The sequence below is a fragment of the Sitophilus oryzae genome, unplaced genomic scaffold, assembly GCF_002938485.1.
Source record: "Sitophilus oryzae breed Bouriz unplaced genomic scaffold, Soryzae_2.0 scaffold_1582_pilon_pilon, whole genome shotgun sequence".
In the NCBI taxonomy this organism is placed as follows: domain Eukaryota; kingdom Metazoa; phylum Arthropoda; class Insecta; order Coleoptera; family Curculionidae; genus Sitophilus; species Sitophilus oryzae.
The window spans coordinates 1060841-1132929 of record NW_022146261.1 but is presented as its reverse complement, the minus strand read 5'-3'; the positions used below and the strand labels follow the sequence as shown (position 1 = coordinate 1132929).

At 34.5% G+C, this 72089-nt stretch overlaps 6 protein-coding genes across 6 annotated transcripts; 4 read left to right on the top strand and 2 right to left on the bottom strand.

Annotated features, from left to right (window-relative positions):
- The first annotated feature begins 14042 nt into the window (after positions 1–14042).
- LOC115879561 lies at positions 14043–14747 on the top strand. Its single transcript, XM_030896455.1, has one exon. The coding sequence runs from the start codon at positions 14043–14045 to the stop codon at positions 14745–14747; it is 705 nt and encodes a 234-aa protein (XP_030752315.1).
- Positions 14748–15648: 901 nt separating this feature from the next.
- LOC115879560 lies at positions 15649–26004 on the top strand. The gene is made up of 6 exons (XM_030896454.1): positions 15649–15683; positions 15840–15925; positions 16016–17550; positions 20411–20669; positions 23792–23933; positions 25935–26004. The coding sequence occupies exons 3-6, from the start codon at positions 16045–16047 to the stop codon at positions 26002–26004; spliced, it is 1977 nt and encodes a 658-aa protein (XP_030752314.1). The 5' UTR covers positions 15649–15683; positions 15840–15925; positions 16016–16044.
- A 146-nt stretch (positions 26005–26150) lies between these two features.
- Positions 26151–27035, top strand: LOC115879559. Its single transcript, XM_030896453.1, has one exon. It carries the CDS (start codon positions 26151–26153, stop codon positions 27033–27035), a length of 885 nt encoding a protein of 294 aa, XP_030752313.1.
- Positions 27036–51585: 24550 nt separating this feature from the next.
- On the top strand, positions 51586–53068 carry LOC115879620 (putative nuclease HARBI1). The gene is made up of 2 exons (XM_030896515.1): positions 51586–52070; positions 52126–53068. Exons 1-2 carry the CDS (start codon positions 51859–51861, stop codon positions 53000–53002), a joined length of 1089 nt encoding a protein of 362 aa, XP_030752375.1. The 5' UTR covers positions 51586–51858; the 3' UTR covers positions 53003–53068.
- A 179-nt stretch (positions 53069–53247) lies between these two features.
- Positions 53248–55082, bottom strand: LOC115879621 (proteoglycan 4-like). The gene is made up of 6 exons (XM_030896516.1): positions 54678–55082; positions 54485–54620; positions 54103–54369; positions 53843–54052; positions 53639–53743; positions 53248–53420 (listed from the first exon to the last, which is right to left on the bottom strand). The coding sequence occupies exons 1-6, from the start codon at positions 54686–54688 to the stop codon at positions 53358–53360; spliced, it is 792 nt and encodes a 263-aa protein (XP_030752376.1). The 5' UTR covers positions 54689–55082; the 3' UTR covers positions 53248–53357.
- Positions 55083–66161: 11079 nt separating this feature from the next.
- Positions 66162–66542, bottom strand: LOC115879558 (craniofacial development protein 2-like). The gene has a single exon (XM_030896452.1). It carries the CDS (start codon positions 66540–66542, stop codon positions 66162–66164), a length of 381 nt encoding a protein of 126 aa, XP_030752312.1.
- Positions 66543–72089: the final 5547 nt, after the last annotated feature.

Here is a 72089-nt window from a genome sequence, read left to right as displayed (position 1 = left end):
TATTGTTTTTTTGTGTTTTTAGCCTATGGTGGGCGGCCGGGAGGATACTCCTGAGCTGGATTATAGCCGGAATCAAGCGAAGGCGAGCGTGATTCGGTCTCAGATGAAGAATCTGTGTCGATGATGCAGAAGTTGCTAAAAAGCGGTTTAGCAGCTAGCATCCAGCAGATTGTGGCGAACGAAATGGCAAAGGCGTCAAAACAAAAGTTGGCTGTTGGTACAAGCGGTACCAAAGCCAAATGAAAAGGCGTGAAATCAGGTGAGAGCGTTCCTCATGCATTGGGAACTGCTTGCAGCGATAGGGCGGGATCTGCTTGCAGTTCGGGGTGTATGGGATCAAGGACAAGGGCGGGCGGTGAAATCCTTTACCTTTTGATCCTGACAGCCAGGACTGTAATGTGGTGAGGTGGATAAGTAAGGTGGATCAGTTGGGCGACATCCATGGCTGGTACAATTACGAGAGAGCATATTTCACCCAGGCGAAATTCAAAGGCGCGGCACGGAGCTGGTATAACCGGCTGGAGAACTATGACCTCTCGTGGGAGGACTGCAAGGTGGCTCTGAGGAAGGCGTTCCCTCGAGAGCATGATTTTGCTGAGTTGATCAAAAACATGATGGCGAGGGGAAAATTGGATGTCGAAACCATGACCCACTATTACCATGACTAAATGGCGTTGATTGAGAGGTGCGAGCTGTCAGGTACAAAGGCGCTTTCGTGCTTGATTGACGGACTACCTCTCGATCTGCAGGCGAATGCACGAGCATTTGCTTGCTCAAACCCTGGCGACTTGTATACTGGATTTCTTTCTTCTTCTGACAGGTACAGGCATCCTGCCGCTAGTGGTAGGAAACTGGAACGGCGTGACGGCCCAGCTAGCTACAGTGCAGTGGTATCAAAGGTGAGGAAGCCAAAGGTCAACACTGGTGACGACTACGTCTGCTGGCATCCGGTGTTATAACTGCCAGCAAATGGGGGACCACGAAAGCCGCAATCGCCCCAAACCTAAGGCGGAAAGGTGCATGCGGTGTGGAAAGGCGGGACACGACATGTTTGACTGCCCTAGTCGTAGTAAAGGACCGTCAGGAGGCAGATCTCGCGCGATTCCAAAGGCGAAGCTTTGTCAGGTGAGACTAGTCGAGATTGTTGACAATGTATACAAAAAACTGGCGGTCACACAGGGTGGTGTAAAACTTAAGGCGTACATCAACACTGGGAGTATCATAAGACGTGAAATGTTTGACACTGTTGGTGTCGATATTAAAGTTGATCCTCTGTGGTTTTACAGGGTTTTGACGGCAGTACGTGCACAGTGAAAGACGAGAGGTAAAATTACCTATCATTGTGGACGGCATGCGGCATCGCAATAGATGTTAAGGCGGTAATTGCAGACTGCGACCTTGCTGGCGCTGATCTTCTTTTAAGTCAGGCCAAGGAGACCATCCATTCATCGACCGGTTTCGGAGTTATACTCCATCAAGACGATCTTGGCAAGCACAAAACACATATACAGAAGAAGTGCAAGCGCCCTATTATATATTGGAAAGTGAAATTGACGTTTAAATTTGACACTGTTGCCAAGCCTACTGCTACTAGCGCCCCCAATATCGCTTGTAGGAACTACGGACTATATTGTCACGTATGGCGGGAAGTTTAAAAAAATAAAAAATAATAATTCTTTAGTTATTTTTAATTATGATATACATAAAAACACAGAACGTTAAGGTAACCGAATCACGCCCGACAATAATTATCAAATCTGACTAACTTATCCAATAATCAATAAATTCCATTAGATCATTAGAATTTCATGCACGAAGAGAGTCTGTATTTTTATAGCATCAGCAAGTTGCGCTTTTCGGGCGTTGATCGGCGGAAATGTACCTTCAAGTGATAGCATTGCTTATGTTTATTTAAAGTGAGTTATTGCTTTCTTTTTTTGCAGTCCGCCGCCCAAGATTAGATAACATAAAATTCTTTTTCGTGTATATTTTTCATTTTGGAGAGAAGAGATTGCTCATATATTCTGGGACATCGTGTACTTACCTAGTACTTAGTGGTTTTATTGAGTACAAAAAATGTGGTTGTTTCAAACTGCAAACAACAATGAACAGAAATAAAACAACAAGGGTCTATTCATAACAATTAACAATAAGTAATTTTGATTATGCTTTCTTAAGCTTGATCAAGATCATGAACTGTATTTTTTTAACAATATTTAAGAGAACTTTGTCTATATTTCTTTATACCTATTTGCTACTATCTTATCATGGTGATGGTGTTAACACACTGTTTTATAGTATTCATCTTATTGAACTGTATTTCAAATTAAGCATGCCTGAGTTAAAAAATAAACGTAGCGACCTTTGGAAACATTTTGAAATAGTAGGTGAAGGAAAAGCTAAGTGTGGCTATTGTAATAAAGTAATAAGTTTTCGGGGAGATGCATCTGGCAATCTTGGTCGTCATTTGAAATCTGTGTACAAGGCTGTTTCTATTGAAAAGGTAACTTATATAGAGATAGACGTCAGGCTGAAGATGACGAGGCGATGGAAGATGAGCCTCAAAGCATGGCAGCTACTATATCCAGAAATACTGCAAGTATGTCATCTGCACCCAGTGTGACCTTATTTGCGCCCAATCAAGATTCTTCAAGTGTTTCGTCTGCACCCGTAACTCAAAATCGGACTGTTCCTGATAAAAAAAGTTACCTCTTTCTCAACATGCAATAACCAATTACATTCGTAGGCCAATATCTATCAACAAATCTAAACATCTAGATGAACAATTAATTAGGGTAATTGTGAAAGAGTATCAACCGTTCAGAGTTGTAGAAGATCCAGAATTTAAAAAAATTATTTATATGCTGAACCCTAATTATAAAATGCTAGACAGAAAAACAATATCCAATAGTTTAATACCAAAAATGTATAATAATACAAAAGAAGTAGTTTTGAAAAAACTGTCAGAAGTTGATGCAGTAGAGGAGAATGCCCAACAGTGAAACAGGTCCAACAGTGAGACATTTAATCCCCTTCATTTAAACCGCGTCGAATCCAATTCCCCTTTCGAGAGTAAAACACTACCTACATACCAACTATTATCAAATATGGAACCTGCAGTGATGGAAGATACATGTCAACTGCACCCAATAAAAATTCTGAAGCGTAAAATATTTTTTAACATGTGCGTTTTCTTCGGTCTGTAAGGCCAACACTTAGTTATTTTAATAAATCCATTAATGGGGATGTAAGTTTAGAATGGTGTTTTAGAATATACGTCTAAGTTTTTTTATTCAAGTAGTTTTAGAATAAAATAAATTACAAAATGACCGACTGGTGTTAATGTCCGGAAGTGAGACAAAATATATTGCCCAACAGTGAGACAGTCCCACAGACAGTGCACCCGTTAAGACTGGGAGGATAGGTATCTTTTGGGCACTCGTTGGCAATGTTGAACATGTCTATCATGTTATTGATAGTATTATTGTTATTAATATTAAAAAAAACATTATAGGCAAATGCAATACAAGAAAAATACTTAGCTAAGTTAAATATGAACCAAAGAAGAGAGAGAGTGAAGAAACAAGACAAGTGTTTATTGATTCCGATAGCTCTGGAGAACCAATTTTAGATTCATCTTCTGCATATGAATGCTTTGTCACAATCTACCCTGACGGACATATGTGCCAAACTGGCGTTCTGACTGTGGCAAATCCTATGGCTACCAGCATAGCAGAGTTAGAAAAATACGTCAACGAACCCCTTATTAGCAGAACAGAAGATCCCCTACAATGGTGAGATGAGAGGAAACAAATATATCCACGGCTGTACAAGCTAATGCGAAGAAGATTATAGTACCATAGTACCATAGTAGCAACATCCGTTCCATGCGAGCGTATATTTTCAAAGGCTGGACATCAGCGAAAGACAAAGTCGGCTTAAGTCCGAAAAAGCTTCCCAAATTTTATTTCTAAATCACAATCTTTAATATTTGTTCTATCTATAATCAATCTGTGTGTTTATGCTATTATATTATTATATTTGACATTTGACCGTTTTTGTATTTCATCGTTGTAAAGATTTGCAATACATTTTTGAAGCTATTTTAGTGTGGTTTTAGTTTTAACTATAATAAAACTTCATTTAGGGTTCTTCACTCACACCAAGTCGGCTTTATGAATGTCTATTATTGTTTATAACTAGCTGGTACCGAGCATGCGTTGCAAAGCCAAATGCTACTTTTTTTCTTACTTAGTAGTATCAAAGAGTAGGTATTATTGTGTTAAATGTATATTGTAGTTTTAGTTAGTTGGCACCTTCACCAATTCATCCAGAATACATGCATTTCTACGCATGTCCGTCTCCATAGGCCTTGTAAATCAGAGAACGGTCAGATATCATACCATACCGCCATTACTCGCTGACGAGTATTTGACACGCATCAGAAGATGGTCACGCAAGGCGTTTTCTTTCATGAGCTTTTCTGTGACTGAAAAGCCCGATACGTGATGTTATCTGTCTACCGCACTCCAGACATTCAAAAATCTCATCGCTTTGTTGCCTCTTTACTTTTTGGTTGCCGCTCTTAACTGACTTTACAATTTTTCTCCATTCCGTTCTATTGTGAGCTGCCTCTTCCCACTCATTCTGCTTGTTAATTCCCTTTAAGTTTTAGTCTTATATAGGCCTTGTAAATCAGAGAACGGTCAGATAACTTCAAACGAACCACGGGAACGAACGAACGATTGAAATGATAGGATTGGTTCGGTCTTGAAATGCGGATACAATCTACAACGACCGATTAACTCCCTGCATTATGGGTTGCCGTCACATTTATGTATAGTGTGTTGATTGTTACTAATTTTGTGCTATATTAATAACAATCGTTTACTTTTTTATTCTATCGTAGTTTATTATTACGGCAATTATACTTAAAAATAAAAGTTATTATTTTTATTACTTTTTAATATTTTTTCATTTATTTAGAGTGTATCATATAGGTATATAAAATAGGACAATCCACTTTTTTAATGTTTTAAACTACTATTATATTTCGTCCTCGTTCCGTAAATAAGAACAAACGTAGTTTCCCGTATCACACCGTACACCACAAATTTTAAAGTAAACAACCCGCACCCCACTTCAGGCCCTTACAATGAACCTGCGCCACATTAGTAGCTCATTCTCTGTTTTCGTGCCGTACAGTACGTTGGTTCCGTATATGTCCCACGCGTTTGTTGTTTGTTTTAAATAGATTATTTGTTTACGGGCGGTGTTGTTAGTGAAAATTAAGCAACATATCGTATAGACAAAGTAATATGTGCTATAATTCAGATTCAGATGAAGATTATATTAGATGGAAGATTTTAGAGTTTAGTGGGGAAAAGCTGGATCGAGAAAGAAGGAATCCGTTTCGCCGTCTCCATCTCTCATCTCCCATCTCTGTCGCTCGCGAGTCTAGCTTAAACGAGCGATTCTGGATACACTGGATATTCTGGATACACTCTCGCAGGTAAAGAAATACCCCAATTTTTGTTTGATTCTCTGTTGCCAGGAAAAATATTATGCCATATTTTTCGTTTATAAATCAATGGCTTTCTGTATGCATTTAAGTTGGCTCGGAAAATATCATAGTATGTTTTTCTTTTATAAATCAATAGATTTTTGTGTGCCATTTATGTTGGCTTGAAAAATGTTATGATATATTTTTCTTTTATAAATCAGTGGATATTTGTATGTCATTTATATTGACTCAAAAATCTTATGAAATGTTTTTCTCTTAAAAATCACTAGATTTTTGGGTGCCATTAGTGTTGGCTCAAAAAATATGATATATTTTTCTTTTATAAATCAATAGATTTATGTGTGCATTTATGTTGATTCGAAAAATTTTATGGCATATTTTTCGTGTATAAATGACCTATTTGTTAATACCTTTCTGATATATTATGGTGTACTTCAGACCCACACTGCTCATACGTCTATAATATTTTCTGCATTTCTCTTTTCTGCATTTATGGAAATATTTATTCTTGTCGTCATCATATAACTGCACTTTGTAAAATATTATGGTATATTTTACAAAATGTGCTGTGGTGTTTCTGAAGTATTATGGTGTATTTCAGACCCACACTGCTCATACCTCTATAATACTGAACATATTTAGGACTATTATTGTCCCTTTGCTGCATTTATGTAAATGCTTATGCACTTTGTAGAATATTATGGTATATTTTACAAAACGTGCTGTGGTGTTTCTCCAATACTATGGTGTATTTCAGACCCACACTGCTCATATATCTATAATATTGAGCCTCCATTTATAGAAATGTTTGTTCCTGTCGTCATGGTATAGATGCTCTTCGTAAAATATTATGGTATATTTTAAGATTACAGTTGAGGGTTGGAACCTTTGGTGTTACACAGCAAAATAAATTATTATATTATATTATATATATTATTTTGATAGTATATTTTACAATACGTGCTGTGGTGTTTCTGAAATATTATGGTGTATTTCAGACCCACACTGCTCATATACCTATAACATTGAGCCTCCATTTATGGAAATGCTTATTCCTGTCGTCGTTCCTGTCGTCATAAGTATTATTGCACTTTGTAAGATATGTAAGTAAATAAGTAAAACGTACTGTGGTGTTCCTGAAATATTATGGTGTATTTCAGATCCAAACGCTCATACCTCTATTGAGCCTATTTATGACTATTATTGTCTGTTTACTGCATTTATGGCAATGTTCATTCTTGTAGGTTCGGCTATCTTTAATAGACAGGTTGCTAGAAGAGACTAAAGTTTCATTGGTCTGCAAAATCAGACTAGTGTAGCACTTTCTGCATTGGGTCAGTTAGCAACAGCCCTTATTTAAGAAGAGGGGGGGGGGTAGAGCATTCAAGAGAGAGAGATTGCTAACCTAACTTAACCAGTGACGCTAGCAGCTAATTGCCCTCCATCATAAGTACTCGGTCATCCGTCGGGATTTATTAATCCTTAACTTGCTTAAGGATTTAAAGGCCACTCTGACAAATGTGTCTGCAGGCGTATGGTTTTTTGGAAAGAACCTCAGGAGAAGTCCCAACCACAGGAGAAGTCACTAGATTGGAGGAAGGTGAGTACTATGGTTGGTCCTTTGCCTATTTTTTTTACCAATATGGAAAAAAATATTACACAAGATAAAAGTATTTTATCTTGGATTTCGGGCTTAAAGGTCCCTTTTATTGCTAAACCGAAACAAAGAGTACGGCACTCGGAAATACGTTGGTCATATTAAAAAAAAGCTGTTAAGAGAATTAGTCCAGGAGTTATGGGACTTTGGATACTATTAACAAAGTAACACACTGTAAGAGTTAGTACCTAAGCATAATAGTTCAAAACGTTTTATTTTAAACTTAAAATCGCTTAATAAATCTATTAAAGCAGAACACTTTAGGCTTGAGAATCAGAAAACAGTAGGCAATATTTCTATTTAATTTAAAAAAGAAAGAAATGCTTTCATGTCCATTCGAAATTGCATATTATATATCGATAAGAATTATCGGAAAATTTTCCGCTAATCCGTTTATTTTTATTTAATTGGTAAATGGTTTCCTTCGGTATTGTATCTAGATAATTTTTTACTGTTAGGAAAGAACTCTTGAGGAATGCAAAAATATTGTAACAGTAACAATGAACTGTCTCAAGGAAATGAGTTTTGTTCTTAACTATAAAGAAAGTATACTGACAACTTCTCAAACTTCGATATATATATACTTCGTCAATATTTAGGTTTCATTAATGATTCCAGGAGTATATCTATATATTTTTATACAAAAAAAAAGTTCAACTCTTGAAACGAATCAGAATAAGACTTCTTTTGAAGAACTAAATATTGCAAGATTTGTATTGTTGCCAAATAACTGGAAAACTAATGCGTTTCTGTTAATTTTTCATGTGTATACGTTAAGTTGCTTATCGCGATTGAGCGAAAATGATGATAAATTGATGTATGTTGACATCATGACATACCTAAGTGTTGGTTTATATACAAAATAAAAATGATATAGTAAATAGCTCAAATTCGATTTGGTCGCTACAAAAAAATAAACAGAACATACATTATTTAGAATTAAGGGCGTGTTTTGGGGACTGAGATGCTGTGCCAGCAACAGTCAAACCCATAATGTTCTTCTGCGAATTGATAACAACACGGCTAGTGCCTACATATGTAAATAGAATGGAGGCGTTCAGCATACCAAATTAAACTCCCTTTGACGCAAAATTTGAAAGTGGTGTTGAAGATAGGAACTTCTTAATTTTCTCTTACATTAATTCTAAAGAAAACTTAGTTGCTGACACAAAATCTAGTAAGATAAATTTTGAAACTAAATGAGAATTAAACAGTAAATATTATGAATAAATAATATACAGATTTAGAGTTCCAGTTATAGGCCATTTTGCATCCCGAATTAATCTAAATGGTTGCTTCTTGGCATCCAGATCTCTATGCGTTTAGAGTAGATGCATTTATCTTAATTGGAGGTGATTTAAAATTTATGTTCTCCCTCTCTTCTCGGTAACCCTCAAAGTTTTGCAAAAATTATCGGAGACAGAGCCGAGGGCATTGTAGTGGTACCATTTGGGCATATGCCCTGGTAGCTCGTCTTTACATCTCTTCTGAAAATGGCCACATTTATTTTCAGGCTAGTAAGGATTTACTTTTGTATTTTAACAAATCGATAGCTGTACCATCAAGCAGTTTGATTTGGGTCTAAAGCTGTGGTATCAGTTCTACCACTTAAAAAATGAAAGTAACTTTACTGCATAAGGTCCAGTCGCCCTGGCCTTTTTACAGGAGCAATATCACAGGGGGCATTTTATGATCCCTCAATTTTTATCGGTCTGTAGTCCAACTCCTAGGACCCTCACTAACTGAAGACGTTCGCATAAAACGGGTTCTTAAAGGTATTTTCCATTTGAGACCCAGTTTACACAAGTATAGTAGCATTTGGGATCCCTTGATCGTTTTAAATTACCCAAAGACTCAAATTAATGAATACATTTCACTAGAACTTACAAATCACAGACTCAGATCACAATAGATCACTTACAAATTAACCATCTTAGCCTCTTCTTTCGGCGCAGAGAGTCCAATCGCTTAATCGCGCTCGCTTGAGCTTGCCAATATAAAATTGTCCACCCAAGGCGTCCAGACATTTATACGCAGTCGTATTAATACAAATTTCTTACCGTTCTATAAAAACGAAAAAGTTATTTGTGTGGCTACTACATTTTATTTCAAACTAAATCTATAATAATCTGTCAGTGATTGATTCGATAGTCGTAAAACGGAAAAAGCGTCTAGGAATCCGACTTAACTATCGATTCCAAAGCTGCGAAAAGAGCATTCCCGATTGATCGGCAGACATCGGGTTGTTTCGTTACATTGGCAAACCACGGCGGAAAGTAACGCCTGGGTATAGGCAGTTTCGCAAGAGCACCTGTGGCTCCGTGACAGAGACCATTGCTTCGTGAGCGAATGATCCGTGGTTCAAATCTTACGCCGGACCAAAACTTTTTTATTTTTTTTTTGCTTATAGCGTGATTTGATTGCATTGGTTTCAGTCTTTTTGGTTGGATTGGTTTAGTTATTTGGCGGGTTGGTTAGCGTGGTGGTTGGAGGGTATTAATTCATTGGTTAGTTGGTTGTTTGGTGGGGTTGGTTGGTTGCGAGAAGACGGAAGCACTTATTTCTATAATACAGACGGTAAGTTCCTATTATTATCTATATTCCCATGCCCAATTGTTTGTTAAAATCAATATGGTATACAAAAACCTGCAAATTTTTTACCGTTTTCGCTTTTTTAGGCACTATAGATACCTTAGAACATGATGGGAATCTGGTAGGCTCTGAGAAACAAGATTCTTTATTTCATCAAGACGAAAGCACCTATTTCTGTACTAAAGCAGAAAATTCCGGTAATTTTCTATCAATTCTTAATCCCATGCACATTTCATTGTTTAATTAACTTAACACAAAAATAAATGTGTACATTGTATACATTTTGGCACAATTTTTACACGCTTTATTTGTTAGGTACTACGGATATGACCTTAGTACACGAAGGGAACTCGATGGAATTAACACAAGAAGCTTATGCCGCGTCGAATAAAGAATTAGAAAATGACCCAGGAAATGATTATGAGCCTAGTAATGAAGAAATAGCGTCAGAAAGTTCAAAAAATGAGCATGAAAATATAGCCGAAGAAACCGTTGCTAGTGCCGAACTAAATAAAGTAGACAGAGATTTGAATGAAGAAACGAAAAGACGAATCAAGGCAAATGAAATGGAGTTGTCAAGAAATAAGAATAAAAGGCTACGTATGCAAGGAGAACGATATCTTAGTATAAAAAAGGATGAAACTGGAAAAAGGTAACAGAATATAGTTAAAACAGGGCGAAAATTGAAACTACGTTGTTCATCAAAGGCTTGTGAAAAAGCAGTGAATCGCCATTGTTCTGAGTTTACAGAACATAGAAGAAAAAACATCTTTGATAAATTTTGGAAAACTATGAATTGGGATCAAAGGCGGGTATTCGTGGCTTCGAATATAGAAAATAATGTCACAAAACGTAAGACAACAGATGGACCATCCAGAAGACAAGGTAGTTACAAGTATGCATTGAATAATCTACAAGTTTACCGACAAATGTTTCTGAATACATTATGTCTTGGTTACAAAACCGTTCATGCATGGGTCGATCAGAGTTTCTGTGGTATGCATGCAGAAAAGAAAAACAGAGTCGACGTAAAACAAAGAGTTAAGGAACAACATAAATAGCAATATGAGATCCTAGAATAATTTTTTGAACAACTGCCAAAACTACCGGCACACTATTGTAGAAGAGATTCTTTAAAAATTTTCCTTAGAACCCCATTTTCAGTCTATAAGTGACGTTTACAAACTGTATTTGACTTATACTCAAGAAACAGGGGTAGCAAGTAGGTAGAAACAGGTACATTTAGCTAGGAAATCCTTTAGTAAAATTTTCCACACTAAAAACATATCAGTCTATACCCCTAAAAAGGATCAATGTAACACATATGTCTCTTTTAATTTCTTTTTTTATTAAACCACATGGATACTTTCTGCTTAGATTTCCTAAGAATATTGATATTAGTACAGAGTGGCTAACTGTATTTTTTATATAATTTAATTTTTGTGACAGAAAACATTCTATTTATTGTTCAAATATATACCGTATGATCGAATAAAAACGGCATCCAGTTGGCTTGGAAATGACGATCGATGACATTTCCCATATAATTTTACATATAAAATGACAGCGATATTCATTTCATAGCCATCGCTGACGCCGTTTTTATTCGATCATACGGTACATTTTACAAATTAAACTTTTAAAACTAATGTTCGAATTTGGCGCCTGGACGCTAGGTCCTCGACAAGGATAGATAGAGTAGAAGCACCGCGTGTGCAACAAAAAAAAATATAAATGGAAGTTGTTGATATGTTTGCGACAGTTTCCATAGTGATTTACTTATCCACGTAAGTATATTATATGATGATCTAGGGTCTAAACCTTCGCGGTGAAAAGATATAGAGCTTATCGTGAAAACCGTATTAGAGAGATATTGGTAAACCGAATAGCGTGCATGGACGTTAATAACGTCAGGTGTTATTTCCTTTACGTGAGGCGGTATTCACCCTCTTCATTTATAGTTATCGGATCGGAAAGAATTCTGTGTACTTTGAAATTGTTTTGTTTACTCGGTATTTTAAAACTAAAGGGCTAAAGTGCTTATTTCCAGTGCTTTATTGTTCAACGTCTGCCAGTGGGTTTAGGGCAACAAATTCTCTTAGAAGGGCTAAGTCGTCCTCTGCTGGAAACCTAAGCCTCTTTATAGATTCTTTAATATTGGAAGAGGTGGAATCCATATTTTGGGCCATATTTATTTAATTAAAACTAATTACAGCTACTTAAATATCAAATTACCTAGTAAAACTAAAGTAATAATTGAAAACAATTCAAACATAACCTAAAATAAAAGATCTCGCCAGCCGGCCCCGGTTGTCAAATATCCGCGACAGTTTCCATAGTGATTTACTATGGAAACAACTTTACAGTTAAGCAGTTAATACAGTTAAGTAATTTTTAAACGTTATTTAAAAATAGCGCTTGGTGTAATTGATCCGCAAATTACGTCAGGCGGTAACGTTATTAGCTGGCGTTGCGTTAAAAATCGACTCGCGCATATCGTAGCTGTCAAAATAAGGTACGCGTAAATACTGCATGACGCTATTCGGTTTACCGATATCTCTTTATTATTTCGACTTGTGTCACTTACGAGCCGAGCGCGCAGGGTCGATTTCGGCAAGTGAATACGTGTTCGCGAGCAAAATTTCATCGAACCGAGCGCGTCAAACATTTTCGCCGGCTTGTCGGTACATGCATTTTGCTCAAAGGGTGTAGCGTTTTTTTTTATAAACATTACCACTGCGAACGGCAGCTTTTCATCGGAGAGCAGTCGTGGATAAGGTATTTCAGTGGAAAGAACTAATTAATAACAATAAACAAAAAAATACAGATATTGGGCGCCAGGCATGTACAGAGAAAGAAAACACAGTTGTATATTACTTAAACCTAAAATCTAAATCATATTGTAACTACTAAATCGACATAAATGTTCTTAATAATCTAACCACTAAATATAGTCTGTACGATATCGTTTAAAATGTACGTTAAGTTAAGACTGAAAATCGACTGAAAACCAGAACCTAAATCTACACTTAGCTGTTCTTGAGGCAATCCTGTTTCGAAGAGTAGCAGCGTGAGGTGGGCTCATATCTCTGCACTGTCTGTCGGCGATCCTGTTGGCCAAAACAACAAAAGGGGCCAGAATAAGGACACCATGAATCACTACAGCCGTAGCTACTGACTTAGAAATGGGAGCGAAGCAGCATGGGGCTTACGCTGTATCCATCTGTGGCAATATGGGGACACTACCCGTACCTTGGAACACTACTAGGACCTTGGATAATGTCTGTAACTTGGACTATAACCTTAGACACAGTCCGTCCATAAGATAATGGTACAAGGGAACACTACCCGTACCTTGGATACTACTAGGACCTTGGATAATGCCCGTACCTTGTAAATAGTCCGTACCTTGGACCCTAAAAATATGAAACTCTTGTTTAAAACCAAACAAGGTCTAATAAACAAAATAAACCTACCTCGAATTACTTCCGAGGGCTCAATAAAAAACAAAGAAACTGTCCTTTCTTCCACGTAACATTCTGGAGGACAAAAGAAAAGGGACGCTAACGTGCCAGCAAAATACAAATACAAGTTAAATTGGGACATCCAAAACTCTACCCTAAAAATATGCAGTAATAATATCGAATCTAAAAGGATAATATTTCATCTTTACCTGTTGCTTTGAAATAGCAGCTGATTCAGATTATACAGCAAGATTTAAATAATCACGATTTCTAAAAGCCGGGATGGTTAGGTTAGGCTACAGAGCGCTAAAAGCAAAAGTCAGTCGACAGCACAGAGAGTTGACAGAAGCGATGTTGACAGTGCCTCCACAGAGCGATAACAGGGTTGTGCCAAACGATAACAGGGTTGTGGACTAGAGAACGTAAAAATTCGTCAAATAAATTATCCGGCCGGAACGATAGGGAATCCGGTGATGATACGCCGACATCATATATCATAATCAAAGACATGTAATGAACTAAAAGTTACAAGCGGATGCACTGTTCAGTTATTAAAATTTTGGCATGTGTCAAATTTTTAAACATTTTCAGAGACTGAACCATTACATTTTCGGGTACACTAATGATGCTAATTTATTCTAACTGGTAAGCATGGTAAGGTAAGCAAAACCTCAACAGCTTCAGAGAATTAGGGAAAGTCATACCAAGTATTTCCCCAATGGCCCTCCAAATAAAGATAAAAAATTTTGATGCAGTATAGGTGTTACGTTAGGTTGTAGGTCTCTTGGCCAGTAGGCAGGACACAATGGACATGTTACTTGAGCACGGTGTTATTGCTAGATACACAGAATGTCCAACGTGCCACAGACAAGTGGAAATCAACAGAGAAACACTACAATTTACGTGCCAGCGACGTTACCAAGTGGACAGACGTGTGAGAAAGTGCAGATCTCGACAGAGTGGCAAAAGAGGCACTTGGTTTGCGTTGTCGAAGCTGAAATTGGAAGACATTCTGTACATGACAGTGCTAACATGTGTGTACATGATGTGGCTAAAGATGTCATTTCCGCGACAAAGCTTCATAATGAGGGAACTTTCTTGTTCAGCACACACCATCGTAGACTGGTCCTCATTTTGTCGCGAGATATGCATCAATTGGTGCACCAGAACGTCTGTTCCGCTTGGTGGGATTGGAAGAATTGTAGAGATTGATGAGACGAAATTCGGGAAAAGGAAATACAATAGGGGCCGGATCATCGAAGGACAATGGGTCTTCGGGGGTTTTGAACGTGAAACCAAGAAGGTCTTTTTAGTTCCAGTGGAAAATCGTACAGTTGCGACCCTCCTTGCAGTTATCAGGCAATGGATTTTGCCTGGAACAACCATTGTTTCTGACTATTGGAAGTCATACGACACATTGGAACATGAAGGGTTTAAACACCACAAAGTAAATCATTCCCTGAACTTTGTGGACCCCCAAGATCCGCTGATGGTGACTCACGGTGTCTGAAAGCCATGAGATCAATGGACAGGGGAAAGTAAAAATAAAAATGTGTATCTGATTTGGCACAAAATATGTAAAGACTCTGGAATCACACGCAAACAACAAACATTACCACAACTTACTGCAAATCCTAATGTCATAATTGAGTTCGAAAACGGATTAGTTATGGAAAGCCAATGGGGAGGAAGTTATCGTAGAAAACCAAGTAGCAATAGAAGATCATGAAATCATTCAAGAGATGGCGAGTGAGTGCGAAGTAGTTGTAGAAAAGGATAACGTTGAAATGGCGCATCGTGAAACTATCCAGGAGATGACAACAAATCATGAAATCATTCCAGAAATGGAAAGTGGATGGGAGAAAGTTGTTACCATAGAAAAGGATAACATGCAAATGGAGCATTACAATGAAATTATCCAGGACATTGATAATGTAGAAAATAAAGTAATGGAGACTAAAGGGACCAAGGACTTAAATTTGACCAATAATAAATCGGTAGTTTTAGAAACAAATTTTATAGATGATTCTAAAATTAAAGGAAATGAAGTTCAAAGTGAAACAACACCAAGTTTGCCAGAAAGCCAGCTTTTTACTTTTAGCACTAGTGCTAAAAGTAGATTAAGTAAATCACGTGATTTACTTTAACACTGAAGCGATAATATTACCATAGCAACCATAAACTTCATAATTAATTTGATTTCAGAATGACATATCGAGGGCTGAAAGGCAGGACCTCGTAACCCTCAAAATTATCGAAATTGAGATTTTCCTAAATTTCAATTAAGAATTACTATTGCCATCTATTGGGTAAATTCCCAAGTAAACAAAAAATCCGTTAAGGCGAAATCTGTATAAAACATTACCTCGTAAGTGTTTTCTGTCAGACTGGCAGCGCATTACCTCGTAACGATTCAGTCCGCCATTAGCCGTTATGATAATGAAAGGTGAGTGCCGAATACATCTTTAAATTTAATGAAATACTATTTTAATTTTACGTGTGTGTTTGTATTCTTGTGCTTTTATGATCAGATGATTTGTTTCTATACGATTATGATAATTTTAGTAGGTATTTCACTTAAAAACATTAATATTTATTAAAGGTAACAGTTACGAGGTTCTGCCGATTCGCATATTTTGAAGCTTTGAGGTTACGAGGATTTTCTTTTGGAGTTTTCCCAATTCAGAGGTAATTATTGTGCTTAATATCAATAAATTTCCATTTTTTAGTGCATTAGTTACCTCATTTTAATAATGCTTACATAAATCTTGCTTTCAGACGAATTTTATGGGATCACCATTAAAAAAATGTCGACGCGAACGAAAAAAATTCTGGCCTTAGCTGTTCAAAACCAAAGAGAGAATCAAGAAAACATTCCAGCTATAGCAAATTCAAGCCATAGGAATGAAGATTGTAATAAAGTTCTGAGCTCCGAAGATGTAGCGGAAATGATCCAGGAGGCAGTAGTCGTTTTTGAAGATGGCTTTTGCAGCGAATTAACTCCAGATATTTTTAAAACGGGAGATTCAGCGTCAAAAGATGAGCAAGAAAACCCATTGAGTTGTGGAAACAACTTGGTTAAAAAACAGATTAGAATATTATCCGATATTAATCTCCAAAAATATTCCGATCCAGTAATATCGGCCAAAGAGGACATAATGCAGATTGTTGTGGACTGTCAAGAACAAATCGTAGTGAAGTCGCCTGATCAAACGTCGCCAACAGAATCTCAGCAACAAACAGAATTACCTCCAAATATTTTTCAAATGGAAACTTCGGTGAGAAAGGAAAAACAGGAAGAACTACAGAGTCATGAAGTAAACTTGACAGAAGAAGAGACAGTAATGGAAACAGACATCTCAAGTTCAGATGATGAGACTCCCCTGATAAAACGAAAAAAAGGACAGAAAAAGAGAGATCTTAACAAAAAACTAAGAATGAGTGGAGGAAAATACATCGAATTTCGGAAACCAAAAGGTCAAAAAAATACATTTCACGACACTCCTCGGAATGAAAGACGTCTAAAAGATCGATGTAATTGTAAAGATCCTTCAAAACAGTGCCTGAAATTTACGGATGACGATAGAAACAGAATTTTTCCGAAATTCTGGTCCGACATGTCATGGGAGCAACGTAAAGTTTTTGTAGCGACCACAGTTCAAGTTTGTCCCCGGAAAAGACCCGAAGCAGATAATTCAAGACGATCAGTGACATTGAAATATCATTTGATTTTAAATGATGCTCACATTCCAGTTTGTAAGTTGATGTATCTCAACACACTAAACTTAGGAGAGTGGTCTGCAAGATCTTGGGCTTTATCAGCAAATAATGGGATGATAAAAAGTAATGAAGTCGATGTTTCTTTGAGGTCGAAACGAAAAGATATTTTTAAAGAAGATAGAGAATTCCTAGAGGCATTTCTGGGCAAATTAAATAAACTTCCATCCCATTATTGTAGAAAAGACACACAGCAACTGTATCTGGAGCAAACTTTTCAGTCCTGGAATGATCTGTTTAAGGTTTACCAAAAACAGTGCGCAGATAACAATCGTAATGTTCTTTCCTCTAAGCTTCTAAGGCAGATGGCAAAAAAAATGAAGATTGCTATTTTTTCGCCTCGAAAAGATCAGTGCGATGTTTGCTTTATGTTTAAGAACGGAAATGTACCTGAAGAAGATTACCAGAAGCACATCGAAGCAAAAAATACAGCTAGAGCTGAGAAAGAAAGAGATAAAGCAGATGCTCTAGAGAAAAGATGTCATGTTATTACAATGATGTCCAGGCTGTTAAACTGTCACCGCAGATTCCGGCAAGTACACTTTATTATAAAACTAAATTGTGCTGCCATAATTTTACATTTTATGATCTTGCCACTAAAGAAGTAGTATGCTATTGGTATAATGAGACCCAGGCAGATGGGCAGGCCTCAACCTACGCTTCATTTTTAGTTGATTTTCTTGAACACCAGTTTCTTAATAGGGGTGAAAAAAAACCTATTATAATTTATTCAGATGGGTGTACAGCACAAAACAGGAACGCGATTCTATCTAATGCTCTATTGTACTTATCTGAAAAACATAACATCAAAATAACTCAAAAATTTCTGGAAAAGGGTCACACACAGATGGAGTGCGACTCAGTACATAGCACAATAGAAAGGCGATTAAAAAATAAGGAAATATATCTTCCCAGTGACTATTTACGAATAACTAGCGAAGCCAGACAGTCACCACCATACAAAACAGAAACGAAAGATTTTGATTTTTTCAGAGATTTTAGTCAAAAGGATTTAATGAAGTATAGATCAATAAGACCATCTAAAACAGCAGTCGTTACCGAGATCCGCGCCTTAGAGTATTTTCAAGGTGTGATTAAATACAAACTAGACTTTAACGATAAATTATTTAGTGAGCTGCCCAATCGTCCGAACAAAATTAATTTCCAATTGACTAAATTTCCCCATTTGTACACTCAAAGAAACAAAATTACTAAAACGAAGTATGACCATCTTCAAACGATAAAAAAATGCATACCCCAAGATTGTTGGGCATTTTATGATAATCTTCCTTTCCATGCAAAATGAAAGCCGGAAAAGACTGCACATTTTTGTTTTTGTTTTGTTTATTTTGTAAAAATAAAGTTGTTTAGTAATATTTTTTTAATAAAATAATATTACTCTCTTCATAGTAAAAGTGGCTACCTCAAGTCTGTTAGTTATTTATTGTCACTTTTAATACGCTCCAAAGTGTTGAATTATTTTGTATCCAAATTATTATTTGTGTTTTTTTATCTTATAGTCTATTTTGTAGCAATAGAATTGTTAAAAACAGTTTTTTTCTAAATATTTTTAATAAATTGTTAGGTATTATTCCTTTAAACGTTGTTTTAATTATTAGTGCATTTCCTCGTAAACGGTTACTTTCAACCTCGTATCCGACAAAAATAACTATGTGAATAAAAATCAATCCAAATTTTATATCAAACAAACATGCTACTTGAAAATCAGACCCAAATAAAACTCCTTATTACATAATTCTTAAAAAATATTGAGTTTATTTGCTCTCCTGTAAAATTCATCCTCCACAAGTTACGAGGTCCTGCCTTTCAGCCCTCGATATGAATTATTCATTAACGTAAAAAGTAATAATACCTTGATACTTGATATATACGAGCATAAACTTGTTTGTAGAAAAAAATAATGTATGATATGTGTGATTTTATTTTGTTCGAAGGGATGGGACACTCCGCCTTCGGCGTCGTTTCCCAAGCTTCCCTATACACTTAAAATACCACTTTTAGCACTTATATCATAAATAACTATTATTTAACTGATTAATGTTATTTAAAAACTAAAAAACTTATATCAAATTTCAGGTTTGCGATTTTGACTTATACTTTTGACTTATTACTTATAAATCTGAACACATTTTAAAAAAGTTTTTGATAATAGGTATTTGTGTAGATTGACTACAAGTTGTATAACATAAATTTTACGACCGGTCTATCTAGTGGTCTGCAACATCGCCATGCATTCTGGTGCAAATGTGGGTCTGTTAATCTGTGACGTGACGCCCAACAGCCAAGAAAAACAGAAGCGTGGTTAATAATTTAGTAATTAAAAAAAAATTGCCTTTTAGATATAGTAGTAGATGTTAAAAAGTTTTGTGTTTAAATGGGGTTTGCCTTTAACAGTCAAAAAAAGTAAGTAGTAAAGTGTAACTTTCCGTAAGAATTCTTTATGTCATCGATCATGATCTGTCATCATGTTACCCTGATGTTTTGTATTTAACCTGATTTTGTTTTTTGCTCGTTTGTTTTACGGATAGGTGTAATCGCATAATTATTATTGATGTTTTACTTAATGTTAACATTACTACTTTTTCAGTGAATGTTCAAATCTGTTGTTTTTTGTTAAAGTTCGTTATTTAAACATATGTAATAATGTAATAGTGTATTGTACATATGCAATTAACACTAATCACATTTTTATGTTCATCATCATTTTCAATGCCCCCCGGTTGCATCTTTGTAAAGGACTGAATTTTTTCTGGGGATTTCTGGTGGGGAAAAAATATTTACTTGAGGATTCTTGGCCTGCTAGGTCCTAGTAACATTATAAAAAAATATTGTCTGGATTACTGTGGCGACATCTATTATCTTTGTATAAAATTATTCAATTCACTAAGCGGTTTAGCACAATACAAGAAACCTATTTACTTGATCAGCCGTTTGCACATTTTTATGTTGGATGTAGGGTTCCCAACCGTCCCGGTTTAGCCGGGATTAACCAGGAATCAGAAAGTTTGTCCCAGCGAAAGTTTTACCTTGGGCGGGACCTTAAAAATCCCGGAAATTTTTAACTTTTTAATCTTTAACAGTATTTTTACGATATTCAGAAATTTAGGGCAACCGGCAACGCTGCGAACTTTGACGACCGACTGCTCGACTGCCGCGTCGCGTCGCGCATACGCCGTAGTGTTGATTTCTCGAGGTGCGAGGTTGTGTGTGCGAGGTTAAATATTAAATAGTGATAAAATATCGTTAGTGCGCTGCGATTTGCGAAGATTGAGTCTGGCTTATTTTTCTTTTCGGCAATCTCGGCAGTAGGTAAAGAAAAGTTATTTGTAACATTGAGCATTTTGTTTTAATATATACTTAATTTCTGTTTATTAGATTTTATTGATAAAACGTAAAATGGAAGAAAATGAAGCTCCCCATTCCTCTCAACCTCAAAAAAAGAAAATTAAGCGCTATTGTACGTTCATTCCAGAATGGGAAGATATGTTCGAACATATCAAAAAGGTAGACGCTGAACATGGGATGTGCAAACTATGTAGTGCCCATTTTACAGTAAAGTTTGAGGGAAAAAGAGCAGTTGAAAATCATTGTAATAGTCAAAAACATAAGAATAATATTCGTGATTTAAAATCAAGTAAGTCATTGCGTACATTTTTTGTAAAAAAGTTTACTAAAGAAGAGGAAGAAGTTACCCTTATTGAAATAGTGAACACATACCATTCAGTTAGGCATCAAATAAGTTACAATGCTCAGGATTGTCATAACAAGTTCTACCCAAGTTAATCACTGATTCTAAAATTTTGCTCAAGATTTCTTGTGGAAGAACAAAAGCTGCGAGTATCGTGGAAGGTGTTTTAGCTCCAAAATCTCAAGAATGCTTACTAGATAATTTAAAAAAGTCGATTTACTATTCCGTGGCGTCCGATGCGTCAAATAGGAGAAATATAAAACTATTTCCGCTATGTGTACAATTTTTTTCTAGAAGTGGAGGAATTGTTCGGGGAGTTTTAGATTTCTATGAGGACTCAGATGAAACTAGCGAAGCTATTGCCAACCAAATTATTGAAAAATTACAAAATAATAATCTAAATCTTGAACATGTTACTAGCTATAGTGGAGATAATGCATCTGTCAATTTCGGTGTTCGCTGTTCAGTATTTCAAAAATTGAAGGCAATTAACAGTAAGCTAATTGCCAGTAATTGTAAATGTCACATTTTACATAACACAATAAAGTTTGCCAGCAAAGGATTAAATTTTGATATTGAAAGTTTTGTTATAAAATTATATAACGAATTTTCAAGTTCTGCCAAACGTGTACAAGCTCTAAAAAGTTTTTTTGAATTTGTAGAATTAGAATATAAGGATTTGTTAAGACATGTTGCAACTAGATGGCTATCTTTATTGCCAGCAATAGATAGGCTATTGTTAAACTGGCCAGCACTTAAATCATATTTCTTATCTGAAGGAGAAGAAAACTGTTCCAAAATAATTTGGGAAGTATTTAATGAAGATGACGAGGAATCGTTAGTTCTTGCACTACTTTATTTTGTTCAAAATATATTGGTAATATTTCAAAACATCATACTGAAATTAGAACATAATGAAACCACTGTAATAGAATTACATTCACTAATGAATAATTTAAAAGTTAATTTGGGGCAAAGACTATCCGACAAATTTTATGGTAATTCTGCCAACCGAATGATTAGAAAAATGACAGATAGTAAAAGGTTGCAATTTGAAAGACAGGCAGTATGCTTTTTGAACAGGTGTTTAAATTATTTGACAAATGGTATGATTTTAATAATGATTTTCTTGCAAGTTTGGCGTGTTTAGATTTGAAAAATAATAAGCTAGATTGGCAGAAAATACAATTGCTTCTTGATCTAATGGAAATAGATATAGATCAAGACGAGTTATATAATGACTATATATTAGTTAATAATATTATTGAAAATCTCGAATCTTTTTCTGAAAAAAATGTAATGGAAAAGTGGGTTCAGATTTTTAGTGCTGATGTTGCCAGTGATAACTTAAATGAAATGTTTAAATTAGTTTCCTACATAATGTCGATTCCTGTCGGCAATGCTTTTTGCGAACGTGTTTTCAGCATTATCGAAGCATTGTGGACCAAGGAAAGAAATCGATTGAGTATATCTCAGGTAAAATCAGAAATACAAGTAAGACTAAATTTTAATTTAAAGTGTGAGGACTTTTTGGCTCTAGTTAAATCAGATCAAAAACTGCTTCATGCTGCACGATCTCAACAAAAATATAGATTTAAGTAGCAATGAAAAGTAAAAAGCGTTTATTTTGTGGTTTAATTGTTATTTTTGCCAATAATATTTATTAGTTTTTTTAAGTAGGTACTTACTTACCATTCACCTACACTTCCTAATTACCAAAGTTATCTATATGTTATGTTTTATGTTTATAACTCTATGTTATATTTTTTCCTACTTATCTATGTTATGTTTCATGTTTAAAAATAAAAAATTCTAATATTTACTGTTTTGTTTGAATTATTTAAAAGCTTAAAGCTAATTGTCCCGGAATCGCCGATGCTCAAGTTGGGAACCCTAGTTGGATGCCATTGTTTTCGGGATTCCCCGGTATTGGTAGTTTGAAGTGTTTGAACTTTTTAGTTGTGGTTGGAGTTTTTTAATGCTTTAGTCAAATATGTCGAATAAATATAGAAGTGTTTGAGAGCAAATAAATGGGTTAAAAGGAATTTATTTTTGAATTTATAAATAGGCGCTTATAAATAAATTTTCATTAGGATGGATTGCCCCCGATTTACAAGACGAAAAAAAAGCTTTTTGTAAGGTATGCAGATGTTCACTAATTGCCCACAAAAAGGATCTGCTGCTGCATAGTAAATCCAAAAAACACATCCAGGCAATGAAGAACTCCAGAGCCCGTATTCTTCTAAGCGCTTTTAGACGCTCAGCGTATATGACGTTAATTTTCGCTGAGCGCGCGCTTAATTAATGACTTACGTATTTACTGATTGCGCTGAGCGCTTTGAAAACGGTTGCCATAAAGGATCGTTTTGCTTGTCGAACTGTCAGTGAAAATCGAAAAAATTGTGATTTTGTGTGTTAACTCTTTGGTGAAAATTACTATTTCTTCTATAAATTCCGCAATAAGGAATTGATAATTTACGACTTGGCAGCTATAAATGTTCAAAACATCGAAAATGCTGAGAAGCGTCTTCAACATTTCCCTCGTATAATAAGAATAATGACATACATAGAAAAATAGCTTGACATAACTCAATGATAGGTTATGAAATTCACGTAACATTGACATTTTTCATTGTTATATCCGTCAGTTATCAACTTTTAACTATTAGCTACATTAGAAAGTGTGATGTTGCCAATATGTGCTCAACGCGTATCCAGAACACGATTCGCATGGCAACGAGACAAGCAAATCGACTGCCTTGCGTTTCACTGATCGAATATTGCGCTCACCGCTTTAAAAGTGTAACGTTTTCATGTCAAAGTTACAGAATACGGACCCAGGGCTGGTCCTAGTAAGAAAATCACCGAATTTATGCCACTACATATTTCCAAGCAAATAAAAATAGCCGAGTTAAAAATAGCTGTCTTTACAGCGGAGCATTGCTCTGAACTGCTTAAGAGAGTACACAGATCGAAATGTACAGCACTGCTTTTAAATGTGATTGCCCCATGCTTGGGTGGAAGGGTAGCAAAAACTAATTAAAAAAAACACTATCCAATATTTACAGGAAAAAATGCTGCTAAACTAGCAATAAGACAAAAGGCTTTGGAACTGGAAAGTAACAGACAAAAACTGGAATCGAAGAAGCTTGCTTTTCAAAAAGAAAAGTTCCTCCAAGAGAAAGAAGAAAGAAAAGCCTTAATGCAATTGTTGGAAAAGCAGCAGATATTATTAAATCCCCTCATAAAAAAACATATAAAAATAATAATTAATTATAATAAAAATATTTATAATAAAGTAAATTTGTTTGCTCCACCTACATATAAGTATTTTGTTCATGTTTAATAACAGCTAAACTTTTTAAATTATAATATTATTCTATGTCCCGTCTCCCTTTTCAAACTTAAAATGAAATGAAAAACTCAGTTCCAGGCCTCTCTGAAAAGTTAGAAATCATCACAATCCATTTGGTTTTATCCAGAGAATAAGTTCCTATTTGTTTGGGTGTGATTTTAGTTTCTATGATCTTAGAAGAACTGATTTTATGATGTTTTTTTTGTTTTACTGTTTTGTTTTTTATAGTTAATATCCAGTTAGATTTGTCCAACTACATAAGTGTTCCTTTTTTGTTTCAAGTTTTGTAAATTTTGTATACCTACCTACATAGTTTTAGGCATAGTATGTTTTATATAGGTAGGTATAATCTTAAGGACTGAAACTTTGTTGTTATCTTTTGTATTTATAGCTAATCATTCTGATGTTGTCCATGTTAATAAAAATAAAGCTATTTGAAATAATACAGTTTTATTTACATCGTAAATACATTTAAGAAGTCAAATTTTAAAATATTTAAACTTCCATAAAGTTTTTTAATATCTTTTATCTTTGTATTTTTCTATACGTATATGATTGGGGCATTGTGGCATTTTGCATTCAGTATTTATATATTACACCCTTTACTGTTGCTTTTGCTTTTAGAGTGGTAAGTAGATAAATTATTATGTAACCTGACGTAACCGGCCTGAACGAGAGGGAATCCGGTGATGATAGGCCAGTCATCATATATTATATATAAAAAAGACATGTAACGAACTAAAAACGTTACAATATATTAAAAGGAGCGTAAATGCAAGTAACGAGTTGCGGAAAAGACAAAAAGAGATGGGGTTGAAAGAAGGTGAAACAAAAAAAATGATACTTGATGTTCGCACAAGATGGAATTCTTGCTATTATATGCTAGAACGATTCAGGCAGTTAGTATCTATTGTAGGAACAATACTTTTGGCTTGACCAGAAACACCCCCGATGACCTCAAGCGATGAACTGGAATGTGTCAAAGAAATAATAGAATTACTATGCCCCTTTGAGAAATTAACAAAAGAATTTTCTGGAGATAGTTACGTAACAGTGAGCAAAGTTATTCCACTAATTAGTTGCGTCCGGGAAGTAGTAGAAAATATTAAACCTAAGAATGAAATGAATTTACAATTCAAAGTGGAAATAATAAAGCAATTAGCACGAAGGTTTGATAATATAGAATAATCTGGCCATTCTTGCCATTTCAACCACTCTTAATCCAAGATTCAAGCTTATGCATTTCAAAAATGCTATAGCCAAAGGCAAAGTAATTAATTATTTAACAAATGTGTACGGGAATATAACAACTCACCTACGACCAAGAATGATACATCTGATGAGTCTGATAAAGATGATTCGGAATTCGACATTTGGAAATATCATAAACAGTTGACACACAAGAATATGAAAAACAAATCATCTGCTACAGCTACAACAGAAACCATTAGCGAAACAGAAGTCCAGATGTACCTAACGTCTCCTGTTACACCAATAAAAAGAGACGCTATAGAAATTTGGGATTTGGGAAGATATGAAATCGCTTTTTCCAAAACTTGCAAAGATTGCAATGATATACCTCCCTATCGTAGCTACGTCTGTGCCAAGCGAATGCTTGTTCTCGGAAGCTGGGGCTACTATAACTCAAGACAGAAATAGACTTCTGGGAACTAGATTATCAAAACTTCTTTTTCTTAACTCCATTTCAAAATTATTAAATTCAAAAAAATAAATTGTGTTTCTCAAAATAAATATTTTTATATGTGTTTTCTATTACTATCCAATTTATTTAGTTTAGTAAAAAAAGTTCTGTTAAATATGTATAGGTAAATATAGCTAAATACTTTCTTTTGTAGTTTCTATGTTTTTGAAATGTCCCTTCATCTTCATAGTCCCTTCCCTGACCACGTTTTAAGTCGTGCCTAAATAAGAAAAAATATAACATCGCATAAACATCGATGTATCGATTTTTATACCGATGTTTTTTTAACATCGATACTTGTCACCGAAACATCGATGTTTTTATGAACGATGTTGCATCCCCAGTCGTACTTGTGCATTTGACACAGAAAATGCGTGATTATTATATATTTTGTTTCTATTTTTCGGGTGACGAGGCCAAAAGTGCTTGGATAAAATTAAGAAATAATCATAGAGATGCTCTACGACGACAGAAACGTCTGAGAAGAAGTAGAGTTGGTGCTACAGACATCAAACCATGGAAGTTCCAAGCTCAAATGGAATTCTTGTTGCGGTATATGGTGAATGAAAGCCGTGATACCAATTTTATGGATGATGTCGAAGATCGTTCTGAAACACCTAGTGAAGAAGAGCAACATATAGAATTTGAAAGCCTACATTCTGATGACCCTGCTAACAACGTGGAGAATGATGAAGCATCGGTTTTACCACAAAATTTCAACGTTGATACGGATGAGGATGATACAGGTAATTCGCCTGCAAATTATGAGCCTGCTATACCGCCACCGTCCCAATCAAAGAAGAAGGTGAAAAAAGTCGATATTGACAGCTTATTAAAGAAAACCATTGAGCAACGCGAAGAACGGGCAAAACAAAGAAAGCAAGGAAGAAAAAGATTGAAAGAAAGAATAGCTCCTAAGGACGATTTGTACCTGTTTTTTATGTCAATGTATGAGCAGACCAATAAAATGCCCCTACAATCACAGCACGTAGTCCGAAGAAACGTATTTCACACCGTCTCGCGCGAGCAGGCACGCCTTTTGAATATTTTTGAACCACCACTTCTCACGAATAATGAAAGTCAACTTCGACCAAGCGAGAATAGGCAAGGCCCGAATGCAAACAATTGGTTACAAATAAATTATTCAAGAAATAGGCTACCTTCCCCCTGCTATAATGGAAGGATGGCTTCACGGGAAACTAATCCACATTCCAGTTCTGCTTCAGCAAGTTCTTCAGGGCAACCTTCTCCCTGATATGAAGAAATGATGGCTCGACGACGTGAAACTAATGTATACAGACCGGACCACCGTAGTAGTAACATAGGCAGAACCGGACGAATTAGCGTATACCCGTCCGCCGGATAAAAAACAGGCGAAAAAATGCGATAAAATAAAAATAGGTAGATATGTGATAAGAATGTTACAGAATTTGTATTTATTCGTGTTTTAATAGCCAAAACGAATACATAGATTCTCGCTACAGCTCTCGTGTCAAATTTATTTTTTAAGTAAAATAATGGATGTTTAAGAAGTTCGTGAGAAAATTCAAATTGGAAATCGTAAAATGGTATTTCCAAAATAGGTCTTATCGGGACATACAAACAATTTTTCCAAACAATTTTTGTAAATAGGCCAATTCCATCTTTACCTACTATATCAAGAGTTATTAATAATTTTGAAACACATGGGTGCGTGTCCCCACAAAAACACAAAAAGCCTGATGTGTTGATTAATGAAGAACAGGAGTTAAAGCAAGTGTTTGGGATGGTTTTGTAGGGGAGCATATGATTGGTCCATTTTTTATAGAGGGTAATTTAACTGTTGCAAAGTATTTGGACTTCTTACAGCAGCAGATTGTCCCTAGAATTCGTGAGTTATTGGGAGAAAAATTCCACAATGTCTGGTTTCAACAAGATGGTTGCCCTGCACACAATGCCCGTATTGTTCAAGAATATTTGAACAATACTTTTCCCAACCGTTTAATTAGTGGATATGAAACTATTTTATGGCCCGCTAGATCACCAGATCTTTCTCCTAATGATTTCTTTTTGTGGGGTTATGTAAAATCCAAAGTGTATGGTCATAATAGGGCTAATAATCTTGATGAGCTTCAAGTAAAAATACGAGAGGCTTTCCAAACTATTAGCCCTAATATGTTAGCCAATGTCATACGGGGATTTTACGACCGCAGGCTTCTGTCTAGCACAAGAAGGTGGTCTTTTTAAACACTTGTTATAACTTTTTTTTATTTAGAGTAAAATTTTAGTTTTTTTCTGGATTAGACAATTTATTTATTTTTAATTTTGGCTTGTAAACACACTCAAATAATAACTATTTAAGTATTTTTATTTTAAATGTTACCTTAAGTAACTTAAAATGAAAATAATAAATACTCGGCACTCCTCGCGTCGTATCCCTAGTGTCACGACCGACCCGTCCAAACACAACTGCAACTGCGTACTGCCTGACCAGCCGACTAGCCGGCACTGAATCTCTAGTACGAACGCAAATCGGGTAAACGTAAATTCGTCCGGCAACTTGCTATGTTACTAGTAGCCTGGTCTTTGCAATGAGAAACGATAGCTCTACGCCGTGAACCTTCTGAGCTTGTCTCTCATATTAACAACTTTACGGAGTAAATACCATGTGGCTATTTTAGTGTGTAACATATGGGATTCTTATTAATATTTTATAAATATTTATATTGCCGAAAGTAGGTGCATATTCGATAATCATACTAGGTGCACTTACAATGCTTGCAAGTCAAGTAGTATATGTATACTACTTGATATAGAGGATAGGGCAAAATATATAAAAATTACATAATTGAAGAATCCTCATTTCAAAAAATTCATCAAAATGTTATTGACTTGCAATATTATTCTAAGTGCACCTAATTTGATTATCGAACATGCCCCAACTTTCGGTAATATTGGTATTTTGTTAGTGCAATTAATAAAAAAAAATCCCCATACCTATGTTGCACACTAAAAAGACCACACCACACGTATATCTATCTATGTTTTTATGTGCTATTTACTAGTATTAACTTTGTTACGTATTACGAATTTTATCAAAAAGGTCAAAACTTACCTCAAAAATACTGCCAGTTTTTCTTTGCTATCAATTGGTGTTTGAGCATTGCATCCTTCGGAGTAAATAATAGGTTTTATCATGTTATAAACTTCTTCAAACTCTTTTCGATTAAGGCGGAAGTAGTTTAAAAATCGTTCATTTGACAATTTTCTTGTCAATACAAATTCCCCGTGAGTTCGTCTTTTTTTCATATATTCGCTATTCCCTAATTTCACTTTTCTTGACTTCTGATAAAGTAATAATAGTGTTTGTAACTCGGTATCCGAATCTGACTCGGAGCTTAAATCCAGATAATATTCTTTCAGCATGTTTTTATTTAATTACTCCCCAAAAAAAATTTCCCCACATTCTACACATTGACGGGCTCGTGACAGTCTGTAATTAAATATTTTATTTTGCTCATTACCAGTAACACTTCGCCTCGGATACGGTCGCATCAAATTTTCTGTTAGCGGAAAGGCTTCATCGCCCACAAAAACGTATGGAAAAGGCACTTCGTCTGTAGTAAATGAGTAGATTGTGGAAGACCCAAGGTTTGTCTCATCATTTTTTGCCTGGGAGAAAATATTTCCATCGCTAAATCTCCCCATTAACCCCACATCAAGTACGGTAAATTTATAATTTGCATCAACAGCAGCCATTAAAACAATGGAAAACTGTTGTTTATAATAACTGTAGTAAGAGGTCCCAGTTTTTGGTGGTTGTTTAATGTGGTTGCTATATGTTTCCCATCGATAGCTCCTACGCAATGAGGGAAATGCCATTTTTTTCAAAATCCAATGAAATAGCTTGCCACACTTCAGTAGTCGGTTTGGGCAAATACAGTGGTTGCATATTGGTCCATATTGCATCAGATACTTCATTTACTATTTTAGCAACTGTTCTGTAAGTACCTGCAAAGAGGTTAAAATTATGAAACTGATTTTTAAATATACCATATTATATTATAACCTTAAAAATAAATTTAATGTAAAACTATTAAAAAATAAATTTTGTTAGAGGTAATGAGGTAAAAAACATTTGGGCAAAGCTACGTAACTGCCATCGAGATGCATTACGAAGACAAAAAAAGTCTAAAAAGCGGAGCTGCTGCCGTTACCTTAAAACAATGGAAATTCCAAAAGCAGATACAGTTTTTAGTCCAGTATATGGTAACACACCACGCGAAGGGAATTTGGAGCAAGATAGCGAGGATGATGACCCACCACAGGAGTCCGTAGAAACTGAAGATCTTGAGAGCGAAGAAATAACAAGCGACATTCCAAATGATAACGAGCAAATTAAAAATGTGGAAAATGACGTGGTGGAGCTTGTCATCTCTGGTACTAGTGGGCAGCAAAATCACGAAAAACAAAACAAAAGTGTCAAACGTAAGGTATCTGCTGAAAATTTGTCAAAAGACAAAACCCCATCTGTTTCTAAAATTAAAAAAAGCGAAGATATACAGGGTTTAATAAAAGATTCGGCAAAAAAGAGCCGAAGAGAGAACAGTTGAAAGAAACAAAATGGTGGAATTGCAGAAGCCTTTAGATGATCATCTTTACCATTTTTTTATGTCCATGTACCATAAACAAAAACATGCCCCGTTATTACCAACATATGGCCGAAAAAATGTGTTCGCGGCTGTGTCGCAAGTGGGGGCTAAATACCTAACAATTCCGAATTCGAATCAACAAAACCCTCAGCAAGGAGCTTATCCAAATACACATGGTTACTCGCATATTCCACAAATCCATTCATCTCACTTATTTGTACCTCACTTATTTGTACCATTAACACCTTCAAGTTCTCTGAGTAACCAACATCACAATTGTAATCCTCCCAAACCAAACTCCTATTACCGACGACTCCTGTTTATCCATTACCACAACACCTCTTTTGTCACCCACGAATACCGATTATGTTAATTTACAATTAGCTAGCAGGAATAATCAGCCAGCTACAACCGGTAGCTCTTACTTGCCTGTTAGAGCAACACCTGTTCAAGCCGTTACTTCCAATGATATTGGACATTTTTTTAGTAACTTTTCACCGTACATACAACATACATATTTAAATAACCTTTGTTAACTTTCGCATTAAAATGTAAAATGAATTAAAATATTACTTACCTTAAACAAATCGCTAGTTTTTCTTTACTTAATGTTGGTTTTTGGGCGTTACAACCATCTGAATGAATACTGTTTTCTATAATATGATGCACTTCATCAAATTTCTCTCTGCTTAACAGAAAATAGTTTGAAAAAATAGGGTTAGAAAATTCGGACACTAGCGCAAATTCCCCATGAGTACTTCTCTTTTTCATATAATTGCTCTTCCAAAATGATTTTTTTCTCTTTGATGGGCTGTATAACAAAACTATTTCTTCAAATTCTGCATCAGAATCTGATTCGGAACTGCCCAGGAACAAATCCATGATAAAAACAATTATTTAAATAAGTTTAAACTCTACCATCACATCAACTATAGCACAGACTGCGTCTCAAATGTGCACTCACACTGCGTGACACGTATTAAACCGGTGCTATTTTCAGTTAGTTGTCTTTTTCTGTTCAGATATAATTGCGACGACCATCGCATCGTTTTGGTTTTTTCTCCTTTTTCTTTTTTAATAAACTACTTAAAATTATAAAATACGCAGCACGTTCAGCGTCATCAGAATCTGAATCAGCCATATTTATGCACTACCTACTACTACTACACAAGAAAATGCTCACCACATTTATGGATCGATTCCGTACAAGGCAACGCCTCGTGCGTCCACTATTCAGGTCACCCAAAAATATATTTCTTCCCGAGGCCGAACCGAATCCGAGGCAAATGGTTCGGCCTCGGATTGCCTCATTCGCGTTCGTGCTCATATGCGTACCCGTCTTTATGCATAACATCACCAAGCGCCATTTGACGAATTTTGAGATTTTATCGCCATCTAGTGTCAAAAGGTGTAATCTATCTATAAAAAAATAATTGGCTTATAGAAACCTTTATTTAAAAAAATAAGTTTGAAAATGCTAAACGCCAAATTCTCTATTGGCTTATTTTCATTACGCATTACCAGACCAAGTTTATGTTGTAAAAAATCACACAAAGATGTCAATACGAGAGTTAAGCAAAACATGACTAACCGCCAATTTTAGCTGTTATTCTGTCGCTTGGTCATGTCGTGCTTAATGGTTTTCATGGACTCGTCAGTTTAACAGTAAGCAGCCAGTATTGGACTGCCAGTATTAGGCCATAACGGTTCAATGATTGTAGTTTTTTGTGCTTCTTGTTAAAAATGATGCAAAGAACAGCATTAATGGTTAAACGTACCAGAGAAATATCTAGTAAGGTAAAGTACCGGGTGGCCAACTAAGAATGGACGCCGGCTGTATCTCAGAAACTACTTATCGTATAACTTTTGGAAAAAAATTCTAATAAGTAAATCTTATTTTGAAATCGCTGGAAATTATTTTCAAGTTCGAAAAATGCCCGCTAGGGGCGTTTCTCTAATAGATAATCAGAAAACAAGGTTTTTCTCAAAAATACGCAGGTTAACAGGTATTTTAAATATTACTATTGTAATCATCGAGAAATTTATATTTTTTTTTTAAATAAAGTATTTTGCTCTATCTCATGAAATAAAGTGGTGGGGCAAGGTTAAACTTGCTTTTATTAAAATAAGGATAACTCTGATTTAGATTACGCGATTTAAACAAACTAGGGCTCGTTTAAAAGAGCCTTTCTTTCTTAATGATCTCCAGTATAAATTTTGTTTCCACAATTTTTTTCCTGGTAGCTAGAGGGCGCTGTTTGATAATAGATATTGCGCTTGATAACAGATATTGTTGTTGATAACAGATATTGCGCTTTTGCGTAAAAAATGTAAATAGGAGGCTATATTACTCTTTGCACGGTTAAATAGAGCACAAAATTTCCAAAATATCAGCGCAAACCGCAACTTTTTCTTCTCTCTAACCGGAGATATTAAGAGAACAAATCATGTTAGGCTGCCGCTTGGGATTATATGGTCTAAAAATTATAGTAGTAGGCTAGGAAACAAAAAGAGATAAACTAGTTACTTCAAAATATCAAAACATATATTTTAATTTCATTTTAATAACATTTAATTATTATTTATCCATGTTCGTTCTTGATTCGACCCCATAAATTAAAACCCAGGCATATTGAATCCGATGCTCAAGAAGTTTCTTCGTGCTTATACAGGCATATCAAGGAGAATCAGGATATGCAGACCTGTAAATACCTTATTCTTTGGTCCGATAGCTGCGGCGGCCAAAACAGAAATATTAAAGTAGTTTTAATGTTAAAAGCTATTTTGGAAACTCATCCTTTTTTGCACAAAATTACCATGCGTTTTTTGGTTTCGGGACACAGTTTTCTCCCTAACGATAACGATTTTGGTGATATCGAATGCGCAACATTATGAAAGCATGCAGAAAGAAAAACCCTGTTATTATTCACAGAATGAACAAGGAAGAATTTTTTGGTACTGCTGTTTCAGAAAAACTTATCGTGAATAGAAAAACAGATATTGAAAATAAAAAAATTGATTGGTTGAACATTAGAGAGATTGAAATTCAGAAAGAACGACCATGCAAAATATTTATAAAAAATGACTGCAAGTAGCGCACAAGAAATCGACTTATCGAAAAAGCGGGGAAAGCGTTCTCCCTTATCAGTACCGAAATTCAATACATGCCTTGAACAACTCTGGCCTAATGGCAAACCTGTTCCAGACTGTTCCTGAGAAGAAGCTTGAAGATTTAGAATTTTTAATGACTTTTATTCCAAAAGATTTTTTATAAAATCTGGTAGGAAATGGTAATATTGAAGATGATTTAGATGGATTCATCGGTCCACTAGATTTTGACACAAATCAAGATGAAGATATTTAGGGATATACAGAAGAAATAGTTGTAATACATTTGTTATCATAATTAGTAAAATGTAGAATTTGTTGTTTTTGTTTTTAACTCAAGTTTTTGTTCAAACCCTATTGTATCATTTTTATCAATAAAAAAAATTGCAAATATTACCTCCTAAAAATATACCTAATCCGAATTCACGAATTTAGCATTACTTGACTAAGCGCCAGATTTGGCGTTTAGACAAAGTATGCAAAACTAAACATGTATTTCGAATTTAGGATAACTTGACTAAGGCACCAAAAATGGCGTTTGGTCAAAGTATGTAAAACTCATATATACAGGAATGCATATAAAGCAAAAAGCGACCAAGCGGCGTTTTTGGTCACAAAACCTAAATTTTTTATTTTATCATCACAAAACTTTGGAACTAATTTCATTTAAATACATTTAATGTCCATATAAAAAATGGACGCGATCGAATAAATAGATTTTTTTTTGGAAAGCATAAAACTTAAAGTCGCTTGGGAAAGCATAAAACTAAAAATGGCGCTTGGTCATGATATGCATAACGCGGTCCAATTGTTTTACCACTTTACCAGTGGCATAGTGTGTATGTATCGTGATTAACTAATTAGATTAATTATTATCAGTTTGTGTTATGGCTACGAATAAGTATATTTCCAACAAAACTTTCCATAGCCAAGCGCGAGGTAATTGCAAATGTTTACAGAGTTTGCGATGAAGAATCTCGAAACAATTCTTTTAAGTTGCCTCTAAAGCAAAAACTAGATACAGTGTCAATGTATACTGGCGTTAGTGTTAGCACTGTAAGGAGAATTCATAAAGAAGATGTTAAGCGGTAAGGTAGTAATCCTGAACAATTATTATCCTCCCCAGATAAAAAAAGAATTCGCGTTTCTAAGGTAGTGATGAGTTTCTAAAGATGTGACGAGTTTGATTTTAGTATAGTTAGACGCATCATCGAAAAATTTTACTTGGAATTGAAACAAGTACCTACCTTAAGGAAAATTTTGCGAAAATTGCGAGCCGAAATTAATTTCCCCTTTTCAAGAGAAACTTTATGGCGCCTTCTAAAATCCAACGGATTCTGTTGGCGCAAATGCCAAAATAAACGGAAACTCTTGGTGGAAAAGCCAAATGTTTTGCATTGGAGGTATAAATACATCCACTCCATTACAAAATATCGCTCAGAGGATCGTAACATCATTTATATTGATGAAACTTGGGTCGATAACGACTTAACTAAAACTGCTGGCGAAGTGCAGAAGTTTTTGGGGTAACAAGTGGTATAAGTTCCACAGGTAGAGTTTAATTAATCGTACTTTTCCATGTATTGCCTTCTTCTATATCTTACAGGTCGATTTATAGTGGTCCATGCCGGTTCAAGCAGCGGCTTCGTAGAAAGCGCTGCCCTAATTTTTAAGGCAGGGCAGAATTCCGGTGATTATCATAGGCAGATGAATAGGGATAATTTTACTAAATGGCTAATGGAAAAACTACTTCCAAACATTCCCCCAAATAGCATAATTGTTTTAGACACAATGCCCCCTACCATTCGGTGCAAGAGTATAAAGTACCTACCAAATCTTCTTTAAAGAACGACACGGTTACCTGGTTATCCAATAAAGGTTATTTACAAAAATAAATTAAAGTAATTTTAACATTTTAACAAAATAAAAAACGCTTTGAATAACTGCTACTTAAATTAGGCAGCAAAGCAGTAGATTGAAGGTTTATGAAAATGTATGTCAATAATCGTTTTTTTTTTAAACTATCAACTATGCTCGGTAAAATTAAAGATTCTTGGCATATAAATTATTATCCAACCTGATAAAATAGGAAAGAACTAAATTTTTAGGTATTGCACATGACCCAACTGCGAGAAAATTTGCGTTGTTCGAACTTATTCAATTGCATAAACCACCGACTGACGAGAAAAATTACGTAATTGACAACATCATTAAGAATCACGGTCATATTCCCCTTAGAATCCCGCCCTATATGTGTGAGTTGAATCCAATCGAGTTGGCTTGGTCTCAAATCAAGAGATACATTATAGAACGCAATACATCAGGGGATTTTAGCATTACAAAACTGAGAGAGGTTTCAGACCAAGCCATTGCATCAGTTACTCCAGCTGATTGGGAAAAATTTTGCAATAAAGTTTTGAAAATTGAACAAAAATTCTGGGAGACAGATTATATGGAAAAAATAGAACCGATAATAAATTAACGTGGGAGATAATAGCGAAACAGACGAGAGTGACAGTGATAGTGATATGAACAGCGACCTGGAAAATAATGAGGAACTATGAATCACATGTCTTTTTATACTCAATTTTTTATAATATGTAATAATAAGCGGACGTAATAAACAACACATGATACTAGGACTGGGAAGATAAGCTCACGCGCATGGGATCTTCCATCTCTTTTCCTCCGGTGACGTCAGCCCGTGACAAATTCTGAGCTGTTTGCGCGGGTAATGCATGTAATTTTTGTGGTTGTGTCATTAATGTACTTTATTTAGTGTATTTCTTTATGATTTTTGATTTTTTGTGATTTATTGGTGATAAAACACAATTAAAAAGCGATGGTGTACTGTGCAGTGGGGGGTTGTACTAACAACAATAAAAAGACCAAGGATTGAGTTTCTAGCTGTCGGTACTTTTCCTTCCCTTCTTCAAAAGAAATCAGGAAGTGTTGGGTATAAAAGTGTTTCCAAAAAAAACCTTTTAATGTAAAATTTGCTAGAATATGTTCAGAGCATTTTTCTGATGATGATTATCGTGCAAAAGAAAAACTTTTACAGCTGCCGGTAAATAAATGGAAGCTGAAATAAGATGCTGTCCCCAGTGTTAATTTGCCAATTTGCCCCCAAAATATCCCCAAACAAAAGGACCGGGAAGTTAGAGTCAACAAAAGAAATTTAATTAAAACTTTACAAATCGACAGGTAAGAATTACAATATATTTTCTAAAGTAGTACCATTGTATTTACATTGAATATATTTAATATTATTATAAAAACAATGGTAGTAGTGGGTAGTTTAGTAGTTATGCATTGTGAATTTTGTGATAAATATTGTGTTTTTTGGTAAAATGTTAGAAAGTAATTTATGGGTTGTGTGGGTATGTAGTTTATTTTTATGTTGATTTGTAGTCAGCATGGTTTAACTAACACTGGTGAAGGCTCGGGTGAAGGTAATAATGATAATGATGTCAATAATAGTACAATAGAAATGTTAGAGGCCCAAAATAAAGATATTGCTACACAAACAAGGTTTGCTTAATTTTTTTTATATAATTTGTGCATTAAATATATCATAATTATAATAATTCTAACTATTATTTAGAGACTATCAATAGACATAATCAATCACACCTTTAAAAGGTATGGTGGTATCTTTAAAAGATATATTTGGCCAATAAAACAAATTTACTTTTTAGTAATCTAGTAAAATTACATACAAGTTACATTTTAGTTTACAAGAAGAGTCTAAGCCTGACTCTGAACTCTTAAAGATCATAAGTGCTCTGCAAAAAGAGAATTCAGAGTTAAAACAACATCTTGAAAATGTAAAACAAGAGGCCAGCTTAGTAGAAAAAATGTTTACGAAGGGACAACTTCGTAAGTTAAAAAATCAGAAACAGATACATTGGACAATTGAGGATATCACATCGGCAATTTCTCTATATGCAGGAGCAGCCCGATCTCATCGTTTATTGAGAAAACGGGGATATCCATTGCCAGCAATTTCAACTTTACGAAAGTGGGCTAGCAAAGTAAACATACAGCCAGGTTAGTTGTTTTAAAAGGCTTTTATAATTATTACATTATTATTTGATATTTTATTTGCAGGTATTTTAGACATTGTTTTAAACCTCATGAAAACGCAAAACACAACTCTCTCCGAAATGGAGAGATCTTGTGTTTTGCTTTTTGACGAAATGAAAATTCAGAGCATCTATGAGTATGATAAGAAAAATGATGCCACAATGGCTCCCAGCAATTATGTACAGGTGGTTATGGCTCGAGGAATATGTAATAATTGGAAGCAGCCTATTTTTTAGGATTACGACCGAAAAATGACCAAAAATCTTCTTTTTAAAATAATAACCAAATTAGAAAATATTGGCTACCCTGTATATGCAGTTAATTGCGATTTGGGTGGAGGCAATAGAGGCCTTTGTAATTCATTAAATATTTCTGAAGAAAACACATTTTTTGAAAATCCAGTCAGCCACAAACCAGTTTATGTTTTTGCAGACATACCACATTTAATAAAGCTCTTAAGAAACCATTTTCTCGACAGTGGATTTATCATTGATGGAAAAGTAATAAGTTCCAAGCCAATTTGGGATTTATTACAACATACCCAAAACTTGGACCTTAACATTGCACATAAGCTTAATCCAACTTTATTAACTGTAAAAGATGTTATGCAGGGTGATTCCCATACTTCGCCACTCATTGCCCAATACCAATAATATAGTTTCATTTAAAAATATATACATATATTATAGTTGATATAAACAAAATAAACATTTTTTAATTTTTTTTTGTTAAAAAAAACAAAACTTTTTCGTAAAAACTTCTTCAGATAGAAAAAAAGAGAAAGGGTAAAGTATGATGAAACACTCTGTAAAATTTATTTAAATTTTATTTAGGCCAATTTGTTTTTTGTTTGCCAATGGTTTGACGTATTTAAATGTCAGATTCCACATTCTGATTCAAGAGATCGAGTTAAAGGTTTGATATTTATATTTATGTTATTTTAACCCTAATAAAATGTATTGTAGCTTATGGTTTGGCTTTAACAGAACAAAATTCCATATTAGAAAAAATGGAGAATTTGACAAAAAATATGAGAAAACTTGGATCTAAATATCTACTGCCCCTTCAAAAAGGAATTCTTGTGAGCATTGAATCATTAAAAAAAATATTTGTAGACCTAAAACAGGATTTTAACATCAAATATTTATTAAACTATAACCTAAATCAAGACCCTCTGGAAGGTTTTTTCTCTATAATGAAAGCTATTGGAGGTTTACATGATCATCCAAGTGCTCTTCAATTTAAATATAGGTTGCGGAATTATTTGGTGGGCAGAAATGACCATATTATATCTGATTCTCCCAACATACAACAGGAAATCCAACCAAGCACTAGTGCACTAGACTCTGTTCTAATTGAAGTCCATAATTCAGACCTAACGGTATAGAATGGCAGAAAAAAAATATAAATTATATTAATAAATGTAATAAAATTCTAGGTGGTTACTGGAGAAATTTTTAATTCATTGGACTTTTTGTCCAAATACGACGACGATGTAGATAATAAAGAAATAGATCAAGAAGTTGAAATTGCCAATAAAAGCTTAGAAGAACTTGAATAGGATGGTTTGGAGAATTTGGCTGGTTACATCGCATTTAAATTAAGGAAAAAGGAGAAGCTTGGTTACATATCCAACCCTAATGAAGCTTCCTTCTCTTGGGTTAATCATTTGTCTGAAGGTGGTCTACAAAAACCAACTGAAGATTTCCTTGTTAAGTGCAATGAGCTGGACCATATTTTTAATAAATTTAATGAAAATGCTCTTAAAATAGAAAAAATTATTTACAAAAGTTATATACATTGGCAGAAGGGGTAGATGTGTGTGATGAAGCGAAAAAACTTTTTTCAGGTGTAAAATGTTTTTTAAGATGAGAGTTCTCAATAGAAACATTGCAGAAATGTCAAAAGTAAGAAAACGAAAAATGACAAAAATTATAAAATAACTTTTATTATTTTGCATAGACATTTTCATCACATTTTGGCTGCCATTTTTATGTACTCTTTTTTAATTTTTAATTACAACTGTATTCAACATCCTCTTTTAACTTTAGAAGCGCTTTTTAACAGGATCCTTTTTTTAATGTATCATTACATGCGCTTTATTTAGTGTATTTCTTTATGATTTTTGATTTTTTGTAACGTACTGGTGATAAAGCACAATAATCAAAAAGCGACATTAAAAAAAACAAGAATTGCGCTTCTAGCTATTGGTACTTTTCCTTTCCTTCTTCAAAAGAAGTAAGTTTGACATTTTATACCTGCTAACAGGTTATAAAATATGTCTTTTTTGAATACATGTGTAAAAGAAAACATCGTTAATGACCATCCTATATAGCGATGCCCAATAAAGTCATATAAAGCACTTTCAAATCAAACAATACAAAAACCAAAAATCAAAACACTACGCTACGGGCTGTGCTCTCAGTCAGCAGCTGTCAGTTTTCGGTTATCGTATCGTATGTCGGCTCCGAACCGATGAACCGAAAGTCCGAAAATTTCGTGGGAGGCGAAAATTTAAGCGACCTCAGAATTATAAAAATTGAAAAAATAATCCATTTACAGTTTTTTATAAAACGTCGTACTGTCAGGCAGACTTTTTAGAAATGACTGTCAAAAAAGTTCGCGGCAAGAGTAACATATCATTGACACTTGAACCTCCATACAAATCTAAAATAAAAATTAGTGAACGTAAACGGTCAGATCTTCAAGATTTTGTAAAAAATGCAGGCATTCCATCATATTATGCAGATTTTTATTACAACCTGTAAATGCCATTTACTGTTTGTATCTTGTTATTAATATTTTTGTACTTTCTTAAATAAAGAAAAAACATTTTTTATTGTGTATTTCAACTTTATTTTAGTGTCACATTATTAAAACAATATAAATATTTTTTACAGAACGTCACAACTCTAAAATGTGACGAAAAAGTCACGAAAAGAAAATCATATTTTTTTTTAGAGAAGAAAGACACATTTAGTTGTCAATCATAAATTTGACAATCCAAGAGTAAATCTCATATTACCAGTTAACTACACAATACATTGTAGCATTAAACTATAATAAAAGCATTTACTTTGTCTGGAATATAATAAAATAATAAACAGTATAAGACAGTAAATCAAACACTAATCTTTTGAACATTATTGAATTATGAGTTGTGTCGTTCTTCTATAAGTGTAACGATATTATTAATGGAGTAGAGCTAAGAGCAGACTTTTAAGCAGAATATTTAACGTTGACGAGACTAGGATCTCAACTTTACAGAAGCCTACTAAGCAACCCAAAGGCGTTAAACAATTCGGATCAAAAATTTCTTGGGAACGTGGAAAGAATGTCACTGCCATATGCGCAATGAGTGCTTCTGGGAGCTTTATTCCACCACTTCTGATATTTCCCAGAAAACGAATGTCGCCGACATTGACGAAACATGGACCAGTTGAGGGGATATATGCAGTTGCCGATAATAGTTGGAGCAATGAGAAATGTTTCCTTCAGTGGTTAGAGCATTTTAAATTTCATGTAAATTCAAATCTAGAAAACCCTGTTTTGTTGTTGCTTGACAACTATTATAGCCATATATCTCTTCCGATTTATAATTATTGTAAAGGTAATGGAATCGTAATGTTATCAATACCACCACACACCTCCCATCGCTTGCAGCCACTCGATACCTCATTTATTGGACCATTTAAGTGCGCGTTCAATAAGAAGTGTGATCTTTTTTGAAAAACTGGCAAGCAAGAAAAAATAACTTTCGCCGATTTGGCAGAAATGTTTAATAATGCCTACGTTAAAATTGCGACTATGGAAAAGGCTATATCAGCTTTGTTTTAACTCAACTGGAATCTATCCCTTTAATCCGGATAAATTTACAAAAGTGGATTTTGAAGCTGCTAGCCAATATCTACCTACTATATGTGATGATTTGGACTCTACAAATGAGATTGATTCTGCCCCGTCAACTTCTGGTCTACTAACATCTGTCCCGTCAACTTCTGGCCTGTCAATTTCTCATCACTCGCGTATTAAAGGAAAATCAATTGCCGAGCTATCGCCATTGCCGTCATATTCTGGGAAAGGAAAAACTAAAAAAAGTAAAAGGGAAAGTCGGAGATCTTAACTGCCACCCCATTAAAATTCATTCTAGAAGAGAAAGTACAACAAGTAAATAAAGCTAAATCTGCTCGACAAGGTAAGAGTAAAAATATGAAGTAGAAAGCTGCGGTAAGCAAAAAAAACATAAAAGAAATATGGAATTAGATGCAGATAGTTCCGAAGACGACGAAATTGATGAGAAGTGTCTAGTTGATGATGATGAACTGGACGACATGGTCAACATGGATGTGCATTCGAAAGAAAAGGAGCAATGCTTAGTGTGTAAAGATTTCGGAAAAGATCGGTCGGTTGTACTTGGTCATTCTGAGGAACATCATGTAGCAAATAAAATTCAAGCTGTTATGCTTACTTCACTTTTTTCTAAAAATGAAGATGTCGTTGCCTTATACCCTGTCAAACAAAGTTCTTCAAATTTTCTTAAAAATATAATAATTCTGAATGTGATCAAAATATTATCAGAAGTAGGTTACACCGTTGTTAGCTTAATTGGAGATAATCATCGAATGAATAGATCTATGTATATGCTTCTTAGTGTTGATCATTCTGTAGGAAATTCTTCATCTTTTCAGCATAATATAAGTAGTTCTATCATTAACCCATTTAAGCCAGATGAGAAATTTTTTCTTTTATTTGATACGGTTCATCTGTTTAAGTCCATTCGTAACAAATGATTAAATCAAAAATATTCCAGACAGACTTTCATATTTCCCCATATTGATGATGTTAATTTAATCTTGCATGCAAATTTGTCAGATTTAAAGGATCTTCATTCGTCTGAATCTAACACCATAGTTAAACTAGCACCTGCACTTTCAAGAAAAGTATTATATCCCTCTACTTTAGAGCGTCAAAATGTTCTTCTTGCTGTTAAGCTTTTTGATGAAAAAAACATATCGGCTTTAGATATTAACTCCTCCCAAATTGTTGGTACAGCTGAGTTTATGAAAATTATTCTCACTTGGTGGAAAATTGTCAACGTTCGAACTCTAGCAGCAGGTTTACATCTTCGTGATCCCCATAGATCACTTATAAATAGTCCTACATATGAGAGTGTTAAATATTTATCAAAATTAATTGATTTTTTAGACGCTTGGCAAAATATTAACACTAATGACCTTAGAGGTTCTTCTGAACACTTTAGTGGAAAATTAACCCAAGATACTTTTCATTCTTTAAAGCATATTACTTTAAAATTAATCCAACTAATAGGTTATTTATTTAACACTTTTCCAAATATTAAATATTTATTGCTAGGAAAATTTCAAACAGACAAACTAGAGGGTAGATTTTCCAAATACAGGCAGTTAAGTGGATCGAACTATCATGTATTCTGTAACTCAAGTATTAGAATCTGAGAAAAAATTGAAAGTTTTGAGTTTAATGAAACTAAAATCTCCGAAATTTGGAGTGTTTACCTTAAAAGATTTTTCTTTGGATGATAACAAGGATACAGAAATATCCAATTCAACAGATCTTTCCATTTTTTTAAATATTTTCGAATTATCAGAAGAAGTATCTTTGACAGAGAATGAATACATATCTTTGTTTTATATATCAGGATATTGAACACATTCTCTAATAAAATTCACTAATAGCTGTAAAAACTGTGTGCCCATTATAAGTTTAGATTCTGATTTTTATATTGATTTTGCAGAAGAATCCGTCAAAATTAGTGAATATTTGCAATTATTTGCTACCTTCCCGTTTGGGAGGTGGGTTTAAAATTGTACCTATATAAAACACAAAATTTTAGTTCAATGTAATCACACAATAAAACACAGATTAACAAGACAGACGTTTATTCAGAGTAGGGTAGCTCATCATTTGAAACAATACAATTTAAAATGGTTTAAATAATTATTACAATAATATAGGGAAATTAAAATGACTATATTATAAATTAAATATCTGCAACAATTGGTAATACTGGTCACCAGTTAGTGTAACATAGACAAAAAATTACCTACTCTACTAAAATTTAATATAAATGAAAAACGGGGTACCCACGATATAAATGATACTTATAATGACTAAATAAATGGTCTTTAACTAAACTAATCAGAAGCAACAAAAAAATAGGTACAATATTTATTAAGTACGCAGGAACGAGAGGGAGCTAATAAAGAGTTTGGTACTTGGCTTTTATTCGTAAGGGTCCCAAAAAAATCCCCTACGCCAGGATCTGCCGCACAACCAGAAGGCCTAACCACGTGGCTTCCCCTTAGCTGATCAATTGGTTTGAACAGGAACCTCGCTAGCCAGTCGTGAAAACCCTCGTGGAATCAAGTCGGTGCGTAAAAAGAAAAACCAAACCAAGGTGCCTAATTTAAAATTAACCCAATAAAAATTTGTCCCACGTGATAATTAAAAATCCAAAATTAACTTACCCAAACTACTGTGGGCGATTTCCTTGGAAATAATACAAAAGATGCAACGCTTTTAGTTTCGTCTCAATCCAGCCGTAGCCGTATGATATAACTAATATCAATTAAACGTAGAGAATTATTAACCTTTCCCAAAATCAAATGAAAGGATTTTTCAACTCAAAACGTGACTTCACTGCCAGCGTGCCGAAAAGAAAAGAAAGGAAATCACCAGACAGGTGGGCGCTTGGAATTTTTAATATCGAAACCCCCTCCTGATATAAATTTAGCTATAAAATCCCTAGGTACTTCCGCAACCAGTTAAGTACCAATGTTGCCAGGATTAATCCGATAATCAAAGAAAATTAATAATAAATCAAACAATAATAATAAGTTAAATGCAATTACAAATAGATACAATTGATGATAGTTTAAGATCATTAATAAATAAAAGCATTAAAATAAGTTAAATGCTAAAATTAATTATTTAGAGAGTAAATATGAATGAGGTGAAATATGATTTAAGAAAACTTCAAGAAGCTGGCAACACCGTTACCCGCGTTGACGATTTGATTGAATTTGCCTTAACCACAAATAAATTAATCATAACAAAAATCACAATCAGATTATCTATTAATAATAATTATTGAAGGCATTATTGTTATTAAAAGGTATGTACATCGTTTCTTATAATATAATTAATATAATATGATTTCCCTTTGTAGCAACCAAACAGCTAACAAAATACAATGAATATTTTCACCTGAACAGAAGTAAACAAATACCAAAAGTAAGTATATAAAGTGGTTATTATTAATATAACTTTAATTAACGTTATTTTAGATAAATAAGAAGTCTTTACACGATGCATTTACCCTTCCCTAACCTGAAGAATAATACCTCAAGATCGAATCAAAGATATCATTTACAAAATATTACATTTGGCCAAAAATACAACAATATGAAGTTAAATTATGATTTAGAGTTAACGCACATTTACTTTACTTGTAAATAGAAAATAAATAAATAATTAATATGTATTAAGAAATGTATTGTTATATTTTATTAACGTGTCATATCTTCAAGGTTATAAATAAAAATAATAAAAATAATAAATCCCCACATTCGCCATTTTGTCAAGATGTATGATTAAAATAAATATAAGAAAATTAACTCCCCTTTAAAATATATAACCGTAACATATTAACTAGAGGAGGTTTAACAACACCATCAGAATTAATTTTCGAAATTACTATTCAAGCTTATAAACTTGTTACACTTCTTTCAGATATATATGAATCTCATTTTTTAAATTCAGATAATCATAGAACAATTTTAAAAGATTTACTACTTAGCAATATTCAAAATATGATAGCAGATAATTTGACTGAAAAGTGTGTACTTTGTAATAAAACACTGCTTAATTTAGTAACGAAAATGTGCCATATTCTGAGTAATATATTTTTAAATAATTATTCAAAAATTATTAATAATGAACAACATACAAGTAAATCTTCTAAAGCTAGAAAAATTTTAACATTTTGAAAATGAAATGGCAATACATTTTAAAGAAATTAAATGAATTGTACTTTATTTCAGTATTTTATATAAAAAATAATAGCTATCTTTTTATTTACGATTTATGGAGACTGTTACTTGATGAACAACGAACTACAAATTACTTAATGATAATAGTTGATTCTACCTGATATCCACATTTTTTTAAATATGTTAGGCAAATTTTTACAATTATTTTTAATTAAACTTTAAAATGTATTCTGCCGTTATCATATACAATACATTTTCTTAACTTGTCGATAAACGTATATTTTTCAAATTTTTTAATATTTGGAAACTTTTTATCACAAGGTAGATTATTACTAGTTGCTAAATACTCGCTAACGCAATTTTAGGACACGCTTTTTATTATCTAGATTTTATATTGTTCATCTTATGCTGTAGTTTATTTCATATTAATATTCGTGCTTTAGATCTAAATTTTAATGCTATTCAATTACTTTAACGCGATAAAAAGTTAATGTTATTTTTTAATACCTTTCTGTATAATATTTTTCATATTTATATCTGGCAAGACTATCAATAAATACTATTATTTATGCAAAAACTATATGCAGTACCATATGGCACAATACAAAGGCCCGACTAGTGCGGTGACGTCACAAATCGATGTCTCTGGCCTGTATCTCATGTTGGTTATGCCATGACCTGTCCACTCTGGGGGCAGCTTTTATAGTTTCTTATCCCGCTAGAGGCGCACCGGTCGCACCAAAAATTACCGCCACTTTAATTTCAAATATTCTGGTCCAATAAAAATAAAGACGTAATTAAACTTCCTGTTTCGTGTTTCCTGTTCTTCTTCAATTGTCTTTAGTTTGCCTTCGTGATTAATTTGCCATTTTGTAAAAATCAGTTAACAAGTTCAACACAGTTTCCAAACAAGTCGCACCCTTAGTTATAAAGGGGCATAACTCAAAAATTACGGTTTTTCAGTTTTATTCATAAAGGGGCCTAAAATACTGCCCTCTATCGGTTGCTAACCGACTTACGCATAAAACGTACTTTTTTAAGTGTAGAAACCTATATCAGCCTTTTTAGTACTGATGGATGACGCGCGCTTTTTTAGAACTAAACGGCCACCATTCAGTATCATGCCAACACTATAGTGAACAGGTTGTGTTTCTTGTCGGCGTGTTTGTGATTGTGTCTTTGTCAGGTAAATAATCATTTAATTTTTAGTGTGATAGGGGCCTATTTTTAGTTAGTGCTTTTTTATATTTAAAAGTGGTGCAATTATAAAGAGGTATTTAGGTTAATGCCCTTTTATTACTGAAATTATAAGTACATTTATATGATTATCTCGAAATGTGCCTTTTTTTTACTGACTTTGTTTAGACTTTGTCAATTTTGAAAAGCGCATTAGGTCTTAGTGCTCTTTTGATTTAAATTATGAAAATGTATACTTCTTAGCATTTCGAGTTAGGCCCATCTAGAACTAAATATTAGGTTGTGATATTTCTTTTTCCTTAGAAAATCGTCGGTGATGTCTGAAAGAGCTCGCAGAATGGTAGGTGTAGCAAGATCTACCTTACACAAGGTAAGCACTGGATTTTTTGTTTTTATATGCGTTTACCCTTATTATGCCGCGCCATTTTAAATTTTTAATTGGATTTTTTTCTTTTAGGAAACCCTACCTTTAGAATTTCAAACCGAACCGGAAAATCGTATTTTTTTAGATCAGGGCATCGAACAGGATAATACTATAAACTCGATTATGGTAAATTTAGAATATATTATGTATGTATTTTTTAAAAGGCGTTTTAAATATTTGTTATTATTCTTTAGACTTCATACGAATTTATTGAGACAGAAGAGTGTAGTAAAGAAGAATTCACTGAGAATTTCATCTCAAATCAATCTATTGAAGATACTAACGAAGATTTGGAGCTGGTAAGTGTTATCACGACATTCAAAAATTGCAATTTTGTAAATTAATGATGCTTGTTTTAGGGCAAAAATAGTTCTGTAGATAGAGAATGCGTTCAAGAAAAACCAGAACATCTCAGTTTGGATGTTAACGAACCAAATTTAACAAAAGATTTGGATATAGTAAGTTTCAACCATTATAACAAAAAGTTCTCCAAAAAGTTGATTCTTTTTGTTTTAGTCTTTCAATAATTCTGTTGAAGTAGATCAAGGTCGCCCGAAAGAAAAATCAGATTACTCAACTTTGACCAATGAAAATAATTTGATTCAACGTTCGAATGTCGAAGTAAGCTGAAAACATTTTACAAAAATATTTAAAATCTTCACGTTTTGTTCGTGTTTCAGGCTACTGAATCATTTACTGTTGAACTAGATAAAGAGTGTCCCACTAAATTACAGATAAAACGAAAATGCTGTACGGATGTAACAAACAAAAAATACCGCATTTCTCCGATTCACTCAAATGAAAGTGATGTTGACCACACCGATTCTGATCCGACTTATTCACAGGAAAACTATCAAATTAGGTATTCTTTTCTGAATGATATACTATCAACAAACTTCCCAGTGCCTGAAAATAGTTTGTCTTCGAATTCATCTTCCGATAATTCTTCAGAGTCGTCTACAGATGAAGAAAATCTTCAAGAGAATATTCACAAGGGGAGGAAACGTTCTAGAAATCCCGAAAAATGGAAGCAAATTAAGGCCAAAAAACTTCGAAACAGTGGGAAAGCTTACAAATCAGTATCCAAGTCCAAGAAACAAATTCCAGAAAGAACAATGAAATCACCTTGTCCTGAAAAATGTCGATTAAAATGTGGTGATAATATCGATACGGAAAATCGAACAGCGATATTTAATAGTTTCTGGAAACTTGGGGATATTAATAAGCAACGTGCATTTGTTGGGTCATGTATGAAAAATATAGTTCCCCGATACAAATACACGAATGCCGAAAGACCTAGAAATGCCAACCAGGCTTTTTACTTCACAGTAAATGGTTTGCCAATACGAGTTTGCAAAACATTTTACAAAAATACCTTGGACATATCGGACAAGATGATTCGCACTGTAAGGATTAAGATGGGTGAAAATGGATTTCTACAAGATGATAATCGGGGAAAACACAATCATCACCTACAAATTGATCCACTTCTTAAGGAGGATATCAAAAATCACATCAATTCAATTCCGAGAATCGATTCACACTACGTGCGATCGACTACTGAACGTGAATACATAGATGGCAGTAAAACTGTTACTCAACTCTACAAAGACTTTGAAGAAGATCAGAAATCAAAGAAGAAAAGCGCTGGAAAATATTGGATTTATTATAATATTTTTACAAGGGACTTCAATATCGGGTTTCATCAACCCAAAAAGGATCAGTGCGACCAATGCCTATCCTATCTTAATGCACAGGAACATCCAAAGAAAATTTGGAAAAAGAATATAGAAACCATTTACAAGAGAAAGATTTGAGCCGCACAGAAAAGAAACAAGATCGTTCTGAAATATCAGACAATAAAAAGTAGTGGTTTACGATCTCCAAGCGGTCCTACAGTGTCCAAGGGGTGATACTTCCGCTTTTTATTACAAATCCAAGCTAAATAGCTATAACCTAACTCTAGTAGAATTAGAAAAAATAGAAGATAATGCTAAAAACATCATGCCTACAAAGATGTCCATTGTTTTTTATTGGAACAGAAACAGAAGGTAAACGTGGCGCTATTGAAATAGGCACATGCATTCTGAAATATTTTGACACAATATTTAGCTGTAATCCACATTTACACGAGACCGGATTAGACATTACATTCTATTCTGACAACTGCTGTGGCCAGAATAAAAATAAATTTATTGCAAGTCTTTATTTATATGCTATCAATCGTTACAACATAAAAAGCTTGACACATAAATTTTTAATCAAAGGCCACACCCAGAATGAAGGGGACAATGTTCATTCTTTAATAGAAAAAAGTAAAAGAGGAACCTAAAATCCGGTCCCATATACACTCCCCATCAATACGTCACTATAATAAAAAACGCAAAAAAATCCAAGCCGTCTTTCAATGTTCACGAACTCTCACACGAATGTTTCCTTGATATTAAAAAACTTCAAGAGGATCTGGGATGTAATTTTAGGGAAGATGTCCGAGAAAATGTTTTATCTTGGAATAAAATAAAAAGTCTTAAATTTATTAAAGACAAGCCATACAGCTTTTTTTATAGAACATCTTATTCTGATGATTACACTGAAGTAGTTGGGAGATCTCAAAGGAGAAAAATGAAAGCCATCGAAAAGTTACAGTTGGGGCTGGTTTATCCAACAAAACTAGAACTTGGTGAAAATAAGAAGAAAGACTTAAGAGATCTCGTTTCAAAAAACCTAATACCTAGTTTTTATTCCGATTTTTTTAACTCGATTTTGTAAAATTTAGTGTTTTTTTAAATCATACTAAAGTTGTAATAAGACTGGTTTATTTATAAGGGTTCCTATTGTTATACCAAAGTTTTACGAGTAGAATAAGAAATAAATTTTATTTTTTCAAAGTTTATAGTTAACGAGTAGCATAAGGCGTTACCGGATTTATAAAAATATAATTTTTATACCTACTGATGAAATGATTAAAATTTTATTTTTGTGTATACTGTTGTTTCCCTTAAAATTGCTATAGTATTATAGTACCCAGAATCATTTTAGAATTTATATCTACAGAGGCACAATCATAAATGTTATAATAACAAAATCATAGTTTTTACTAATAAAAAGTATCATCTCAAAATAAACATCGCAATAAAAGTCTAAAATTGAACAAAAAAAACAGGCACATTTCTAAAACGTTTTTGTTTATTTTCAAAAAATTTAGAACTAAAGGGGCGCAACTGATTTTAACTAATTCTCAAAGCCATAAAATCCTCGATATCACTTTAATTGCGAAAAACTTTAACTACCTCTTATCTCGACTATATTAACAATCATAAAAACAATTGCTTCGACATATCACACAAATGCTTTTCATAAAAATAACATTTATGTTAATCTTTTACCATTAGACCAACACTTTTTGTCATTTATAAGAAAACTGTATTTTTGGGATTATGCCTCTTTAGTAATAAGGGTGCGAAGTGTATTTTTCGAAAACCTTGGAGTTTGTTTTTTTAAATTCATCATTTGTAGTTCGGTTTATTAAGTGTTTAATAAACGATTTACCACCGTTGTGTTTTTATTTCTTTTGTTTTGCGTGAAAAAAAAATCACCATGCCGTCAGTTTGCTGCATTCCAACGTGCTTTAAGAATGGACCGGAAAATCATAATTTCCCGAATCCAGAAAGTAGTTGGCCGGAATTTGTTATTTGGGTGATACGAAGCGGAAACAAGAAATTTATAGTAGATAATATACCGCCAGAAAAAAAAATTAAGACTTACCGCATCTGCAGTAGGCATTTTACAACGGAAGATTATGGTTTTAATGGTCGTTTAAAATATAAGACATTCCCTACAGTAAATTTGCCAGGTAGGTATAGGTATGAAACAATATTTGATATACAATATGAAATCGAAAAAACGGCGTCTAGTTGGCTTGGAAATAAACATAATGACATTCCCCATATAATTTTACATATAAAATGACATCGATTTTCATTATTTCATCGCCATCGCTGAAGCCGATTTTTTTTCGATCATACAATACAATATAATCAATAAAAACGGCGTCAGTGATGCCCATGAAACGAAGATCGCTGTCATTTTATAGGGTAACGGATACAGTCATTGGCCAGGTAATAGTTATTGGCCAATTTGAATTTAATTTGAAATAATAAGAGTCCTGGCGGTAAAACCAAAGTGCCATTATTTGAAGTAAAATCAGGCAACCTTGCTTTATGTTCGTACCGGTTATGACACTTCTAGTTAGCGTCACAGAAAATTTGTAGCAGGTGTAATTTTGTTCGTCCGAAGTTGCATCGGTTTATCCAGATATACTAAGGGCCGATTTCATAATCAATTTAAAGTTAACTTTAACTACTAAAGCTCCTTTAACTTCTAATATGGATTTCATAATTCATTTTTAAACCTCCTTTAGTGCTAAAGGCACTTTAAATTTAAACCGCCAGGTTATCCACTTTCAGACGCTAAAGTTGACTTTAAAGCTTCTTTAAAGTGATAACCTAACCTCAATTCAGTTTAATCTTTAGTTTTGGTTCAGCCACGTTTTGTCATTTGTGCGTTTTGTAAAAACTTCGTTGTTTTTTATTTGATTATAAAATGAATTTAATGGATACGGATACTTCATCAAGTTCGAGTTCATCAGAAGAAGAATTAGTTTTTGTTCGGAGAAGAAAAATATACCGAGATCGTCAAAATTATTACGAACTATACGATGATTTGGATTTTTTCTGTAGATTTCGTTTGACGAAACCTACAGTAATGCAAGTACTAGGAGAGATTGAACCGCAAATCCGTTTACCTACAAATAGGTTTGTATAATATAACAGGTAGTATTAATTGGTATTAATTCAATGTCAATTTCAGAGGAGGATGTGTCCCACCCTTGCTACAATTATTGCTAACATTAAGATTTTTTGCCACTGGGTGTATGCAGATTACTGCTGCTGATTTTATCGGTGTATCGAGGGCTACGGCATGTCGTGTTATATCAAGGGTAACAACAGCATTAGCAGCTCTAAGGCCTAGATATGTGAAGATGTATTCCGATAATGCCGAAATGCAAAGAGCATCAGAAGATTTTTATGGCTTAGCGTCGTTTCCAAGAGCAATAGGAGCAATAGACTGCACTCTGATAAAAATTGATTCGCCTGGAGGAGAAGATGCAGAAATCTTCAGGTGCAGAAAGGGTTTTTTTGCATTAAATGTTCAGACTATTAGTGATGCTAAATTAAAAATCCGAAACATTGTTGCAAGGTGGCCAGGATCTGTACACGACCAAACTATTTTTAATAATAGTCAAGTCAAAAGAGAATTTGAAACAGGCAGGTACGGAAGGTATATTTTAGTTGGAGATAGTGGATATGCATTAAAAAAATATCTAATGACAAAACTGTTGGAGACCAATACCGATGCTGAAAATTTATACAATGAATCCATAATACGAACCAGAAATGTTGTCGAGCGTCAGTATGGTGTGTGGAAGAGGCGGTTTCCAATTTTAAAGAATGGGATGCGGGTAAAGTTGGAAACTGCAATGGATATTATTGTTGCTACGGCTGTATTGCACAATATTGCCCTCGACATGTCTGAAGACATCCCAGGGGAATGGCTAGAAGATGCTGAAGAGGGAGAAAATGCTGAAGAGGGAGATGGCATTTTGGAATTGCCAAATGAAAATATTAATTTTGGTAGACAATTTAGACAAGTACTAATAAACCAACACTTTGCTGGACTTTTGTAACTATCGAACTTGTAATATAATTGTTTGAAATACCTTTTTAGCTAAATAAAAATTTATTTATTTGTTTATATGTAATTTATTTTAATCAAAATGCAAACTAAAAAAAACAATTAAAATTATAAACTTTAACTATACCTAAAATTAATACGAAAAACACGTTATTTTGACAATTCCTTTTTTTTTAGTTCGATTTCCAAATCGAGTAATATCATTTTTTTCATATGTTCCTGGTCTTCTCTCTGTTGTTTTTTTTCGTATTCCAACTGTTGCAATCCCATACTCTTCTCCATTAATTCAGTTTTCACCCTGTAATATTCTAATTTAACTGTATGCAGAGGATTCGATACTGTAGGTCTCAGCTGCTTAGCAGTTTTTTTTTCAATTTTGTAGGAGTATAATTGCTCCAGTCTTCGGTTTTCTATAATAGAAAAGAATATTAAGGCAGATTCTCACGATTCATGTACTTGACAAACATTTGTAATTGGTATACAGGATGCATCGGACATCTATACAGACTGTATGCCAATAAAAAATACTTGCCAAGTACATGAGTCGTGAGAGCGCGCCTTTAGATAGGTACTATAAGATTTTTTTTTCATTTAATAACACTTTAAAATAATATATTATTACAATTACCCTTTTACATTCACTTTCTAATTGTTTTTCTACCACTGGCAAATTTGTATTTGGTGTTTCAGGATTGTCAGTACTTCCTTCCTTTTCTTTCTGGTCGAGCTGAATCTGTAAAAAAAATGTCATAGTTAACCAGGTTCCCATTTAAAAGAAGATAAAAATAAGGGACAACCTTAACAAACTGATTCGAAAGATCTAATTACTTACAATGTATGGTGGCGAAACGGGAATAATAGTGAATCCAGTCAATGACTGTTGATCCCTGGAGGTCGATGGTTGTGGTCCACTGGAGGTCGATGATTGTGGCTCACAGGGGGTCGATGGCTGTGGCCCACTGGAGGTTGATGGTTGTGGCTCACTGGGGGTCGATGGTTGTGGCTCACTGGGGGTCGATGGTTGTGACTCACTTACACAAACCTAAAATAATTATATTTAAAAAAGTCAAGAGCAACTAATATTGTTCTTACCACATCAGTATCACAATCATGTTGTGGTTTAAGTCCAGCCACTAACTTAGAATTTAAAATATTCAAAACTGCTTGTATGACTGGATCTATGTGATCATTATTTGATGGACCACCGCCAGTACCCAAAATATTCTTTTTAGATTCAGCAACAACTTTTTTTGCTTTCGTTTTTAAGTTGTCGTACTTCCCCTGCAGCTGCTCAACTTTTTTTGTTACTACTCCTACTCTTTGACTATAGGAAGCTAATATTTTGTCCCAAACATAGTCCTAAAATAAAATAAATAATCCAGTTTAATTGTGTTATTCGACCACCAAACTTCATAAAAAATAAATAAATTTATATATACATATATCTTTATATAACAAATATCTGTAGTCATACCTTCTCCTTTTTGTTTATTTTGTTTGTAGTTTTGCATTCTATAATGTTCCAATATTTTGCTACTTCTTCTAATAGTATCAATTCCTCCTCCTTGGTAAAATTAGCACCCCGGCTTCTTTTCGGAGTTTTAAAAAGACTAAAATAAAAATAATATAAATACCTGTTTTGGCCATTACATTATTTATTAACTTACCTTTCAGACATCTCTATACAAAATATTAGAAACAACTAGGAAATATAAAATAAAAACGATATTACAGTAAACAAACACGTCAACACACGCCAAACACCAAGAATAAAATGAAATGATCTCGTGGTGAACACGTGGACAGAGAAATAAAAATCTGTAACAGCAGATAACTCAGCATCTGTGGTATAACCATAGATCAAATAACATACAATTTCATACTCATTTGAACTATTAACTAGGAATCGGTGTTACCAACATGAATTTTTAACGTTAAAGTATGGTTAAAGTCGCCTTTAGCTAAAGTCGCTTTACTTCAGGTTATGAAACTGAACAAATTTTAAAGTCACTTTTATCCTAAAGTCCCATTTAGCTAAGGTCGCTTTAAGTGAATGATTATGAAATCGGCCCTAAGAATTCCTTAAGAATCTGTGGTATTATGGTAAGTGGCTATGCTTTACTTTCTTATTGTATCGTTTCAAAATTATATTTTAAGGCATCTTATTGTATTATTTCACACCTTTTAGGGTGTTTTTAATGCTAGGTTAGAATTTTTCGCGGCATTTTCGTGGTGGCCAGCATCTGGTACAATAATTTGTCCCCTATATAGTTACTGGCCGCCATGGCCAACTACTAGTGCCAAGTGTAGGATAATATTTTTAGGAAATTTTATGTCCTTTAGCATTTTTGAGCGGCAATTAAACATTTTATAGAGTTTTCTATGTATTTTCAAATTTTTAACCAGTAGTTGGCCGGTAGCCAATAACTAGATTTTAGGGTGGCCAACTACTAGACCTATATGGTTTTTTAGAGCCCTTTGCGTTTTTTCTTTTATCCACAAGGTTGTAAGTCGTTTTTTTTAGATTCATAATGTCTCCTGCAAGTAAAACTAAAACGCCTAGTCAAAAATACACGGAAGATGATGTACAGAAAGCCCTTACATCAATTAACAATGGGACGAGTCAGAGGAAAGCAGCCCTGCAATTTAAGGTTCCAAGAGCTACCCTACAGTTTAGGGCGAGTGAAAATTTTCATGATAAAACAACTCGTGGTCCAAATCCTATTCTTTCGTTGGACGAGGAAACTCGACTTAAAGACTGGATTTGTGCATGTCAGAAAAAAGGTTTTCCTCTGAGGATAGAAGATGTACAGCATTCAGTCAAGGGATTTTTGGATGCTTATCCCCGTGAGAATCCATTCATAGACAATATGCCTGGGAAAGGGTGGTACAGGAGCTTTTTAAAGAGAAATCCAGAAATAACGCTAAGGACTCCAGAAGCGATTACTGCGGCAAGTTCTAATATTTCCGAAAAAGATATTCGGAAATGGTTTAGTGGTGTAGAACAATACTTAGATCAAAAAGGTTACAGTGACATTCTTAAAGATCCATCACGTATTTTTAATGGCGATGAAACGTGTTTTTACCTATGTCCGAAAAATAAGAGTGTTAGCTGTGAGGGGAAGCAAAAATGTTTACGAAATTGAACATCACTCGAAAGTTAATTTAACAGTAATGTTTACGTTTGCTGCATCTTGCGACATTACACCGCCAATGGTAATTTATCCGTATAAGAGATTACCATCAAGCGTTGTAAAGTCGGTACCCGCTGAGTGGGGAATAGGTTGTAGCAACTCAGGGTGGATGAAAAATGAATTTTTTTTGAATATATAGGAAACGTTTATTATAAACATTTAGTTGCTAAAAATATCAAATTTCCTATAATTTTGTTCGTTGATGGGCATAAAACTCATATGACCCTTCAAACTAGCGAATTATGTTCAAAGTTGAAAATAATATTAGTGGCTCTCTACCCAAACGCCACAAGAATAATGCAGCCCGCAGACGTTGCGGCGTTCAAACCCTTAAAAATTGGTTGGAACAAAGCAGTTTTGAACTTCAGAAGGGAAAATCCAAATTCTGTGGTAACCAAGGAAAACTTTGCTTTAGTATTAAACAGTGCCATTAGCTCTTTAAAGTCAGTTTCTATAATCAATGGTTTTAAAACAACTGGGTTATATCCTTGGAACCCGTCAGCAATTGATTATTCCAAATGTTTGGGAAAGAACAACAGCCGAATTAAAGAAAGTGTTTCTCAAGAAGTATCCATAACCTATGCTGACTTTGAGAAATTAGTTGGGACTGAGAAAATAAAGATGTTCCAAAATAATGCATGTGAAGATCTAAATGAAGAAGCACAAATTTTATATAATATATTCCAGTTATTCAAAAATAAGCCAAATGATGCAATATCTAATTCAGTTCATACTAAGTCAGATGATCTGACGTAGGATGAAGAATATATTCCCTTTGCCAAAAAGGAGAATAATGATCATGCTGATAATATTCCTTCTTCATCTGATAACCCAAATACTTTAGAACGGTTAACTACATTCGAAATAGAACATCTCGTGACGGACAATACTAATATATCATCTCCTAGGCTTTCTTCATGCAACCGTAAAACTTCTTCAGATTTTGAGTTAACCACATATAACATAGAAGACATTCCTATTATAAACATTAGTTCACCACCTAATTTTCCCTCCACTTCCTATAACTATTCATCTCCAACGCAAATAGAATCACTTGATGGGCCAAATTCTGGACAAAAGGAATTCGTAAATAGGCACACCGAAGAGAGAGAGAAATCCTCTATTGACAAGTTCTTCTATTGGCCGAGGACCCCAGAACGTAAAGGTAAAAAACAAACTGAAAGACTTCCGTTTGTGCTTACTTCCTCAGATCGGCAGAACGCAGAAAAACGTAAAATACAGGAAAAAATAGAGAAAGAATTATTGAAAGAAGAAAGGAAACAGAAAAGAATAGAAACAAAAAACAATAAAATTGCACATAAAAATAATAAAACAAAAACAAATATACCTAAAGCTAAAGAAATAAAATATCATAGGGAAGACGCAGAAACAAAAATAATTCCAAAAGTTGATGAAATAAATAGTATAATTTTAAAAAGAGGACTTAAAGTGCATCTGCCGGAGAAAAAGTGCATTCAAGAAATCAAAGCGCCTAACATGGAATCCACGAATTGTCCATTTAGTGGGGACATTTTTTCTAGTGCCAAACGTATTTTCCAAACCAAACCAAACCAAACCAAACCAAACGTTAGAGATGCTGAAAAATATTCAACCCAAAAACCGGAAAATGAAGATCATTTAAATGATTTCAGAAGCTGTACAAATACTTCTACAAGTGTTATTGATTCACCTGATACTAGATCTACCTTGAAAAATGAAAGGTTTTCAGGGTCGAAAAACATTTTTTTTGAAAATAGTTTTCAGCTGCCATCGTCAAGCCATTCATCATTGACTAGAAATTTGCCAAATTCAACTAAACGAAAGCTATTTTCAGAAAAAGAAAATGAGACTCCTAACTCCAAGGTGTTTATTATTTCTGATGTTACTATAAAAGCAAGTAGCAAGCATGCGAACGAAGTTTCCACTGGGTTATGCTATGCATGTATTATGAATATCACGGTTTTAAAATCAGGAAAAAAATGCAATTTTTGTACAAAAACCTATCATCTTGCTTGTATTGACAAATCTCAACAATCAGAAAATAATGAAAAGTTTGTGTGCAATAGCTGTAAAGCTAAAAATAGTTTTTCTTAACAAGTGTGCGAAGTGATACTTTCCCGTAGGCAAAAGCAGTAGTAAGCTTTGAGTGTGGGAAAGACACTTTGCATACTTTCCACAATTAGGTATTAAGTACTAAATCTCCCATTTTCAAAAACGTTTTGTTTGATGCTGTTGCAATAAAATATTTTCCCAATAAATTATTTAGGATTTTTTACGATAATGTACAAAAGCGTGCGCAAAGTAACTTTGTACATGCAAATAAGTGTGTAAAGTAGTAACTTTGCGCTCGTTTTTAGAAAAACATATCTAATTTTGTTCGGCTAAACTCTGTTTTTGTAATGGCCAATTACTCATATATGGGTAGGCCAACGACTGTAACTTTGTGGCCAATAACTGAACTTTTTGTATGTTTTCAAAAAACTGTATTTTTATATTATTTAGAGGATTAAAGTTGCAAAATAAAATTTTGTTCCTAATGTTTGAATATGTGATTATTTGAGAAAAAAATACTGCATTATTCGTGGTCTAATAATTTTAGAACAAACTGAAAAATACGTCACTAAAATCCTTAAGTGGCCAATAACTATATCCGTTACCCTATGTAAAATTATATGAGGAATGTCATAGATGTTCATTTCCAAGCCAACTGGACGCCGTTTTTTTCGATCATACATTATTATACTGATATTATACTGTTTTTAGAACCATTAAACACCGATATTCAGAAGTCAGAAAACAGTCAGAAGAATGTGATAAAATTACACCACGTACATCAACAATTCAGGATAATGAAGTTATAAATTCAAATGAGAATATTCCTACGAACAGTGATACAAGATATACTATATATAACTCCAAAAAGTAATTATTATAAAACTTGTAGGTAATTCAGAAACTAATGTGTATAAAATTTAGAAAGATCTTCACTGTTGGATGAAGTTCATGTTACATCGGCAAAAGATTTAACACCTAAAGCAAAACATTTTTATGGGACCCTTTTAAAATTAAAAAAACAAAGAATGAGGGCCTTAGGAAAAAGTAGGAGTTTGTTCAATAATAAAGGGAATGAGTCCAATTTGGACTATATAAGAGAGATTTTTTAAATGCCAAAATGAAAATCTTGTAAAAAATCCTAGGGGCCGGAGATTTACTGTAGAAGACAAAGTTTTAGGATTATCATTGTTAAAACAAAGTAGATCAGGATACAAATTTCTATCATCATTATTAGCATTACCTTCAAGAAATACGCTCACTCGCTTGCTAAACAGGATCCCCATTAAGACAGGGGTACGTGAACAAATATTTTCGGTATTAAAAGCCGAATTAAAGGGCTCAAATGATTTTTTGGCTATATACTGTTGCTTAACATTTGATGAAATGAGTGTCCAGCCACATTTGCAACCAGTTACTGGAGATCATGTTGAAGGATTTGAAGATTTGGAATATCGAAGAACCGATCAAATTGTTAATCATGTCAGGTAATTTTTAAAGATAAAAAACTTTTTTTTTGATTTATAGATTTCTAGAAAAAATATCTATTTCAATTAATAATTAAATTATTTTAGGTCTTCATGCTGATTGGGAATTAAAAAAATGGAAATTAGAATAGAAAAATGGTCTATTATAATTTCACTAATGGGGGCACAAAGACACCCGACTTAATGAATATTGTAATGAAGTTCATAAAATTTCTAGGACACCCTGTATATTGTGTTAATATTATACTAGAATAATAGAGACTTCATTTTCTTTTAATAATGACAGTCAATGTATTTTAATGTTAACTCATTATTGTAATGAACTTCATTAGTGTTCCTATTGTTGAATTAAATAAGTTAAATATTTAATTGCCATTTTGTAAGAGAGTTTTGATCGGTTTTGGTCGCTACAGTTTAATGCGAAAAAACGAACCGTTTGTGCCGCTCGCCCTACTCTGCTAGTGCAGGCCGAGTGGAGGGGAGCGTCAGTCGAGTACCTTGGCTGCAGCAGCTCCAGTGAGTTAGTTTGTGGTCGCACGCGAAACAGTGAGGTTCGAGTCCGGAGTGCCCTGCCAAGTGACCTGCTGCCAGCCGCCGATTGTCGCCGCACTGTACAAGGTAAGCACCCACCGCCAAAGTGATCGAGAGTAGGTCGTATTCTTTTTATTGTTAATGACATGTTTACTTTACTGCCTTAACGCGTTACAGGGATAAGGGAGACAGAGATATTTATATTCGCTCAGGTAGGCGCAACTATGAACCTCTACGGAGGCTGGAGGCTATTTGACCGAATCGCGCGAACGCAAAGACATAGCAAAACTTAGATGCTTATGAACCTCTACAGAGGCTGGGGGATATTTGATCGGATCACGTGGACGCGAGGAACGATTTCTTTTGTTAAAATGGAGAGAGCGAGACAGCTAACGGTTAAGGTAGTTCAGTAAACGCACGGGTCGCGAATATTCATGGAGCTAGAACAAGATCTCGCCCAAATCCCGAGGCTGGTTTTGTAGCTCCCGTATTTCTCTAGGTGTGTCGTCCGGACGGCATCCTACATCAGTGACGCTGGACGGGATCTCGCCGAAATCCCGAGGTTGTCCTGACCGGGCGGTGTGTGTGCGGGCTGCGCTTATCCGAACGACGTACAACTCGCCGAGGCGTCGCTAATGTCTACGTCACTCCGGGACTCACGTGTGTGTATCCCACGGGACGCTGTTAACTTCGCGATCGATCCAGGACTCGCGTGAGTGTGTCACGGGACGCTTTTAACTCCGACGCCGATCCGAGGTCCGTGTTTCGCTGTCAAAACGGACGCCGTTCCGATAAATATTTAGCTGTGACCATCGGGACGCCTGTAACGACGTCACCGCCATTTAGAGAGTCGCGTCGTAGTAGAGTGCGTTGCTCCGGTATCTACGTGTCTGTGTTCATTAAGACGCCGCTAAACCCGACGCCGATCAGGAACTCGCGTCGTCGTGTTTAAGAGAATGTCACTTCGGGAACGCGTTTTGAATTCGCGTGATAGAATCAGTCAGAGAGTTACGTATCGGGAATAATCGATCAAAACTCTAGAGGTACACGGTGGTTATTGTAAATTTTACTTTACGGGTCTCTAAATATACATTGTATTTCACTATTGTTACAATTCGAGGACGTGAACCTTCTTTGATTACTTTTATACATAATTAATTAGTTAAATAAAAACCTAGTGTTACGTTATAGTTAATTGTGTGTTTTATTTTCTTTTCATCTCATCACTCCCTGGTATCTCCACTGTATAAAAGCTACCCGTACTGGCACTAGTGGTCTTTCAAACACTTTAAACTTTGGGGGTGGCGCCCGAGGAACCGAACCAAGGCAACTCGGCGTCCGTGAGCGTTCTCAAAAACGGGGGAGTCTCACAATATAATTAAAATAATCATAAGAAAATGTGAAAGCTGTGGCATTAGAGTTGTATCTACCATCTGTGATCAGGGTTCAAGCAACCAAGCTGCCATTAATGGTTTAGTGGCAGCAACAAGAGCAAAATATCTAAGACTTGGCCAAAACCATACTGCATTTAATTTTGAAATTGATGGTAACAAAGTCATCCCACTATATGATATACCTCATTTATTTAAAGGCATTAGAAACAATTTCTTAAAATATAATATTCACTTCCTAGAAGGTGGAAGTGAAAAAGTTGCCAAGTGGAATGACATTTTTGTTGCCTATCAAATTGATTCTTATTTAGGCGACCTTAGACTCATTCCAAAAATTACAGATACACATGTAAATGCGTTGAAAATTCGTAAAATGAAAGTATCCAAATGCACTCAAGTTTTTAGTCGGTCAGTTGCAGCTGCCATAAATGTGTTTGCTTTATCAGGTATTTAAAAAAAAATGACAAAGTATTTTTTAACTTAATTCAAAATATTTTTTTATGATCCACATTTTAGGATACAGCTAAACTTTTTCACTTTTTGGTTACTTTGTTTGATAGTTTTAATGGAAGTACATTAAATCAGTTTCATGTGGATTGTGCATTTACTAAAAATTCGCCTCATGTAGATTTTTGGAATGAAGCTTTAGGTCAGTGAAGTTTCAAAAAAATAATGCTTTTGTTATACCGCCAAGTTTAAAAATTTTTATCAAATCAATTTCGAATTTTAAAGAGTTCTTTAATGATTTACGACAGTTGGGATTTACTTCTTTAATTCCACGGTCTTTTAACCAAGATCCTCTCGAAAACTTTTTTTGTAAAATACGACAAAGAGGATTCAGAAATAATAATCCAACTGCAATATGTTTCTCACAGTATTATAAGAGTTTATTAGTAAATGGCATAACATCTAAACATTCCATTAGCGCTAATTGTGAAGATGATGGTTCTGAAATGTTTCTAACACTACAAAGATTTGTTTCGCAGGTTTGGTACATAGAAATATTTATTTTATGTCTATTTTGATTAATAATTTGTTTTAGGGATTACCAGAACTTGAACTTGAAGAACAACTAACTGAAAACTACTGCCGAGTACCACAAAATCTCCCTAAGTCTATAAAGGCAGTTGAACGAAAGCTTTAAATTATGTTAGTGGGCTTGTTGCAAAAAAAATCGAAGGAAACAATTGTTCTTGTGTGCAGTCTTTTTTCAAACAATCTACAACAGAAGATTCTATTAATGACGAATTTACGAAGTTTAAAGAATACATGATAAACAGCGGTTAAGGTATATCAATAATAATTTTTATTTAAAAATGCAAGAGTCCCTGATTATTATCAAGTTCATTTTTAATAGAGATTTATTTAAAAATGGCGTAGCTGATTATGCCTTGAAGGTCCTCAACGAAAGAGTGTCCTTTACAGATTGTCATCACAATGATATGATTAAATCTAAAGTTTTTAAATATTTTATTAAATTGAATATGTTTAATTACTGTACCCAACTAAATAGGATTATTAAAGGTTTAGATCAAAGAAAAGTGCCACAAAATGCTCCAAAAATATTTTTAGCAGCTCAAAAATTGCATCAAATGGGTCTAAAGAAAAATAAGAGGTATACATTTTGTGTATTTTCCTGACTTTAATGGGCTTATTTTATGCTATTTATTATTTATTCTACAATTGGTAGTTGTTTAGAGGCAGTAAATTTACAGTTTTTGCTGTAATTTTTTATTTTTTATTTATCACAACATAAGTATAATTTTTACTCCTAATAAAACAATATACTATTTTTACTTAAAAGGAGAACCTAAAGTATCTAAGTCTCTTAAGATTGTATCTACTTATTTTAAATCATGTTTCTTTTAATATAGTAAGCATTGAAAAAAACTGGCACGAGATTTATTAAAAATATTATATAGACGTTTTTTATTTACTTTTTTTATGATATTGCTATCATCTAGACTAGGGTTACAAAATAAAAAATAGACGACAAGAGGGTAAAAAAGCGCCACAAGCGAAACATTTTTTGGAACTAAATGTCAAGAATTTAAACAATAGTTTAATCAAAGTAAACGTCATGCGGTTTATGGCTTTTCTTTATATAGGATCCTATATCTCCTACGCGAAGCAAAGGGCTTCAGTGAAAGCTCTCCATCGGGTTCTGTTTTTGGCAGTTGTTTTTGCTTCCTTCCATGTTGACCCTACTTGTTGAAGCTCATCCAGTATGGAACGTCTCCATGTTTGAGCAGGTCGTCCTTGCTTTCTTTTTCCTTGGGGATTCCACTCCAACGCTGATCTCGCTATATTACTATCAGGTTTCCGCAAAGTGTGACCTATCCAACCCCATTTTCTTTTGCGGATTTCAATGCCTATGTCTTGTTGGTTTGTAAGATGAAGCAGGTCGATGTTATGTATAGTGTCTGGCCAAAAGATTTTAAGTATTTTCCGCAAGCAGCGATTGATAAATACCTGTGGACGGTTGATGGATATTTTTGTCACTCTCCATGTCTCGCAGCCATATAATAAAACTGGTATGACGTTGGAATTGAATATTCTTAATTTTGTTTGTATGGAGAGTTGACGGGAGGTCCAAACTGATTTTAGTTGCGCTGCGCCTTCCTGATCCTGCTGACAATATCCGCGTCTGCGCCACCGTTTGCTGTTACAATACTTCCCAGGTAAGTAAACTATGTTACATTCTCGACACGTTTGATTCCTACATTGAATGGAGTGTTGTTGTTTGTGTTAATGCGCATTGAGTTTGTTTTGTCGATGTTTATGCTTAATCCTACTTTGTCTGCTTCTGTTTCTAGACGTCTGAGCATCACTTCCATGTCTTTGAAGGATTGCGTTGTGAGACAGACATCATCAGCATAATCAAGATCCGTCAGATGCGATGTCAGAGTCCATTGTACTCCCCTAATATTTGCTGTGGCTTTAGTCAAAACGCTGTCGAGCACGATATTAAATAGAAGCGGCGATAATGTGCAACCCTGCTTTACTCCTGTCCCTAAGTTAAAACTGTCGCTGGTTCTACCGTTGTGCAGCACATTGCATTCTGTGTTTCTGTAGAGTTCCTTGATTATATTAATTAGTTTTTCCGGAACACCTTTTTCTTTTAGAGTTTTCCATACCATCGCATGGGGGATACTGTGAAAAGCTTTGACGAAATCTATGAATATTAAGAATAAAGGTGACCTAAATTCTATTGACTGCTCTATGATAATGCGCAATGTGTTAATATGGTCAATGCACGAGTGATTCGGTCGGAAACCAGCTTGGTTCTCTCTCAGAGTAGGCTCTATATAGGAGTTTAACTTTAAATGAACTATAGAGGATATTATCTTGTGAATGGTGTTTAACAAAACAATACCTCTCCAGTTGTCACAGTTAGTGGTATCTCCTTTTTTAGGGAGTTTAATAATGAGACCCTGTTTCCATTCATCTGGAATGATGTTAGATACCCAAGCTCTTGTAATTAGAGGATGCAGTATGTTTGCTGCTGTACTAGGATCTGCTTTGAGGAGGTTTGCAGGGACGCTATCGGGGCCGGCTGCTTTATTGTTCTTTTTCATTCATTTTCAAGTGTTTTAATAGCCTTTTGTATTTCCGTTTTCGTTGGCGTGACGCAGTTGATAGGCATTTCGATTGTTGGCTCCGGTTCCTCGTTGTCGAAATTTTGTTCACTTATTGGTCCAAGCAGGTTGCTGAAGTGTTCTTTCCATCAGTTAAGCTGTTCTTCAGAGGATGTTAGTGGTCTTTAATAACTGTATTGAAGTTACTACGTTGTCCACTCAGGTGTTTTGTTATTTTGTACAGTTCCCTCATATTGCGTTGTTATGCGGCTTTTTGTGCCTCGTTTGCTAGTTGTTCATGCCAAGCTCGTTTGTCCTTTCTGGCTGATCTCTTAACTGCTCTATTCGATACTTGATATTGTTGTGGTAAAGTAGTTTTGGTCTCGTGAGTTGAAGTTGCATTTATTCTTTGTTTTATCTGAGCTCTTTGTTCTATTAAGTTCCAAGTATCGTCGCTAAGCCATTCTTTGCGTTTTATACGTTTTCTGCCTAATGTCGCTTCAGCAACGGTTTTAAACAAGTCTGCTGCCTCGTTCCACGAAGCTACGTTAGTATTCTCCCTTTGTTGTTTGGGTTTGTTCTTAAATTTCTGGAGTTCGTTAGGTTTTCTAAGCTGTTCGATGTTATATTTCGGTCTTTTTGCAAAATTTTTATCTGTCTTTTTTAAAAGTTTAATTCTCAGTTGACCCACCACTAGAAAATGATCGCTTGCAATGTCTGCCCCGCGTCTGCTTCTGACATCCAGTAATGAGCTCCTCCATCTTTTTGAGATCAGTATATGGTCTATCTGATTTTCTGTTCGCATGTCTGGGGAAACCCAGGTTACTTTGTGAGCAGTTTTATGTGGGAAGATTGACCCGCCAATAACGAAATTGTTGTTTGAACAGAAGTTAGAGAGTCGTTCGCCGTTGTCGTTCATCACTCCAGGCCGTGTTTACCCATTACTTCCTCTAGATTGTTGTTGTCTGAACCGATTTTTGCGTTCATATCCCCCATGATAATTGTAATGTCTCCCTTGGGAGAGTCGTTTAAGGTTCTGTTCAGTAAACCATAAAAATTTTGCTTGTCTTCAACTTGAGCAGGCTCTGTGGGAGCATAGCATTGGATAAATGTAATATTTTTGATCTTAACCTTGCATCTTGCTGTTATTATTCTGTCTGAGACTGGCTTCCATGAGATTAGAGTTTTTTTTGCTGAATCACTAAGAAGAAATCCAACACCGCTTTCGTGTGCTTGTGTTTTGTCTCTGCCACTGTAGAGTAAGAGCCCTTTTGCAGATGTTGGTTGTTGGCCTTCCATCGCACTTCTGATAGCCCCATTAGACTGAGTCGGTAGGTGTTCATCTCTTTTACTGCCTGAGCAAGTTTAGAAGGTTCGTAAAGAGGCTTTTCTTACTTTCTTAAAAATATTTATACTCAAAACCTCTTAAAATAAAACAAACGATTTTCTACAAAACTTATTATTTCAAAACATAAGCTAACAGTAATTAAACATATAATAAACATTAAATATATCTTACCTAATTTTTAGAATAAAAATAAAATAAATATTGCTGATTGCGAATATTTGTCGGATTAGTAAGGATTTTAACTCGGATAGGTAACGCCTTTTGCCTACATATGTATACACGCCCCTGTTTACAGCTCACTAACAATATCATTAGAGGACTCGACAAGGAACAGAACACCATTTTAACCTTATTAGAACCTACGTTGGGGCTTCTGTTATTTTTAAGATACCTACATCGCTGATTTACCATTAGTAATTTACCACTCTAACATAGTTCCACATTTGTTGATGATACTCAATTATTTCACACCTTTGATTCTGATGGTTTGAATCAACTTGCCAAAGTGTAATGACGGCATATAATCGCTAATGAAGACTGTATGATTTTTATTGATTTCTAGAGTCTAGCTAAACTGCGCGCCATATTGTTTCAATTCATATATTTTTTTGTATAATATGTATATTGAAATTAGTGAATACAAATTTATTATTATATTACTATATTCATATTTATTATGTAAAAATAATTTTCATGTATTAGGTAAGAATCAAAGTGTATTTTAAAAAAAAAGCATTAGAATTTTTAGTATCAAAAACATAGTTATCCGTATAATAAAAATGTTATTTTATATTAATCTAAATTCATTAAATATAAATATTAAAACTTTAGCTCGACAGTTGTATGAAAAATATGTATATTTAAGTCTAATCATTATTAAAAGATGTTTTATAATATAAATATTCTGTTGTTTTACTATAGATACTTAATACTATAGAAACTTACTCAATATAAATTAATTTAAGCTACTAGTTCTAGTTAGTCCTAAGTTTTGTCTTTTAATTTAAAGACAAAACTTAGGTTTAACTAGAACTTATAGCTTAATAGTTGAAATTTGACTCTAAAAATTGAAAGAACTGCGATTCAAATAAAAGCGGTTTGTAATGTAGAATATCGGTAATGCAGGTTTCTTTAATGTGCAAAAAACTGTTCCTTATCCTACTAAATGCCGCTAAAATACGGACCCCACAATAACATGGGAGTGGGCAATCTAAAGGTTGTCTATGTACATAGCGACTGTTAAGCTAAATCGTTGTTCTGTTGATTTAGAAGTGTTTGAATCTTGTCGGCTTTATTGTTTACAAACATGGGTTCTAGAACTTTCTGGTAAGTACGAACTAAATGTAAATTATTGTAGTATAGATGCTGTTATATATAAACATGACCTTTATTTATCACTGTAAATAATCAGATCGCAATAATTTTAAAATGTCATGTTTGTACATAACCTAGAATATGCTTGGGTCGTTATCGACCCCTTGGGATTTAAAACTGTATATACGTAAAAATATTTTTTTTTCTTTAAGGTCTCGACCTCTGACTACAGCGGAAATAGAGAGTAATTTAGATGAGATTGAAAACATTGACAATCAAATCGACATTCCTGACGGTATAGTTATTACTCCCCCAGACGATTTTTCGGATAACACGGATTGCGATTCAGGAGACGAGGATACCAATAATCCAGATCATTTGAACCACAATCAGTTATCAGCCGAGGCCGAGTACTATTTTGAAAATGATCACCAAACACCAAATAGAGCTTCCCACTACAAATACACTCGACGAATGGGACGAAGAGGACGACCTTCCTTTAGCCATGATCTAAACCTCTAACGCTAAATTGGAAAAATGGGGATCTCTCCTCTATAGAAAAATTCACCACTCTACCTCCCCCAATAACACTAAATGCGGACAGCCCTGCATTGCAATTTTTTGAACCAATGTTATCACCTGACATTATCGCAGATCTTGTCAAATATACAAACATGTATGCTGCAAAAAGCAATATAGAAAACTCTTCAGTTTCTACCAATGAAATATACGTGTTTATTGGCATTCTGCTTCTATCCGGATACGTTCCTTTACAGAGAAGACGCATGTAAATACTGGGAAGAAAGCGAGGACGTTCACAATAAGTTGGTATCTCAAGCTATGCTACGTAATAGATTCGAAGAAATTTCCAGTATCTTCCATGCTGCCGACAACGACAATTTACCTGTAGGTGACAAAATTGGGAAAATCCGTCCTCTGATTGAAAGTGGCAATGCAAATTTCCTAAAGTACGCTCGGATTGAACCCGACATATCTGTGGATGAGGCAATGATTCCCTATTATGGGAGGCACGGGTGCAAGCAGTATATCAAAGGAAAGCCAGTACGCTTTGGTTATAAAGCTTGGGTTGCTGCGCTAAAATCTGGATACTGCTTGCAGTTTCAAATTTACCAAGGAAGAACAACAATACAAATAAGGTAAGGTAGGGTAAATGCAATCATGGACTAAATGCAATCAGTCAACTTATTAACAAAATAAGAATATTTTTACTAATACTACTGTCGCCATCTAAGCGAACACACTCAAATTAAGAACGTCATAAGTCACAGACTCTTCGCGGCAACTGGTGTCAACTTTTTACAAATCATTTACCGAACGTAAGGGCAACATCTGTTATAAATTTGCGATTTTTGTGTGAAAAATTAAAGGTGAGTGTTCAATTTTATGTAAGATGTAAGGCTATAGGGGGGTTGTTTTTGTATTGTGTGAGTTTAAATATGAATCATCAAATATGTTTTGTATTGTATACATGATTGCACTTGCCCCATTGAAACTCCATATTGGGGCAAGTGGAATCATATTTCGGCGGGGAAGTGAAATCAATTGGTTGCAGTTTCCCGATCTATATTTTTTTCCAGATGGTCAGAAATTATATAAGAAAGACACAACGAGGACGAGGTTACTCAAAAGAAACTCTTACAGCTGCTATTCAGAGCGTAAAATCAAACGTATTAAACGCAAGAGCAGCGGCGAAAAATTACTCTATACCATAGAGTACTCTACAGTGTTATGTAACTGGTCGTCGTGGAAAAAAAAAGTCAGACAGGGGGCCGATGTACAGCACTGAAAAAGGAAGATATTCTTCATCTTCCTGCTGGTGCAATATCTGAAAACTTTGGGAAAAAGTGGTTTTGGACTATCACGGAAGAACTTTTGGATGTCATTCAACAATATGTCAATAGAACCAACATTCAAACACCCTTTAAGAATCGACACCCCGGAAAGGACTGGTTATTTCTATTTAGAAAGCGTAATCATCTAGCCATAAAAAAGTCCCAGTCTGTGGAATATGTAAGGAAAAAGCAAACTGATCCTTTTATAATAAGTGAATACTTCAATTTGCTGGAGACAACACTTCAAGGTTAAATTTGGTTGATAAACCACACCTAGTATGGAATCTGGATGAAACTAGTATGTACACCGATCCTAGTAAGGCCAAAGTTGTAGAGGAAAGGGGAAGACCATCGTCAAGAACTACTGGAGGTACCGGAAAAGAAAAGTTTACCTGTTTGGTAGCTGCTAATGCTAATGGTGGGAAAGCTTCACCTCTCGTAATTTTTAAAGGTTTAAATATATGGTCCAATTGGATACCCGCAAGCAAAGATAATAAATGCCCCAACATAACAGTTGCCGCCAGCAAAAATGGTTGGATAAATTGTGAAATCTTTATCAATTTTTTAAAGAATAATTTGGTTCCTGCATTGGGTGAAGAACGACCTCTATTGGTTATCTACGATGGACTGGGTCACATGTTACAGAAGAAGTAATCGCATTCGCAAACGCTCAAAATCTAGAAATTTTAAAATTGCCAGCCCACACAAGTTATTTGCTGCAGCCTTTGGACCTCTCCGTTTTCAAATCAGTTAAAGTAACTTGGGATGAAAATTTGTGTGTTGGCAACGAAAAAATCCAGGACGGCGTATTTCCAAAGCAGAGTTTGCACTCCTATTTGGCAAAGTTTGGGCGAACGTGGATATAAATATTATCAAAAGTGGTTTTAGAAAAGGCGGAATATTTCCATTCAACAGGGAAATACTTAGCCCTGAAACGTATGATCCTGACATATGGTTAAGATATCAAAAATTTCAGCAACAAAACAACAGGTTGACAGAAGACGCCACTGTGAATTTGGAACCTATAACAGACCAAACCGAAAAACAACTGGAGCAAAATGATGAGTTTCAAAATATTTTATTAGAAACAATACGATCAAATAATTCGGTAGTCGATCTTTTGTGAGATATCCTTAGGGTAAACATCTCATAGTTGTTCAAGATAGAAGACATTGTCAAGATGCAAAAATAAAACTAATAAGTGGTGCGAAGCTTGCGAGGTTCCACTCCACGATAAATGTTTTTTTTTGAATATCATAATAACTAGAACTTTTTTATTATTCCAATAAACGTTATTTCAACATTGATTTTTTTTATCCTGGAAACGGTCGATTTCGACCCCACTCGTATTAGGCCAATTTCTAACAGGATTCTTAAAATACCTGCTGATACCTTCATTTTATTGATAGAATAACCCCATATCGAGAGCTGAACGAATTATAAATATTAAAAAAAAAGTTAATCTGGGCATTAATGGGTTAAATATGTCGCAAAAAAGGTGTTTGAATTTAAAACAAAAAGGTGAACTGTTTTTGGTTTGGAATCCCTGAGTAAAGGTGATTGTGTGACTCTGCTTGCCAAAAAATATGGAATTGCCAAGTCAACCGTATGTGCAATAAAAAAGAAAAGGGATTATAACTAAATAGATTATCACAAACATTTAGAGGTTCAGAAAAAACAAAGACGTTAAAAGTATGTCTAGCTATTCAACATGGTAAGAGATTTATACAAATGTTTTCTAAACTTGAGAGAAAGGAATATACCGATGCTTCAGGAAAAGGCGAAGGTTTTACAAAGAGCAATTGATGTAAATTCTTCATTTAATGCTAGCAATGGTTGGCCACACAGGTTCAAAAAACGTTATGGCATACGACTACGACGGATGCCTCACTATGTTTGTGCCCTTAGACAAAACACTTATTCAAACAATTTTCATGGAAAGAAAAACAACTATACGTCACAACTTTAATTGAAAAAATTCTAGTTAAAAGGATCAGGATCAGAAAAACCAAAAATCAGTCTAGAAGAGAATTTTCGTATTTGTATTATCTGAATACATCAAAAGACAAGGTCAGAGTTTGTAAGAGAATGTTCTGTCATACTATGGGTATTCTAACCTAACCTAACAAAAAGAACCATTGAATACTGGATTCATCAAAAACCTAAAAATCCTGCATTGGCTACTCCTGAAAGAGTAATAACTGTTAACCCAAGAAAAGCTAGAATAAACCAACAAAAGGAAAAACGTAAAGGCGTTTTTTGAAAGTTTGCCAAAACTAAAATCCCACTACTGTCGGATGTCAACAAGCAAGCTTTATTTGGAGCCAATTT

Excerpts from the sequence above, each read along its gene's own strand:
- LOC115879558 (XM_030896452.1), bottom strand. The coding sequence starts at position 66,542 with ATGGAAGGCCAACAACCAACATCTGCAAAAGGGCTCTTACTCTACAGT.
- LOC115879561 (XM_030896455.1), top strand. The coding sequence starts at position 14,043 with ATGGACATGTTACTTGAGCACGGTGTTATTGCTAGATACACAGAATGT.
- LOC115879560 (XM_030896454.1), top strand. The coding sequence starts at position 16,045 with ATGTCGACGCGAACGAAAAAAATTCTGGCCTTAGCTGTTCAAAACCAA. Across the intron at positions 17,551-20,410 it reads GTCACCGCAGATTCCGGCAA|ATTTTATTGATAAAACGTAA; the intron begins GTACACTTTATT and ends TCTGTTTATTAG. Across the intron at positions 23,934-25,934 it reads AGAAAAGCCTTAATGCAATT|TTTCTATGTTTTTGAAATGT; the intron begins GTTGGAAAAGCA and ends TTTCTTTTGTAG.
- LOC115879621 (XM_030896516.1), bottom strand. Across the intron at positions 54,053-54,102 it reads ATGATTGTGATACTGATGTG|GTTTGTGTAAGTGAGTCACA; the intron begins GTAAGAACAATA and ends TAATTATTTTAG. Across the intron at positions 53,744-53,842 it reads CCGTTTCGCCACCATACATT|ATTCAGCTCGACCAGAAAGA; the intron begins GTAAGTAATTAG and ends TTTTTTTTACAG.
- LOC115879620 (XM_030896515.1), top strand. The coding sequence starts at position 51,859 with ATGAATTTAATGGATACGGATACTTCATCAAGTTCGAGTTCATCAGAA. Across the intron at positions 52,071-52,125 it reads ATCCGTTTACCTACAAATAG|AGGAGGATGTGTCCCACCCT; the intron begins GTTTGTATAATA and ends TGTCAATTTCAG.
- LOC115879559 (XM_030896453.1), top strand. The coding sequence starts at position 26,151 with ATGCGTGATTATTATATATTTTGTTTCTATTTTTCGGGTGACGAGGCC.